Raw genomic sequence first — 72,089 nt, 5'->3', positions numbered from 1 at the left:
ACACGATTTTAAAAGTCCTGATTGTTTATACAATTTTTCTTGTATACTTCTTACAATTAGATGCTAATTCCCTTAACTTTTTAAACTAAAGTTAAACTTCTCGAAGGAAAAGTTGAGCCAGGGAAAGGACAGGAACTGAACATGGCCACCACTCTGGCAACTTTACTAGCAGACTGCTGGGCTTGAGAAGACTTGACAGGAAAATGGAATCTACCTATTTGTATATCCTGGGAAGCTCAGAGTCTGGTTTGATGTTCTTGTTTCCATGTGGCGAAAATAGAATCTCTGTAAGTTCTTCAGCCTGATCATTATCATACAGCTTGCCAAAGGGGAGTTTACCGACTTGTCTATCCACCAGCATGCTCTAGTTATGTGTTCTATTCCCCCTCTCTCTTCAGAATCCAACACAGCTTTCAGCTCTAGATCAAGCTTTGAGTCAGATGTGCCTGGTGATAATCAGGTGTACTGCTTTATGAACCCCTATATCTCAAGTAAAGGAAAAGCCACTGTAAAGGCATTACGAGGGAATAGGATCCTACTATGGAGGCAGAGTTGAAATTTCAGAGAGAAAAGGATGCTTTATTGTTTGAATTTTTGCACAGTTAGTGAAATGGGTATTGGCTGGATGTCATATAGAGAAATGAAACTGTAAAGGAAAAGGAAATGTAACCACTGCTTCCTCGCTGATTTGAATTATGTAAAACAGCTTCTACAAAGTAGTGTGAGCATAGACACAGCATTCCCATTGACCTACAGAGTTCGCATGCCTGGGACCAGGGTTCCTTCCACTCCAACAAACAGAGAAGTGAAGGCAGTCTTCAAATGATCATAGCTAAACTGTTTGTGGTCTTGGGCAGGAAGTTTCTAGGAGAACCAAACTCACTCCTCTCTTGCTACATAAGTGCACTTAACTTCAAAAGAATTCCCTTCCCACCCTGCTGGAAACTTGACAGAAGCCAGAGTCAACTTGCACTTAGGCCTGGTGTGCTTAGCTTGTCAAGATCAATAAACTACAAATGTTGTAAATGAAATGAAACGTGTTTCCTCATATAGTGCAGTAAGATGGGAAATCAATTGGTTCCTAGGAGCTCTGTCCTTATGAATGAGATTAATGACCTCATAAGATAGGTTGGAGGCATGATTGGGCATTAATACCTTATTATGGAAAGGGGAGGGACTCATGGGTCACCTCCTCTCTGAAGATGTGTGTAAAGTTAATCGTTGATGGAGACATTTTCTTCATTAGTATAGCTGCAGGTAAGGTTCCCATGCTTCTTTTTTTTTTTTTTTTTTTAATGTGCAAACATTTATTTTTCGTAGGTCTGGTACCTGGGATTTTTTTTTCTTTTCTTTTTTTTTTTTTTTAACCAGGGCCTGAGCAAAGACTCAGCAGTAAGAGCACTTAACTGGTTTGTTTTGTTTTGTTTTTGGAAAACCCAGGTTCGGTTACCAGAAATCAAATCAGGCTGCTCACAGCTGCCCGTAACTCCAGTTCCTGGAAATCAGGCGCCCTGTGTCTTCTGTGGGCATATGCACATATGTGGTACACATAACCTCACACAGGCTTACATACATATGCATAAATAAAAAAATATTGTTTTAAAAGAACCCTCACCTGTGATCCTGTAAACAACCCAAATAAAACTTACTGGATACATACCACACACACACACACACACAGAAGGGGACCTCATAGAAGGGACCTTACTGAGAAGGAGGCTAGCACTGTAAGAGGTATTAAGAAAGAGTGAGGGGGTAAATAAGATCAAAATGTACATGTATAAAGATATCATAAAGAAACCCATTATGAATAATTAATATATGGTGATAAAATACTTCAGTAGAGAAGTGATAGGGCTCATTGCTCCTCCTACTTTGTTAGGACCCAACAAGAAATGAGAAGGCTCCTGTTTCGCTCTTTCCTAACCCTTCTCTTTCAATCCTCTATGTCCCCTACCATCATAGAAGCTGACTCATCAGATTATTATGGAAACAAAATGAGGTGATATTCTAGAACACCTTTAGACAGAGCCCACATAGGCAAGTGTAATTCTGTTGCTCCCTTCTAGCAACACTGGCTTCTTCAACTATCCTCACACAAGACACATGTGCATTTGCCTCACCGTCCTTGAAACTTTGTGCCTATCCCAGACTAAGACAGACACCCACGAGGTTCCTTCGTGTTTTTCCCAGACTAAGACAGACACCCACGAGGTTCCTTCGTGTTTTTCCCAGACTAAGACAGACACCCACAAGGTTCCTTCGTGTCTATCCCAGACGAAGACAGACACCCACGAGGTTCCTTCATGCTTTTCCCAGACTAAGACAGACACCCACGAGGTTCCTTCATGCTTTTCCCAGACTAAGACAGACACCCACGTGGTTCCTTCGTGCTTTTCCCAGACTAAGACAGACACCCACAAGGTTCCTTTGTGTCTATCCCAGACTAAGACAGACACCCACAAGGTTCTTTCGTGTTTTTCCCAGACTAAGACAGACACCCACGAGGTTCCTTCATGTTTTTCCCAGACTAAGACAGACACCCACAAGGTTCCTTCGTGCCTATCCCAGACTAAGACAGACACCCACGAGGTTCCTTCATGTTTTTCCCAGACTAAGACAGACACCCACAAGGTTCCTTCGTGCCTATCCCAGACTAAGACAGACACCCATGAGGTTCTTTCGTGTTTTTCCCAGACTAAGACAGACACCCACAAGGTTCTTTCGTGTTTTTCCCAGACTAAGACAGACACCCACGAGGTTCCTTCGTGTTTTTCCCAGACTAAGACAGACACCCACGAGGTTCCTTCGTGTCTATCCCAGACTAAGACAGACACCCACGAGGTTCCTTCTCTCATCTTATTACGCTTACCCGGATTACCAGACAAATTAAAAATTTAAAAGAAAAAAAATCATCAGTGATCCCAACCACATCAATCCAAACCAAACAGAAACATCAGCCAGAAAGAAATGAAGACTGTTGATTGAATGCCTAAAGGAAATAGATGGAAAAGGTGAAATGGTCTCAAAATTCAGTTTAAAATGTGGCTTATGAAAAAGAGACCAAAAGACCAGCGAAGAGGACTGGAGGAAAAAGTGGGAAATACCCAAGAAAACTAAAATGTGTGTTATTTTTTTTCTAGGAAATCAGGATCATACCTAGAGCATAAAAGAGGCATCATTAGCCCAGAGGCCAGTCCTTGGTACTGTGCTTCTGTCTAAACCGCCCAAACAAGCTTGTCACCAGCTATGATCAGAAAGCCTTCCTGCCCTTTGCAGCATTGTGCTTCCTTTTCCAGACCTGGCAGGGCCTACTCACCTGGTCATGTGACCATCTGACTCCCTTACTGGTTTCTGTATCAGGCAGAGACACACCCATCACCAGTCTCTCCCGCTTCAGCAGCCAATCACGTCACACACCTGGCTCACCGAAAACCCTTCTCCTCTTCCCTCTCCATCTTCGTCCTCCCCAGAGCCTCTCTGGAGCCTTTTTAGACCCTTTCCTTCTAAGAAGAATCACACTGCATCTATTTCTACTTGAGATGCCAGAAGTTATTATTTCTATCCATTCACCCATCAGTAAAGAATTATTTGAAGCAACTTATCTATTTTTTTCCAGCGAACCCTAAACAGGTTTACCTTTCCTTATTTTCTAGAGCATTCTAAACAATTATCAATTAAGACTTCAATATGGATAAATAAATAACACATACTAGGAGACAAGGAAAAATGCACAAGGGGCACTATCCACGTTCTTCTCTTGTTTCAAGAAAGGTATGTCATACGTAAGTAGCCTGTAAGTACTCAACATTCTTGGACCACTCAACCCCTACTGGCCATTTGGGGGTTCTGGTGCTATAGAGTTGTATAGAAAAGCTTTATCCAAAGAGTAAATGTGTGTGAGAAATACTCTATCTCACTCCTGGCAAAACTCTACTTCCCCGTATTAAACTAAAGAGGTAAAGCTAGAGCCGACCTCACGAAATTGGAATCAGAAATGCATGTTTCCAAAGGAATGAAAATGAATGTCATATGATTGAAAGGTTTTAAAAAAAAATAAACTCAGTGTGAGTGGAGAAACAAAAAATTCAAGGCAACCCCCCACCAAATCTCTAAATAGACGCATGGGTTCTGCTTGATGTTTGAACTAGAGCCGGAAGAAGCGTGGAGAAGACAGAGTTACTGGCTCTTTTCTTGGAAACTTATTTGTTAAAGAATTTATTGAATTCAGATGTTGATTCTTCTTTTTCTCTCTTTTCAGGAAGCTTGTCTGATGCAGTCCTCGCCCAAGTCCAGTCGGCTCCTGAAGATGAGATCATTGTTTTCCTAACATGTCTTGGGACGGGAAAGAGCTCTGTGAATTTGTTCCAGGATAGATAGTGTCAGTTTGAGCGAGGCTCATTCTCACTCCAGTTTCTCTCCCCCATTTGCCTGCATCCTTCTTTTTTCCCCTCTGTCCCTGTGGCTGACAGCAGTGCTCTGTGACCAGCATAGGAAGCTATTGAGCAGGCTCCACACCTCCACCCACTTGGGACCCCAGCGAGCATGGGGATTGGCCAGTGAAGCATGACCACTACCCAGGCCTGGCTCTGACCATGGCAGAAGGAGGGAGAACCCAGAAACAGCATGGAGGAAAGGGGTCAGTTCTGAGACCAAGTTTAATATTTGTGAATTTTTTAAAATTAAAATGGATGTTCACACACAAATTTCAAAGCTACAACCACAAATTTCAGTAACATGTCATTTGTACATTTTCACAATTGAAAAATCATATTATAATTGAAATGGATGATCACCCCTGTGCCACTTTCTTGTTTCCCATTAAATCCAATTCAGCTGTGTCTCAGTTTGGGTTTCTGTTGCTATGAAGAGACACTATGACCGCAGGAACTCTTGTATAAAGGAAAACCGCTTCAGAGGTTTAGTCCATTATCATCATGGTGGGGAGCATGGCAGCGTTCAGCCAGACATGGTGTTGAAGAAGGACCTGAGGATTTTTATTTCTTGATTCAAAGGCAACAGGAACTGAATGGAGTTACTGGGTGTCACTTGAACGTATATGAGACCTCAAAGCCCACCTCCACAATGACACACTTCTTTCAACAAGGCTACTCCTCTTAATAGTGCTACTCCTTTGTGGGCCATTTTCTTTCAAGCTACCACAAGCTGCAGCCTATGACAGAAAGACTGCATTGTTTGAATTTTGATGTTTACAAACATGTATGTCTGTAAATAGAAACTTGCCTTTTATACAAAATTGGGAGGGTTAGAGAATACAGATTGGATCTAGGATAAGTTAGGGGAAGAATGGGGAAAGATCAAAATACATTGTATGCATGGGTGAAATTATAAAGGATATAATAAAATATTGTATATTTTAAGAAAATGAAGATAAATTGTCTTAAAACTCATAGGTAAATGCCCTCCAAGTTAATACCTGCAATGAGAACACCAGTGTCTGGGGACATCTCTGTGTGTGTTTCTTCCCTTCCATTTTCACCTTCTGCCCATGTACATCCATGCCTGTCTCTGCTCTGTGCTGCTGCCCCTGCAGGAAGCCTTCCAGCTGTTCATGTGTTCTGAGCTATTGAGAACTAAAGAGTTAACACGAACCACACACTGGTGGCAGAATTCTTGAGAGTGTCATGGGTGCTCCTTATCTGTGTGGCTCTGGTTAAGTTTCTTACTCCAACATAAGGGATAATTAATACTCAAAAGAATATTGCAAAGAATGAAATAAATTAAGATGTACAACTTGCCTGGCTATGCTGACTAAAGCTAGGTATTCTTATTTTCCAATGTTAGGGTTTGCACTACTCTTCTGGGGGCCTCTTCAGGGTTGTTCCTTGTGGTTCGGATGCGGCTTCAATGTGTCCCTCAAATGTGTTTTGAAAGTTTGTTCCCCAATGGGACAGTTTTGATAGGTGGTGTTAAGCTTTTCAAGGTGGGACCTGTGGGGGGTGGTTAAGTCATTGAAGTTTCTGCTTTTCAAAGGAATCGAGGCAGCTTCCATGGGAACCTGGTTAGTTCTCACAAAAAAGGCTTCCTGTGAAAGATTGATCATGACCTTTGAATTATTCCTTGACTTCCACTGTCAGTATATAAACTCTATGTCTCACTAATACTCCTAGACAGTGTCATCTGTCACCAGGCATTCACCCGAGCTGAGGCAATGCCCTTGAGCCTTCAGAACTAACAGTCAAATTGACCTTTTGTCTTTATAAGAGATCTAGTTTCATTATAACAGAAAACAAGCTTATACATTCCTTTCTCTGATAATTTAATCTTTCCCTATCCTTTCAATATCAGATAAATATCCTCTTTCCTATAAAACTGTTCTATACCACACACTCAACAGACAGTATATTCTAGTTTATTGTATTATCTCTTTCTCCTGCTTGCCCTTTATGTGTTTCTATCAGACTGACCTGTCAAGGACAGGATGTTCTTCTGCAGTTTATGAATAATATGGGCTCACAGAAACTAAAATGGCAATCATGGAGCTTGCATGGTTCTGTGCTGGGTCCTCTGCATATGTGCTTTGCTTGTTTAGTTTAAGGTTTTTAAGGCACTCCTAACAGTGAGGAATGGGGATGTCTTTGACTCTTTTGCCTTCTCTTGGGACCCCTTTCCTCCTACTGAGTTACCTCATCCAGCCTTAATATGAAGGTTTGTGTCAAGTTTTAGTGCATCTTGTTATCTATGTTCAATTGATATCGTGAGAGACCTGATTTTTTTCCTGAAAGGAAATGGAGAAGCAGGGGATCTGGGGAAGAGGGGAGGTGTGGGGCAGGACTTGAGGAGAGGAGGGAGGGAAAACTATGGTTAGTAATCCAAGAAGGGATGCTGAAGTTGGAATGCATTACATGAGAGAAGGATAAATAAAGGAAAAAAGAGAAAAAAATAAAAATAAAACAAAAATCTACTACTCCAATTTAAAAATAAATAAGTAAAAAGAAAAAGGGAAAGAAAAAAGAATACATGTGTTGTGCAGTGCTTTGGCAACAATAATTCGTCAGGCAAGGTTTTGCCATTCAGGATAATAAAGACAGAGGAAGAAATTTGAAAAGAACTTGGAAAAAATAGGGAAGCCCTTTAGGAATAGAGAAGATGACTTAGCAAGTAAAAGGTGCTTATGAATAAGTGTGATGATCCAGGATCAATGCCCAGAACCCACATGGTAGAAGGACAAAGCCAACTCCAACAAGGTGTCCTCAGACCTACACATACATACAGTGGCACGTGTATCACACACACACACACACACACACACACACACACGATCAATGAATGTTTTAAAAAAACTTTTAGGCTATGTTTATTCCTTTTCTGACATTGAGTTCCAGTCACTCTACATAAGCAGGAAGAAGAAATTTTACCCTCTAAGTTAGTGAGACCATATGTATTATGTGGATATACTTTGAAATGTTACTACAAACCACAATGGAATTTTCATTTATCCTCAAATTTAACTGATAAGAAAAAAATTATATCCTTCAGCCAGTGGAATTCTGCCTGTCCAGTTTGTACTTCTTCCAAAATAGTGGTGGTTTGAATGAGAATGGCCGTTTATAGAGCCATATATTTGAATGTTTGTTTCCTAAGTGATGGATTGTTTAGGACGGATTAGGAGGTGTAGCCTTGTCAGAGGAAGTGTGTCACTGGGGGGGGGCAGGCTTTGAGGTTTCAAAAGCCCACAACAAACTGGGCATTGCGGTACACACCTTTAATTATAAAGAAAAAATAAGACAAACATAGAAGCATGGATGGTAGGGGCAGAAAGATTGAAATAGGGTGAAATGGGAGGGTGAAGAGGAGAGTGTCTGACCTTCATTCTGTTGCTGTGATAAAGCAGTCTGAACAGAATCAATTTAGGGAAGAAAAGGGTCAATTTGGCTTGCAGGTCCAGGTCACAGCCCATCTTGAGGGAAATCAGGCATGAGCTCAAGCAGGAACTGAAACAGAAACCGTGGAGGAACAGCTGCCGAGACCACAGCCAGTGAGTGTTAACCATGCCCAGCTGATGGTGAGAACTAAAGGTAGATTAAAGTTATAAATATAAATAAAATGGTGCTAGAAACCATGCTGATGGAGAGACGGCTCCGTGTGTAAGAATGTTTGCTGTGCAAGCATGAAGACCTGACTTCAAATCGTTAATATCCATACAAAAAGCTGGGTAGCAGCGCTTCCTATATCTCCAGCACTGGGGACAAAAGAGGCAGGAGTGTCAGTGGGGCTTACTGGCCACCAACCCAGCTCTGGGTTCAATACGAGATGCAAAAAAAGAAAACAGAGAGAGACAGAGCAGGATACCCAGTGTCTTCTTTTGACCTGCCCATGGGCACTCCCACGTAAACACACACACACACATGCTCAGAAGGGAAAAACAAAAAGAAAAAGAAGTCATGTTCTGACCTGCTACCCCTCAAAAGCAGGACTTTTAGACTTGGCTTCCTAAGTTCAAGATGTGAAGTCAAAGACATATGTACATATACACTATACATGTTGTGCTTTACTTACTCGTGTGTTATGTTCATGGGAATAAGTGTAGTGTGGTATGAGTGTGAAATTCAGAGAGCAACTTGTCAGTGGTGGGAGTTGGTCCTCTCCTGTCATCGTGTAGATCCTAAGGATCCAAACCTAGCAGTGAGCATCTTTACCCAACTGAGCCATCCTGACAGCCTTCAAAAAAATACACTGTTAGCATGACCATAGAAAACAAACACATTTAATTAAAATAACAAGTAGAAAATAGATGTTTAATTCTTGGGGTTTGGGGGGGGTTCATGTTGGTTTGGTTTGGTTTGGTTTGGTTTTTTGAGACTGGGTTTCTCTGTAGTTTTGGAGCCTGCCCTGGAACTAACTCTTGTAGACCAGGCTGGCCTCAAACTCACAGAGATCCGCCTGCCTCTGTCTCCGGAGTGCTAGGATTAAAGGCATGCGCCACCACCGCTGGCTTAATTCTTGACTTCTGATTGGTTTATTAACCAAACACAAAATGTGAAGTCTAGTGATTCAACAATTCACCATAACGTGCAAACACTACAGAAGATCAACCAGAAAAATACAACGTTCAAGCTGCCGGAGGAGCAGTGAAGTTCTCCAGATTTCACCTGAGGAGGAGCAGAAAGTTTTAATCATTCAAAAATACTCAAAATTTTTATTTGAACTTTTTAAAAAATGCAAAGTTTGTTTAGGACAGAAGCAGTTAGGTTGTTGGTTTGTCTCTTCTTCTTCTATTTATTTGTTTGTTTTGAGACTCACATTGTAGCTCTGGCTGCCTTGGATCACATGACGGCTTTCCTGCCTCAGCCTCTGTGCTGCATTCCTTTTTAAACAATAGGTTTATTTATTTTTATTTTACATATATGAGTGTTTTGCCTACAAGTAAATAATTTAAGTGTGTTGTCAATGTATCTGCATGGTGCCTGGGAAGACACCAGCTCCCCTGGAATGGAGTTACTGATGGCTGTGAACTGTCATATGGTTGGTGAGAAGCAAACCTGGGTCCTCTGCAAGAGCAGACAGCGCTCTTAACCTCTAGGCCCTCTCTTCAGCTCCTGCCTAGTTCACTTACATTCAACAGAGGTGAGTATACTATCTACCCCTCATATGTCTTCCCTTAAATAAAGTCTTGTGCTGATGAGTTGTTTCATATTTTATTTCCTTCTTTTAAAATGAAGGAACAGGCAAAATGTACTGATGGGTATTCTAGGTGATGGGGCACAGAATAAATTGAGATGGCAGCTTAACTATTATTTACTCTTAGATAAGAATCAATTTTTATAGCGAAAAACAATGAACATGGGTAGAAAAATGATCCTCTCCCTTTAAGAGTACACCCCTTCTCCCGCTGCACAGTGATACTCTTGAACACGATTTTGGTAACTAAAAACTACCGCTTTTCAATTACTTGCAGGTCTGAAATGAACAGGGAGAAATATTTAGGTTGAGTTAAGAAAGCTCTTGGGTGTTTGTTTTTGTTTTTTACTTTTTATTTAACTGTAGCAATTAAAGTTATACACAAGAAAAGTAGAAGACAATTTAAAGGCTATTCACAGGAATCTGATGGTGTAGTAGGAAAATACATGGTATCTAGGATCTTGAGAGCTGGGCTTCTGTTCCAGCTACACACACACACACACACGCACACACACGCGTGCACACATGCACACACACACACAGAGAGAGAGAGAGAGAGAGAGAGAGAGAAGTATCATGTGCCTTGACAAAATTTCTTTAGTTGTGAACTAAAGATGGTACCTGTGATGAGATTGAGCTGGTGCGCTGAGCCACTGCCTGCTTCACAGCGCTAACTCCCTCCCTCCCAAACACTGGAAATACAGCAGTGAAAAATGAACGTGGCTCCTTCTTCCACAGACATTATCAATATAGCAGATGAGGTACACAGTGATAATGGGACAAATGATTTCATCTAAAGAGGAGCTATTTTCCCTTTCTATCACCTCATTTGTCACAAATAAAAAGAATGCCTTTTATGGGACTTAAGTAAAGAATATAGATCTGCTATGTATATCTACAGCTCTCTACAAACTTCTATCACTGTCTTTATAAAAGGGCTTACCAAATGCATACTCTTTCAATGGGTCTAGGCAAAGTAGAAAGATGAACTAGACAGGCCCTGCCTGCCCGTGATGGGAAGACAGGGAAAGGGGAAACTGTAAGTTGTTCTTCCGGGTGAAAACACCAGCGAGAGCTTTGAGAGAGCGGTGAGAAATGAATCTGAAATTTGGAGGAGGCCAGGAGTTCAAGGTGCTCAGGGAGGACTTTTATGTAGCAGACACCTTGGCCTGGCTCTGGACAACCTGGGTGCCTTTGGAATGAAACCAGTGAAGAGGAAGGTGATAGCGTCAATAAGCCAGTGTACTGTTGGCTTCTCGGCACCCGCTCACTCATAAACCGTAAACACAGAGCTCAGAGAACAAACAGCAGTGGCAAGCCACAAGTAAGCTGCACTTGAGTCAGACCACAGGAGGCACTGACAGCCGAGCTGGCTAGCAAAGTCTGAGGACAAACTACAGAGGCTCTTCAGTGCTGGATAGTGGACGAGCTGCTTCCAGCAGCTGTGAGCTTTAGTGGTGACAGAGGATGACAAGGGTATAACAGAAACTGGGGGTCAGGAAAGGGACTCTACAGTGGGTGTTGGAGGGCTGCTGTGCCTTTCCTACAACTCTTAGTGCTGTGCCCCCACCCCCCCCCCGTCCCAAGACAGGGTCATAAATTGCCAGGATTGTGGTGGGCTTGGGATCTTGAAGGAGTTTTGAATTCAGGGTGGCTGAGACTCACAGAAGATAAACGCCTTCTTCCAAATAGTATGGAACTTCTAAACTGGATCCACAGTTTATTTTCCTTGGTGAAAAGAAAGCATTTCATGGCTCTAGCACAGTCCAATTTATCTGTAGTTTCAGATCGCAGAAATGGGGAAGAAAGAAAAACAGTTTCTACCAGCACTAATCTGCCATGACTCAAAAGCCCAGGGCGTGCAAGCCAGACCTTCTCACTGCTTCTCACCCACTCAGGGCTGGGCCTTTTGCATTTGGTAACGGCTGATCAGGACAAATTCATGTAACATTGTCACTCCGGGGACTCCCAAGGGCTGGATGGAACAAGGTGATCCAGACCCCTACCCCATCCAGGAGCTCTGAGAACCGAAAAAGCTGAGTGGCAGCTGGTGAGCCAATGGACAAGTAGCTGATGGATTACAGTCTTCCTCGATGACTCACAGAGCTCTGAAGAAAGCCAAGTTGCCCTGCCCAGATGTTCTAGAGCTTCTAAACTAAAAGAGAGAAAACAGATGTTCATTTAAAAAAAATCAAAAAATAAACTACAAATGCAAAACATAATTTACTGTACAAGTGCATCCCAGGAGGACTTCAGAATCAGAACTGATGTCTGCTAGCCCTCACAAGGTGTCAGAATGACAAGTATGGAGAAGAGGGGTGCATATTTCTCATCTCCCAGGCTCCACTCCAGGGAGTAGGAGACGTTGTCTTGCTATGTCACATGGGGCAGCTCTTAGTCCTTGTGCTTTCATTTCTTTAGAGCCAGGAGCAAACAAAGGAACAGCCCATATCTTCCCAATGCAAAGAGAACTAATTAAATAATAGCAAGAGAGGTAGCTAAAGACTGTGCCCTATTACCTCATAGAAGAGTCATCGCATAAAAACAGACAAAACAAGCAAAAAACAACCAGGCACGGATTTACCAACATAGAGAAAAATGCTGGGAAGCCATTTAAAGATAAACTTTAGAGATATTCCAACCATGGGGTTTTAAATCATCTTCATCCAAATAAGCAAACAGTTCCTGGGGCTGGGCCTTCAAGTATGACTGAAGTAAGAGGAGATAGGCAGAAGTTAGGCCCTTTCTCCCACTAATGAACAAGTAAGTGAGAATAATGTACCTCGGGGCTTTTCTTCAAAAGCTTTGGTCTATTGCCTCCTTCTAAATGCAGGTGGTCAGTATCTGAGGTCATGAATTCTACAAAGGACAAGGAAGGTGCTAGAAAGGTCCAGAGGGGCTCTTCGACATCTCGGATTGCCTTTAGGTTCTGTGCTACACCCTGGCTGGCACTGTCTTACATAAAATGCCTCCAAAGTCTTCAGCTCAATTATGAATGACTAGTACCTGCTCAGTCCAATATTTCAGGACCCAGTTCTTTCCTGAGATATCATTCCATGGTTAGCGAAAAAGTAAAGGGAGTTTTGAAAAGTTCAGTGTACCTTTTCTTGGCACTCTTAAAATGGTCAGGTGAGATTTACCTTAAGACAACCCTAGATGAAAACTCTGAGGATTTAAAGGGTGGACTTAAACTCAGATAAGCCCTCAGGCTAGAGTTCAAGACTCCAGAACACTGAAAGATGGTCAAGAGGCCAAGGTGGGATTCGTGAAGCCATTGTCACTCTCAAAGCTGGAACTCTGGAAGCTCTGGAAAAAACACCATAGTCATGGTATACCAGATCTCCTAAAACTCTGACCCATAGTCATCCAAAATTATAGCCAATGGCCAGCTTCCCATGAATGCCTGTGAATCTGCATAAATCATTGTTATTTAATTAAACAATGAAATTGTCTTAGATCTCTAAGATACAAGAAACATAACCCTTCTCTTTTCAGTTGGTTTATGCTTCCTTTTTTCTGCTGTATTTTTATAGACAATTTAAATTTCTTTAAAAGTATTGATATAATTGAATGAAAAAAGAAATATAAAAGGTAAGGACATGGCTGCTCCTAGATATGGTGGAGGTAAAGGCTTATTATAGATATGAGAGAGAGCATAGCCAGAGGCAGGAACATCTGGGAGAGTGCAGAGTGAACATGACTAGACTGATCATGTGAGATGGGGAGGAGGTGAGGAGAGGGGCCAGCCAGACCAAGAGGTCAGGAGAGTAAAGGCAGACCTGAAGAGAGACCAGGTTAAAAACATGGTTGGGTTATACAGGGAAGGGCAGCTGGTAGAAGGGCAGCCCAGTCTCTGGGCTGGAGAAGGTTAGGGAGGGGAAAGGGTATGTCAGCCCGGTGGACCCCTATAACAGGTAGGGACTGAAGGATGCTGGGAGAACCTGGTAGTCAGCAAATAATTTGATATGTTAAGAAGGCACCTCAGCCATCTGTCTCAGGTTTGAGATCTAACAATAATGTTTAACACTCTAGAGGCGGTGGGACCTGGAAGAGTGGAGCCTATGAGCTAGGTGGACTAAAGTCTCCTTTAATCATCAGCTTTATTCAGAGCATCAGACAATTTATACGTTACGGGTTAAGAGGAGTCACATGAGAAAAAGTGCAATCCTAATGGCAAGCCGAACGTGGCAGACAAGCCACATGTGGCAAAAAAAAAAAAAAAAAAAAAAATGTTTTCCCATTGAGGCATTTAAACAAATACACAACAGCTAGTTGTAATGAATAATCTGAAGTAAACTCACTAGCATCCACTATGCTGGGAAGTACATGGGAACACATTCCAAGAACAATTCTGTGTGTTTGAAGAAACTGAGGTCACAAGACTTATGTCTTTGTTTCTTAGAGTTTTCTCACAAGCACTGAGAATTCTCCTCCCATGACTCCACTCTTGGACTCTGTTCCAACACTATACTGCCTACCATTTTGAGAATTTACTTTCAGATGGTTTTGAGGAAACAATCTGTTTCTTTGGAATACACAAAAAGCTTTATCCACTCAATAGAAATTTATTACTGAAGAAAGGACCTTATAATGAATGCATCACGACAGACACAGACTGACATAGAAAATGAAAATTGTTTAAAACCACAGAGAAAGAATGTGAATTTTTTAAAGTTAAGATTTATTTTATGTATACAAATGTTTTGCCTGTACACACACACACACACACACACACTTTTGTGTGTGTGTACCATGTGCCATGCAAACCAGAAAGTGACCGCTGTCCTGCAATGGAATCACAGATGGTTGTGAGCCACCAGGTAGATGCTGAGAATTGAACTCAAGTCCTCTGCAAGAACAACCAGTGCTGTTAACCACTGAGCCATCTCTCCAGTCCCTATGAAAATTTTATATTCAACAAATTGAGTTGTAACTAAAATGCAGACTAGCTTCTTAGGACTTTGAAGAGTAATTCAGGTGTTCATTTACGGGACTGTAACGTTTACCCAGCAAAACTGCTTAATATAATGACATAGTTTTCTATTGGTTAGAAGTGGGACTTTTCTAGAAGAATCCACATGTGGGTCATGTTGGCCATGTTTTTAAATCTATCCAATAGCTTTTCAATGCCTTCTGTGCTTTTCTGAAAGTCTTACTTCAATTTAATTGTCATATGAAGTACTAATCATAATTTTATTATTGTAATTTTCTCTCCCCATTATTCAGCATAATTGCACATGATTTTCATGACTTCTGATGTCTACTTCCTTGATAAGGATTCCCCAGTGGCCCAATTTATGAACAAAAGATGTTATGTGGAAAATATTTAAACATTAATTTTGTAAGTGGTCACTTACAAGGTTGACCCTAAGCAATAGCAGAGAGGGTGCCAGAATTGGCCTTGCCTTGTAGTCAGATTGATGGCTATCTTAAATGTCACCATAGAACCTTTATCCAGGTACTGATGGAAACAGAGGCAGAGACCTGCAGTGGAGCACTGGGCTGAGCTCCCAAAGTCCAATTGAAGAGGAGTGAGAATATGAGCAAAGAGGTCAAGACCAGAATTAGGACACCCACTAAAACAGTTTATCTGAACTAATGGGGGCCTTCCAACTCTGGCTGGACAGGGAAGGAGCCAGCATAGGACCAAACTACATCCTCTGAATGTGGGTGACAGTTGTATGTCTGTGGCAGACTGCTAAGAGCTGATTTCGTGGAAATCCAGAGCAAGTAAGGTTGGTTGCTTCATTGTTCTCTTAAGGCTGTAGTTCTCAACCTGGGGAGGGGGAGGGTCAACTGATCCTTTCACAGAGGTCGCCTAAGAAATTAGAAAACACAGATATTTATACCACAATTCATAATAATAGCAAAATTACAGTCATGAAGTAGTCATGAAAATAATTTTATGTTTGGAGTCACCATAACATGAGGAACTGTATTAAAAGGTCACAGCATTAGGAAGGTTGAGAACCACTGTCCTAAAAGAAGGTTAAGCAAATAGCCTGAGTATTTAGTAGGCTATCTGGTTAATTATATAGTCTTAAGTGACCTCCAGGTGTATTATTATCTATGATGTTCAGCAAAAGTTCCAGTCTCTTAGAATGTAAATGTATTTTCACAAAAATAGTATCAGTACACCACATCACCATGAATAGATACCCATGTACTATGCCTTGATTAATCATCTATTTTGAGAAACCATCAAGTTAAAAATAAAATTGAAACCACAGTATTTTCTAAATAAGACTTTTTTGTTTTTGAAAATAGAAATTCAAACCATAACCTTCTTCTTGATTGAGAAAATAAATTATTCATTCTTAAAAGGTAAAATTTGAACCAGAATCTTCTTCCTGCCACAGACAGACAAACAAAGCAACAGGAAAAGAAGCTTTATGTTTAACTTAGGACCACCATGGCAGCAACAAATTCTTTTCACCTTATTGCAAGTTTAGATTCATGTGAAGTTTTTTACAATCATGCTAAAAATTCTTTATCAATGGAGTCTCTGCTACTCAGCTTCCATCTGATCCTATTTAGCTCTGTGGTGTACTTTCCCTTCATATGTGCGGATAGTCACTAGTCTGTATTTTATATATTCTTTATGTATATTTCTACATATAAAACAGGTATATATTATATACAACATATGTTCTATATATATTCTCTATAAGACCCATTATATAATTATATGCAGTATACTTTAATATTTTAATACAGTTCATAAATACACTTTAGTTTTTCATGTCTTATGCAATTGCTCACTGTGGACAATCTGCAAGGGGGCTAGAGAGATGGGTCAGAGGTAAAGAGGGCCTGGGTCTGATTCTCAGCACCTATCAAGTCACAGCTTCTGTGACTCCAGTTCCAGGGGGTCCATGCTCTCCTCTGGCCTCTGAGGGCACCAGGCACACACATGGTATCCATATCCATAAAGAGAGGTTCTGCAAGTCCCATGAAGAGACCATGGAAAATGCATAATTGGATTCAACTTGTGAATCTCACTTGCACAAATTTTTAGACAAATTATCTTGGCCACTTGAATGTTCTAAATCCTTACAGAATATGTGAAGCATACATAATAAAATCTGTAACAAAATAAATAATATATACCAAGCACATAGACTTTTATAAAACCCATTATACCGTCTGATAGATATATGCTAACAAACATTTGCGTTTAGATACATAATTACTTTGACCATATTTATCCAATAATGCCCTCTCTTATTTTTTGTCCCCTTTGTCATTCCCTTTACTAATAGTGCTCTCACCTCATCTTTTTAATTTTGATTTTTGCATATGAGAGAAAACAAGTGACATTTATTTTATTGGTTATGAATTAATATAATTATGATTTTTGTCAGTCTAATCCATTTTCTTGCAAATACGTGCCTTTCTTCGTATTACAAATGAACATACATATGCATATATTCTACATTTTTGGCCATATTAAGTGTTGATGGGCACTACTCTGAAACTACAGCTCCATAGTTACAAACTGCACCTCAATAACCACCTGGTTGCAGAGCAGCAACCGAGTAGTGCAGCCTGAAATCGCAGCTACTGGGGAAGCTGAGGTGGGAGGACCACAGATTCAATGCTTGCCTGGCCTGCAAAGTAAGTTTGGAGGAGGCTTTAGCAAAATTCAGGACAACTAAGAAAGATCTGTTCTTAGATTGATTAACAAATGAAGAAAATGGTTGTGAGTGTGTGGTTCAGTGTCACGGTTCTTGCCTAGCTGCAAAAAAATAAAATAAAATAAAATGTTATTGGAATTAGAAACAAGTGAGGATGGAGCTAGAGAATATGATGTCAAAGTGGCCCGCTCACTTGGAAGACGGGCTATTGCTGTTTCTGGAAGGGAAGCCTCATTTCTCTAGCCTGGGAAACTCACCTTGGGGCTGCCTGTTTTCCTGAAATGTTGGGCAGTCGGCTTCTTTTGCAGAAAATTATTTAAGAGAAGGAAAAGCGAAGTTGCAATGTCTTGTATTATATTGCCTCTCTCAGGAAACCAAACCTCCATTTCACACCTAGTTAGTTAAACGATGAAGGTTTGAAAGGCCTGGAAAGATGATCGTAGAACATCCTGTTGTAGGTATGCATTGAGGAGGAAAACTAATTCTTGGAAGTCTGGGAAAACCATTTAAGTATCACTCTGTGTGTATACTCACAGTTAAGTATTTTAGACTGTATGTGTATTTAAAATGTGAGTTACAATAGACATAAAATATATTTAAATGAGATTCACTTTGCAAGAAGTTACCATATTTAAAGACTTAGATATAATCAGGGATTCTTACACATATATTGGATGATAGTTAATTATTTTTTAACCATTTATTTTCATTTTCTGATTAAAATAAAAATAAATCTTGATTTATTCTGAAATATTGTTCTGAATAAGAAGCTTATAGATTTTTATGTTTTTGTTATATGACTCATTCATTCAACAGATTTTAATAGATCCTTACTGACCTGGATCTTAAGGACATAGTATTTGCTTTGTGTAATTGCTAAGTGTTTATGGTAAGGGCACAGACTAAAAATGGTGTGTACCAAAAAGTAGATACTGTGGGTTTTCAGACAGATATAGAGAAAAGTTCCAACGTCAGTCTGTCTGGAGATGGATCAAACATTATGATATTACATTTGAGCAGAGTCTGGAGTGAGTAAATTACACAAGGAGGTGTAGAGAGAAGAGGGGGCGTCCTTTCCAGAGGAAAGAATTTAGCAGCCACAGACATGGGAGAGGATGATGCTATATGCTGTGAATGGTCAGAGCTCTGCTCAGCGGAGTCGGCATGCAAAGGCTGAGGAAGCTAAGGCTGTGTGTGTAGACCAGACCGTGGAAGGTGAGCCTCATTTACAGGCTGAAATTTAACTTGTGGCCAATGAGGACACTGCTAAGAAATTTATGGTGAGAGTGTAATGCGGACACTACTGAAGAATTTATGGTAAGAATGTAATACTGACATTCCAGGGAAGGTATAATATAGGCCATTTGGAGGAAGGATGGGTCTGGTGACCCAGAGAGAAACCACAAGACAGCTAAAGTCACGAAACTGAGAGCTAACACAAGACAATGTTTGTGATCCGCTCTGCTTATGACTTCCATGACAAACAGGAGCTGCAGTACTTCATAGGAGAATTTGTTTCCTATATTTATCTTTGTGTTTGGTACGTAGCCCCCTGCCTGTCTCCCTCCTCACTATCTTTTGCTTGAGGCTGCTGGTGAGTAAAGTCTTATGTGGCTATTTTCCAAGGGGCTGAGTTTTAGCATTATTGTGGGTCTGTTTTTTCAAACATTAAGTATAACAACTCCTAGTCTAACTGAAAGATACACAAAGCAGTATAGTACTTATTGGACACTAAGGGAAGAGGAGAAGCAGAGAGCTGGTGTTTGATAGGCACAGACTCTCAGTTTGTGATAATGGAAAACTCTGGAGTCAAGCAGCCATGGTGACTTCACAGAGAAGCCAGGGCACAGCATGACACTGAACTGTGTGTGTAAATGACTAAATGGTAGAGTTTATAATGTATCTATGTTACTATGTTAAGGACAAATTCGCAATAGAGCTTCTAGGACAAATCTATGAAGAAAGCTACCCAACAGTGAGACATTTGAGTCTGGTGAACTAACAAATTCCCAATTGCTTACTCCAGCTAGATGTGTTTTTTCTTCTTTTCAAACAATGAGGTACTTTAACCAAGCATCTTTTTTTTTTCTTTTTTGGTTTTTTGAGACAGTGTTTCTCTGTGGTTTTGGAGCCTGTCCTGGAACTAGCTCTTGTAGACCAGGCTGGTCTCGAACTCACGGAGATCCGCCTGCCTCTGCCTCCCAAGTGCTGGGATTAAAGGCGTGCGCCACCACCGCCCGGCTTTAACCAAGCATGTTTAGTGGAAAAAAATAGTTCTTCTGCATATGTAAAACTTTCTTATTCTTTTTCCCTTCTTTGAGACACAGGCTCACCATGCAACCCTGGCTAGCCTCAAACATGTGATGATCTTAATTCCTGGGCTTCCCAAGTGCTGGGATTACAGATGTGCACCACCACATCTGGTTAAAACATAATTTTAGAGATGGATAAACTGGAAGTTAGGGATGTTGACAAACCATATACTCTGCTTTCTCATGGACAACACACATCCCAGCCAATAAAAGAATGGATTCTCTAAACAGGATAGGGATCTTCAACATGGGGGCAGGAGTTCTCTAGCTAGTGCTTGTGTTTTTCTGTATAATTTGTTTCTCCTGTCTTTGGTGAAGTTCCTTATGTTTATTGGCACCAACTCCAGATTTTTCCAATAGTTTATGCATTCTGATGAACATATTTTATCTGACCTTTAGTCTCAAATTTTTGCAATAGACTTTTTGCTGAAAGCATTTTCAGTTAGAATATAATGTGGTTTTTCTAGTAGAACTCTATTCGATGTGATTATTAGCCAGTGTGGCCTTAAGAAAATAGCAGAGCCTGACTTCAAAGGAGCCATTTCCAGAGACTGCATGGAGATGGTGACATTCAAAGTATTCACTTATTGGGACACTTATCCTGTGGCAGAACCTCAAAGCATATTTGAAATTCCTTCCAAGCATTTTCTCCAATGCTAGTTAATGAACTATGTAGGAACTTATTACTGTATAATCATATGTTGACCCCAAACAGAACTAAATAATTTGATCATTTACGTCATTTGTAAGATTTGGCTTCCAGAAGTTTCAGTCAATGACTGAAATGCAATTCAAACTAACAAGTAACTTAACAGAAGCTGCCCAAAGATAATCTTGCAAACCAGATGTAAGTTGGCTTCCCATCACAGGGCGAACTACCCGAGATGATCAACCTATAAAAAGGAAAGATTTAGTTCAGTTTACAGTCTTAGATGTTTCAATGGGGGGCCCCTTGGCCCCATTGCTTTGTGCTTGTGGCCTGCAAACATCATGGCTGGAAGTGTGGTAGAACAAAGATGTTCCCTTCATCATGGCCAGCAAGCAAAGAAACAGAACTAAAACCTGAGGTCCCAATATACTCTTCCAGGCAAACCTCCATTGACCTACCTCCTCAAACTAGGTCCCATAGCCTAAAGTTTTTACTACTTCCCAAAGAGTAATGTCGGCTGGGGATTGAGCCTTTAACACGGGAACATTTGGGAAACATTGGATCTGAGGTGTAACAGGGTGCATGTGCATTGACAGCCCTCAACAGTATCTGATCCTGACCCTTTCTCCTTTTTTATTTCCCTAAGTTGTACTTGCTTTGCTTCAGAGTGCTTATCAGTATCTGCCACCCACTGGTCTCTCTCATTAAGGAATGAACTTAAACCAGAGTGCAGCCTCCATCCACTTGTCTGTGTCTATATTCACAACCCTAAAATAAAGTCCAATGCATAACTAGTCTTTGAATGCATAATGCATGGGTAAAGTCCAAACTTACACCACTTTCCTGAAGTGTTTTGTCTCACTTTAGTAGTTCCAGCATTGAAAATACTCACCTTGGGGGTTGATGAATTAGTTCAGTTGTAAATTACTGCCTGGTCATTCAGGGGACCAGGGTTCCATTACTAGCACCCAACATTGCTGTTCACAACTGTATGTGACTGCAGTTAGGGGATCTAACACCCTCTCTGTCCTCTGTGGACAAGAGGCATGAGCATGACTCACGCGCGCGTGCACACACACACACACACACACACACACACACATAAAAACTAAACAAAACCTTCTTTAGAGTCTGGGTAACAAGGAAGGCCCAAAGATGGATACGTGGATTTCCCTGCAAAGGAAAAATAAATGAGATCTCCTAGGTAAGCTAAGAAAGAGTGGGGATGGGAACTCGAGGGATAGGGTTGGGGGTGGGATAGAGGGGAGAGTAATGAGACATCTTGATAGGAGGCATTTTGGGGTCAGATAGAAACCTGGTGCAAGAAAAACTCTCACAAATCTAGAAGAATGACCCCAGTTAAGACTCCTAGCAATAATGGATATGTATCCTGAACTGGTCATCTCCTGTGACCAGATAGGTGACTACCCCAGTTGTCTTCAGAGTGCCTTCCTCTCTGATGTAACTGATGGAAGCAGATGCAGAGATCCACACCCAAGCACTGCACCAGGCTCTGGGGATCCTGTTGAGAGTGAGGAGGAGCTATATGAGCCAGGAGGTCAAGGTCATCACAAGGGAACCCACAGAGACAACTAGCCTGGATTCATAGGAGCTCATAGACACTGGATGGACAGGTAAGGAGCTTGCATGAGACTGACCTAAGTCCTCTACATACATGTGAGAGTTGTATAGCTTGGTCTACTTGTGGTTTTCATAGCAGTAGAAGCAGGGTTTGTTCCTGACTCTTTGGCAGTCTCTTAGGAACCTGTTACTCATACTGGATTGATTGTCTTACCAAGCCGTAACACAAGGGAAGGAGCTTAGTCCTACCTCAACTTGATATGTCATGATCTATTGACACCCATGGGAGGCCTGCCCCTTTCTGAACAGAAACAGAGAAGAAGTGGATGGGGGATAGAGGGGAGGTGCGGAGAGGTAATGGGAGGAGAGGAGGGAGGGGAAACTATGATTAGGATGTAAAAAAATAATAAATTTAATTAATAAAAAGAAATAAGTTGTATAAAGCAATAAATAAATAAATAAAATGTTCTTTAAAAGAAAATATTCACTTTAATATTGATGATTGGCAGAGTTGCATCTTCTGTTTTTGTCACAGTTGTTTAAAATATATGGCGGTAAAGAGACTCTTTGTTTCAACAGTAGTATAAATGTTTTTCTTCAGTTTTTCTTTAAACTGACCATTTACAGCTCATTTCCTGGGGCTTGCCATCTTCCTCCAACTGTATTTGATTGTCAGAGACTTACGATGTTAGTACAGAGCTCTATGTATGAATGAGATAGACGGTGCACATCAATCAGAGGGTACTTCATGCCCTCAGAGGTTAAATACTTGCTTTGGAAGGACAGGTGAATGCAATATCTGCATTTCAGTGGTACAGTGCAAGTTTAGCATTCTTGAAACTCTAGGTTCAATCGCCAGGAGGGAGGGAGAGAGAGAGAGACAGACAGACAGACAGACAGATAGACAGAGAACTAGGTGAGTGAGGAGCCTTAGAAGCACTCTTAGCGTAGGAAGAACACAGAGAGAAGCTTCTGGGAAATGCTGAGGAAAGTTGATCCAAGGCCTAGACACATGCTCAGATGAAGGTGGGCACATCTGAAAAAAAGAGCCCAAGAGGTGATATGTCTACACTGTGGGCCTCTGAGAGCATCACATGTTCCTGCCTTTCTCCTGCCACATTTGACACTCTATGTATCTCCTCATCATGTAAGTTGTGTATGACAGAGGCCTGTCTTCATGTCTACCTGCACTCGACCCTCAAGTGATGATTTCCTGGTTTTGTGATTGAATAGCAATTGAACCTAGAGTTTCAAGAATGCTAAACTTGCACTGTACCACTGAAATGCAGATATTGCATTCACCTGTCCTTCCAAAGCAAGTATTTAACCTCTGAGGGCATTGATTGCAATGCCTGGCCCAGTCGTCCTTGAAGGGCAGGCTCCTGCTTCCAGCTGTTTACTTAATATCTGTACAAGGCTCTGACTAGAAATTCAAATGTAACATTTGTTTTTCTCTGTGCCTTAGAATGCTCGTCAACCCTGTCTTCAACTATATCACAGTAGGATAATATTCCATAATTGCCTGTTGTGAGCACCCTAGTTTAAGCAATTATACCTTTCGCTTGTGCCAATACTGCACCCTGCTAATGGCTTCCCAGATGCCATTTTTGGCCTCCGTATTCATCACTAGGAAGCCTTCATAATTGTTCCTAGAAATCCCACAATGGGGGTTTTTATGTCTTCGCTGAAAAGCCTTCACTATCAATTTTCTATGACACACTTGTGAAATAAATGTCCCCTGTCTTAGTGTCTGTGCAATTCTACTTCTCCACCTAGAATGTTCTTTTCCTTCCCACTACAGGAGTGACTTGTTTCTACTGTCTCTAGGTCCATTATTCATCTCCTCATCCAAAATGGCCTCCTTCCCTTCATCACTTTTTATTTCCTTCCCTCTTCAAGTCTCTTTCAAGCACACATAGAGGTATAAAATATCCACCTCTCATCCTTGGGTAATATGTTAGATATTCCCAGTGTATGCTTTTATTCAAAGACAGTAGTGAACCCTGAATATTACATTTTTTATATACATGCACAGATTTAATGCCTTTTCCACACTAAATGAGCATTTGCACATAGTGCCCAGACTTTTGCTAGTTTGACATGGGACAACAATGCTAACATGAAGCTTTCCTCCTTATGATTTCAACAGGAACCCTTCTTCTGTAGTCTTGTCCATCTCCACATACATGATTTTTGTTCTTTATTGTCCTAGTTTGCTTCTCTTTTGATGTGATAAAACATTGACCAAAAGCAACTTGAGAAAGAAAGGGTTTATTTGGCTTAAAGGTCTATCATTGAGGGAAGTCATGACAAGAATCTAACAGCAGGAACTGAAGCAGAGGTCATGGAGTAATACTACTTACTGGCTTGCTACTTCTGGGTTACTCAGTTTGCTCTTTATATAACCCAGGATCACCCACTCAGGATTGGCACTGCCCATAGTAGAATGGGCACATCAACCCTTAATCAAGCAAATGTCCTGATTAATAGACTTGTCTACAAGCTAATTGGTGTAGGCATTTTCTCAGTTGAGGCTCTCTGCTGCCTGATGACTTTACATTTTGTTAAGTTGATGAAACTAATCAGCATGTCTATCAAGTCAGAAACATTCAGCTTTCTATTAAAGGGGGCACACTTTCTATTAGAGTGACATCTCTTTGTGTGTCTCAATAGCTAGTATAACCACTCTGCATTAGGTAAAATGTAAACTCTGCATTAGGTAAAATGTGAATTACTTGAATTCAAGTACTGTAGGATCAAGAACATCAAACTGATCACCATCATGACACCAAGGAGGCTAGTGTTGAGCATGGGGGATACACTGGATAAAGAGATGATTCATCCTCAGGAAGAAAGGAGCAGGGGAGTGTAAGACTTAATCCCCTTCCTCAGAATTGCATGGGATGTAAGCCTTGTATGTGCTTTGTTTTCAAACTTTGCTTGCCCACAGGTAAGCAAGACCTCATGTAAGACAGAACTACTACACTTACTTTCATTGTGATGAGCCATTTGTCTCCCCCAATGTGTAAGCTCACATTTTTCCTACCAGCAATGACAACAATGACCAGCACTGCAAAAATAAATATAGAGGAAATGAACTATCTGATGAGGTAATAATCTGAGGTCTTTTGATCAAAACTTTGAAAATGTGATCAATACAGCAATGTGACCAAAGAAAGATGGGTTCAGTTCTGCCTAGAAAAGCAGGTGCTAGAGGCAAAGCCCAGATGATGAAGATGGGAGGAATGAGACACAAGGCCAGCAGGCAGTGCAGCACAGTCAGCCTGAGTAGCTAGAGCTCTCATCTATTCTCAGGCCAATAGAACACATCAAGCAAGATGGACCAGATGCTGTGCGGATGTTCCCTGAGCTCTCTGTGGGAAGCCTGTTCCAGGAAACAGAGAAGCAATGCCTGCCACAGGAGTGGACTGCAGGTGGCTTCAGCCTTCCTTGGCATGGAATTTCACATGGGGAGAAAGCAGGCAGTAGTGCTGTGGAGACTATAGTGTTGCCTGTCTTCTCTGACAGGCTGTCGGCTTCTGTGGAAAGATGCTGCCTGGTTGACTGTTAGTTCAGGTGCAAAATCTGCACTTTTGGGAAAAAAAAAAAAAGAAAGGTAAAAAACCAACCGTCCCAAAACAAACAAGTAAACAAAACCAAAATCAAAAACCAAACCCAATTAAAAAAAAACTGAGAAAGAATTTAGATCTTTTCCATCTTGAATATACCTATGAGGCTACAAAAAGAGCAACTAGAATGTTCCCCCTTCAAATGTGACAGATAGAAATCTTTTGCATGGTGGGTAAGGGTTTTGAAACCACATCTCCAAGCGGCAGATTCATACTCAGATAGGTTCATTCCTCTCACACAGAACAGTAAGATTTGAACTTTAAATCACTGGCTGTGGGGATTTAAAAAGAGTCATTAGGGACTGGCGAGATGACTCAGTGCTTATGAGCATCTTGCAGAAGATGTAGGATTTGATTCCCAAGACCAAGATAGCAGCACACAAATGCCTGTAACTCCAATTCTAGCAGATCCAGCTCCCCCTTCTGGCCTCTGAAGTCACTCAGCACACATGTGGAGCATATTCGTGCATGCAGACAAACATACACATTGAACAAAAATAAATAAGCCCAAATAAATAAATAGAAGGAGCCAATCACTTTAATTTCTGCTAGGGTAAGATCCTTCAACATTCTCTAGATCAATATATTTCTAATTCAAAAACCTTCTAAAGTGCCTTTAAAATTCCCCTAAAGTGCTCTTAAGTACTTATATCAACCTTAAAAAGAGAAAATCAGTAACACCTCTTGAGAGTTTTGGCCATTAGCTCATCAGGCAACTTTATATATATATAAATAAATAGGTAGCCATTTGTATTTTTGAAAAACAAAACAAATAAACAAACAAACATTTTCTAATTTAAATTAGGCATGTGTCATTCAGTTGGTAGTTTGAGACCAATTTCAAGTATTTATTTGCTTCAGGCTTGCCTTTTCTCAGAACCTTTCAGGGTTTCCTCAGCATTCTGGGTTATTGTCACGATGGGGTTTCCCCTTGACCTTCTATCTAGTTTTTTAATTTCCACTGTAGTTCCTCTCATACTTGAATAACAAGAAAGGGGAGTTCATTTACATGCCGAAGAACATAAATGTGATCAAAGTAGAATTTAATTAAGGTCTGAGGGTGGAAATAAAATCCACAGCAACATCCACTGTGCAAATATTCAGTGTCTACCTCAGGGCGTGATCAGATGGCTCTGCTAGCCTTCCTGCTGGAGAGAATGGACTCCTAGAGCCAAGGAGATGTCTCCCCTGTCCTGTGACACTGAAATGCTGGCTTGCTTTTTTCCCTTTACTCCCTGTTCCATGACATTGAAATGTTGAGTTGTCCCCCCCCCCCCCCCGTTTTCCTGTTTCCTTCTCAGCTGGTGATTTTCTAGGCAATAGAAGCGTGTTTTGACTTCAGTCCAGTGACATCTACTCACTGTTTGTGCAAGGGGATGGGCAGCCTGGGTTCGCTGGGGTACCTGGGGACAGGACATGTCTATGAATATGGGTACAGTCAGTTGGTGGTCACCTTTCTGGATGGCTGTCTCTTTATATCCACTTTGACTTTCACCAGATAGCTACTTCCCCCACTCATTTCTTTAAAGCAATTCTGACAACATTTTCCTCCCCCGCCCCCGCTCAATTACTATGCAATCAGCACCAGGTAGTTACTGCGACATAATCTCCAAGTTAGCATTTAAAACATCTTGTCTTGACTGGGATGTGGGGTGCACACCTTTTATATCTGCACTCAGGAGGCAGAGGAACAGGTATCTAGTGAGTTCCAGGACACCTAGGACTATGTGGAGAGACCCTGTCTCAAACAAAACAAAATAATCCTCCCAAATGAATTCACATACCCTTTTACCTTTGACTGAGTACACATCAGCTCAGCTCCAGTCTCTTCTCCAGCTCCGCCTCATCCCTATACTAAATTATTTCTTTCCCAGCTTGCAGCAAAATGGACTGTCTATCTAAATGGGGAATTTTTTAAAAAGTAGACATGCAGATTCGTGCAAGCCACCAAGTCTCCCTTTAAAGGGGTGGATGGGAACCTGTCCCTTACATTACTGCTGCTCATGTGTTTAGTGCGCCATCTACTGACCCAGTAAATGACTCCTTTCTGTCATAGAAGAAAGGGGAGCCTGAGATTCTAGAAAGAGAAAAGCAGCTCCAGGCTGAGGTGGCTCCCTCTTAGGACACCACTAGCTTGCTAACGTAACTGTATTTCAACTTTACTATCGCCCAGGGTAGGCACAGGATTCGGATGTTGTGCACATGGCTGGGATCTCATGGAATACATGAGAATTCAGGAAAAAGGATGAGATCTTAAACGACCTGGTGGGAAGGGTAAAAGGTAAGCTGCACAATTACTCTGGAAAGTAGAAACATCAAAGGATAAGTGTTCCAGTTGAACAAACCAACGAGACTCTTTTAGGAACAACGGAAACCATATAGAAATTGAGAGTATATGTTAGAAAGGAAAGGCGCAGGCAGAAAATGAAAGATGAGGGCAGGACACCTTGGTCCCCTGTGCACTCTAAACAATGCGAACACCAGGTCCAAACTTCAGCTCCACCACCCTAGTTATTTGTGTCATGACAAGAAACCTGCCTCTGTCCAGCTATAAGGTGAGGAGATCACCCTCTTCCCAGCTGTGTTAAGTAACAGACTATGTATGAAAGCACCAAAGGCCTTGAAAATGTCCAGCAAACAGGCAACTTGTCAGTAGGAGAAAAGAGAAGAAAAACAGCAGCAACAAATAAGAGAAGGGAGAAAGCTTAGGGATGGCAGCGCAGAACACATCTGAAAAGAATGAAAACAACACCTAGACTCTACTCCTGGGCACGAGGCATTGATCCACTTTACCGTTCGCGCTGAAATTGGCTCTGACTTTCATGTATTCACAGCGGTGCCCAGTGGACAGGGCACCTACCTGCCTGGTCCCCTGTGGTACCCAGTGGACAGGGCACCTACCTGCCTGGTCCTCTGTGGTGCCCAGTGGAGAGGGCACCTACCTGCCTGGTCCCCTGTGGTGCCCAGTGGACAGGGCATCTACCTGCCTGGTCCCCTGTGGTGCCCAGTGGAGAGGGCACCTACCTGCCTGGTCCTCTGTGCACTCTAAACAATGAGGTAAGAGTGCTATATCCAAAGCCCCTGACAGGAATTTCCTCAACTCTCTGCTCAGAGCTTGGTATGCAGAAACATGCACATGGAACTGAGAAAGATGGATCTGACTGAGGGCTGTAACTGGGGATGAAGCTTTTACCCATTGAAAGAAACTTTTTGCAGGGCTTAGTTCACAAGGCTTTGGTGAGCCCTGGGTTGCCACTGTTGGTCAGTTAATAATAGAAAGAGAGGTTGGGAGAAATGCCCACAGGACCTGAATAGACACTTGGGTCCCTTCTCACTCAAAGTTGAGTCCACATGGGAGATCCGGGATGTGGAAGTTGCCACTGTCTCTAGAGCCTGCAAAGCCTGATCTGATTATTTCTTTGTGTGGGTGCACATGTGTGTGTGTTATGTGTACACGTGCATATTCACATGTGTGCACACGGTAGCAGGGAGTGGAGGCTCGGAGGCTAACATCAGTCACATTCGTTAGTCCCTCTCCACTGTCTTTTCTTTAATGTGTCTGAATGTTTTCCTGCATTTATTCATGTGTACCATGTGCATGCCTGTGACAGCAGAAATCAGCAAGTAGCGATCTCCTGGAGCTGTAGTTGTGGATGGTTGTGAGACTCCATGTCGGTGCTGGGAGTGGAATCCACATCCTCTGCATGGGCAACTAAAGCTCTTAACCAGTGAGTCTACCCAGCCCTCTGGAGCTTACTGATTCAGCTAGACAGTGATCACCAGGGATCCGAGTGCCCTGATCCTTCTCCCCAGTGCTGCATTTACAGCCTCGGTGCCCACTTTTTATGTGAGTCCTGGGGATCCCAACTTGGGTCCTCATGGTTGAGAAACAAATACTTTACTGACTGAGCCATCTTCTTAGTCCCTCACATAACTACTTCTAGGGACTGTAAAAGATTCTAGATTCCTAGAACATCTGAAGAGCTGAATATTATAACACACACACACACACACACACACACACACACACACACACTGTGTTTACCATCTCTACAGAAGGGTTGGGAGCCAGAATGCCCATTACCTGATGTAATGTCCAACTGAGCAGCCTTTGCCTACGTCGCTAACCTTTTACCAGTTTCCAGCCATCCCAAGAAATAAGGACCAAGAACACAGTAATGTGAGCCCCAATTAGCATAACATAAAAACAACTTAGTCATGTTTTCCATGGGCTTTTCCAACCTCAAACTCAAAGCATAAACCAGGCAGAAAGAGATAAAAATACAGGCGTGGAACTATAAATAGACGCGTGCTGTCTGGATATGCACTGCCAAGTTCTGTGGCCCAAGTGAGCAGATGTCTCCAAGAAAATCAGCCAGGTGGAGAAACCTGAGGATTTTCCCCTTTCAGACCCTAGTGTGAGAATCGACAGGAAGGGAACCATCCCTGATGGCTCGGTACGGCAAGGAAGGGGTTAAGTCCCCAGTCCTCCCATTCTGAAGTGATTTACAATGATGTGTAGTGTTTCAAAACTTTCCCCAGCCCAAGCACAACTCTCTCCCTTCTCACCAGGTTCACTGACTCTCCCTGTACTGAAATGGAAAGGAGGCGTGTTTTGCTGATCTGGTAAATTCTTAGTGAAGTTTTCTTGATTTCCAGCGGCTGCTGTTGTTTGAGTTTGGTTTGGAGCAAACCTGAGGTAGTCCTGACATTTCTGGAATGGAATCCAGATGAGGAAGAAGAAATCAGAGGACACGGAAGAAAGAGGAGAAAAAAAAGGTGGGGAGAAATAAAGGGAGGAGAGACGGAAGGAAAGGGGGAAAACTCCCTTTCCCCACATTCGCAGTCCCGTTTCCCCGCAGCCTGGAAAACATATTAATCCCAGTGCCTTGTCGCTCGGAAACAAAGGGACTCGGCCAGACTGTGTGAAGAAAGGGAGATAAGAAAGATCTTGGAACTCCACAGAGGGCAAGAGTGAGATTCAGAAATCCCTAGGACTTCACTTTACGGAAAACCCTGGTGGTAGCAAAGGACCAACTCCCACAGACCCAGGAGAAACTACAGACCAATGGAGATGCGAACAGTCCCCCGGAGGAACGCAACTTTCATCTCTTCTCACTGGACCAGAAAGTAAAAAGACACAGGCAGGCAGGAAAAGGATCGGTCCAGCTCCAAAGGCTGAGCTTCCTGGGGCTGCTTTCTCCAACAGGAGCTGCAGCACACCCCTTTTGTATTGCTCACCCTCCACGAGACGGAGGGCTGGAAGGAAAAGGAGTTCATCTAGGAAACTGTCCTGGGGACCAACCTTTCCATTTCTCTGGAAAGCCTGCGCACTCCACCTCCATGAACCAAGACGTAAGTGTGCAATCTTTGCGTTTTTTTGCTGTTTGCTTCGCTGTTGCTTTTTTGAAGACATGAAGTGTGAATGCTGTCATAATTACAGCGCTCGGTTTACAGGGTCTCTGGTGCATCCAGAGCACAGCTGAGGCAGTGCAAGCGTGCCTGCCGCCCCGCCAGTGAAGCAGGGTTGGATTTCCTGCTTAAGGACTGCCTCTGCTAAGCCCTGACACTCACAGAAGCATGAACGCAACAGGCTCTCACCCTGCTTTGTCTCCTCTGCCCTCCCTCCCCTTTCTTCTCTAGCTACCCCTTCCCCTTGGCCAAGATAGAGAAATAGATGATGCCCAGCTCTGTTGGCAATTAATAATTCTCTCTCTCTCTCTCTCTCTCTCTCTCTCTCTCTCTCTCTCTCCTCTGCATTCCCAAGTGGATAACACAATGATGTGGAAAATGGGACCGCATTTCACCACACTGTTGGCCATGTGGCTGGTGTGCGGATCAGAATCTCATTCTCCTATCTTGGATAGAGACAGTCACCCAGTGGGCAAAGTCTCTTTGGCCTCTCCAATCAGCACTAGGTCCGCCCGGTATCTGAGGCACGCAGGGAGGTCCGGTGGAACTGAGAAATCCACTCAGGAAGAACCAAATCTTCAGCCTTCTCCAAGGAGGAAGAGTGTACCAGTGTTGAGATTAGCTCACCCGACCGTGAGGCCAACCCCCTTAGGTGTCGATGGAGTCCCAGTCAGACCTGACTTGAGACAGATCGCTAGGAGCTCTCCGCGTGAGATGGTCCGTGATGAGGGGTCTTCTGCTCGGTCAAGAATGTTGCGTTTCCCTTCTGGGTCCAGTTCTCCCAATATCCTGGCCAGCTTTGCCGGGAAGAACCGGGTGTGGGTCATCTCAGCCCCTCACGCCTCAGAGGGCTACTACCGACTCATGATGAGCCTCCTGAAGGATGATGTGTATTGTGAGCTGGCTGAGAGGCACATTCAACAGATCGTGCTCTTCCACCAGGCCGGTGAGGAAGGGGGCAAGGTACGAAGGATCACCAGTGAAGGCCAGATCCTCGAGCAGCCCCTGGACCCCAGTCTCATCCCAAAGCTGATGAGCTTCTTAAAACTGGAGAAGGGCAAGTTTAGCATGGTGCTGTTAAAGAAGACTCTGCAGGTGGAGGAGCGCTACCCTTATCCCGTCAGGCTGGAGGCCATGTATGAGGTCATTGATCAAGGCCCCATCCGTCGGATCGAAAAGATCAGACAGAAGGGTTTCGTCCAAAAGTGTAAGGCCTCGGGCATAGAGGGCCATGTGGTCCAGGAAGGGAACAATGGTGGTGGAGGAGCTGGAAGCACGGGCCTGGCCAGTGAGAAGAGGAAAGAGGACCCAAGGAGAGTACAAGTCCATCCTACTAGAGAGCCTCAGAGAAAGTTGGTCACCACCAAGGCAGCCACTCCCCAACCTCCCCCAACCCCAAGGGCCACCACTCTTCTTCCTACTCCAGTGACAATGGTCACTCGTGCCACATCCCGGATGGTGACAGTAGCTGCAAGACCTACAACCACGACTGCCTTTCCAACCACCCAGAGGCCCTGGACATCCCGGCTGCATCCTTTCTCAGTCTCCCACGGGCCTCCTGCAGCAACTGAGGTGACCACGGCCAGGGGCACTTCCGTTTCAGAGCAGCTCTACCCTCTGTCTCGGAAGGAGCAACAAAGGGAGAAGCCACAGGCCACCAGGAGGCCCAACAAAGCCACCAACCATGGGGGCTTCACAGCAGCCCCACCCACCACCCTCTGGGAGGGCAGCACAAGAGCTGTGGGCACAAGTCGTTTCCGCGACAACCGGACAGACAGACGAGAACATGGCCATCAGGACCCAAATGTGGGGCCGGGTCCTCACAAGAACGCAAAGGGGAAGCCGCCCAAAAAGAAGGACAAAATTCTCAGCAATGAGTATGAAGCGAAGTACGACCTCAGCCGGCCCACGGCCTCTCAAGGGGAGGAGGAACTGCAGGTGGATAATATTCCCTCTCAGAATGCAAAGGAGTCGAAAAAGCCCGAAAAGCTCGGGAAACCTGAGAAGGAGAAGAAAAAAAAAGGGAAGGGTGTGAAACCAGACAAGCTACTCAAGAATGAAAAGCAAGCGAAGAAAGCCGAGAAAAAGAGCAAGCAGGAGAAAGAAAAGAACAAGAAGAAGAAGGCTGGTAAACCAGAAGAGGATGCCTATCAGAAGCCCACACCAAAGCAACTCACACCAAGCCCCAAGAAGTCAGTGAGCGACCTGCTGGGCTCTTTCGAAGGCAAACGAAGACTCCTCGTAAGTAATCTCTTTGGCGTTTTTTCCCATGTGCTGAGGTGGGACATTGACGGGTTTGTCATATTGTATATGTTATAAAATCACATTTTGGGTGATAGAGTGGGTCTGAGCCTGCCTCGTGTTCAGGAAGGTTGGGGGCAGGGTGCGGTGGATCATGCCTTTTGACACTAGCACTTGGGAGACAGATGAATTTCTGTGAGTTCTAGGTCAGTCTGGTCTACATGCGAGATGGTTGCTGTGATTGTCAGAGAAACGTTTTAAGCTGGTGGGCAGGTATTCTCTCTCTTCAGGAAGGCTGCTTCCTCCATTGCTGTCCCAAATTACTAGGAAGAGCAGAAAGAATCCCAGGATGGCATGTGGACTGAGCTATTTGCTCTGGCTTCTAGAGCCTCGGAGGTGTGTATGAATTTGGAGTCAGCTGTCAGTTTCTCCCGAGGCTGTATTGGAAATGGGTATGTGTGCCCATGTTGGGGGAAAGGAGATAAGCCATCCACACTTCTGTTTAGCCTGCTGTTCTGGGTACCTCTAGTGTGCAGTGTGCTCATACATATCAGGAACGTTTTCTTTGAGCATTACTTGCCACTGTCAGTAAAATGGTAAAAAGGATTTAGATAAATTGGAAGAAGGCTTTGGGCAGGAACAAACCAAGCCTAAATGGAAGGTCTTTTCTCATCAAGGACAGGACATGACTCCTCTTGTTTATGACTCCTTCTGCATGCCTCCTTGTTTCAGATACCCCCGCCCCCAGATTTCTACTGTAACTTTGACTTTGTAATACCACAGTGTTAGCCTGGGCTGCCAAGGGGGAGTTTAATATGTTACACATAATATACAGTAAGAGACCAGCAAGTTGATATTGGGTGAGGCAAGTCATGAATGCTGTTCTTAGATATTGGTGGATGGAGCCATGCAAGGTCATTGTGACCACCACACCCATCCTCCTGAGCACAGGATCTGACTCCTTGCCTACATTCATCTTGCACACTAGACAGGCACCCTTCTCTAAGGCATTCCTCAAGAATTCATTTTGCTCAGCATGGCCTAAATTTGGATTAATGATCTGAGCAGAGAGACTCTTGACGGCCATGTATCTTTAGTGGTTTCAAAATGTTTAAATGCACATTTGAAGCGTTAACCAGAGCAGAGGTTTTTGTGGTATTTGCTCTGGGTGGAGCATGTCCTGAGTTTTCTTTTCATCTCCATCAATGGAGGTGTCAGGGAGTAGAACAAAACCTAAGGTCTGGCTGATTTTGAGAGACAGAAAGAGAGAGGCCCAGAGAGAGAGAGAGAGGGAGAAAGAGAGTCCCAGTAGTACTTTCTGTAAGTTCATGGCATTTTAAACCACATTTCTCAAGTGACTGTACAAATTTAGGCAATCAAGTGATAGTCTATTTGTTTAAGTAGTTTAACAGCTGCTTGTATAATCCCAGGATGCACAAACTGTCCCAATTAGAGCCATGAGAATCACTGATTTAAAGTAGAACTCTATCCAGTACCTGGATATTTGTCCAGGATCTGTGGAGCCAAGCTGCTCTCTTGGGGGCGTGGGAAAGCCTTACCACTTGAGTTTCTTAGCTGGCTGAGTACCTGGGACTTTGCCCAGCCCACTAAAGCAGCCTCTCACCCAATTCTGTCCATTTAGACAAGGCAAGCAGAGCACTCCTCATGGCCAGAGTTTAAGCACAGAAAGAAGTAATCAAGGGTAAAATGTCAGGATTGTAATTGTGCACCCGTCTAACAAATACTCTCATTGCCCCAAGCGGGTAAGTCAAAAGAAAGAGGTTTTCATATGCGATCCCTGGTGTTAGCTGTGCCTTCAATTTCTCTTGCCTACACCGTGTTCTCTGTGTTAGGGATCAGGGTGCCCAAGTGGGGCTTCTCCACTTTTAACAGTATCCCTGGTCATAAATTGTTATCAAATGAAACTCAAAGGATAGCTTTTGCTGATGTCATGCGAGGCAAGGCAGAAACCAGCCGGAATTGCTTCTGCCTATGTTGGCTCTTTGGAGCTAGCCAGAGAATGAGGTTTGTTATTAGAAAGAAAATCCCAACAGGGCACAGTTCAGTCTGTCAGTCCTGAGTGGGGCCAGCTGATCATATCACACATGTGTCTTCTGAAGTGCTAATGCTGTGTGAAGGGAGAACGGGGTAGAGAAGATGAGATGGAGCTGCCATGATACCAAAACAATGCTTCCAGGTAGAAGGCATTACTCATGCATGAATCCCTTCCCACTCACTTTTCCCATCAGTCTCTGCTGATGTTATTCAGGAAGTGTGGCGATTCAATTAGCATTCAGGAAAGCTAAGCAGTTTTGAGCTGTTAAAGTATGGTGGAGAGCATGGGCTTCTAGCCTTGACTTAACCTGGTGTGCTCAACCTAAGAGTGGCTTTGCATTCCAGGAAATGGTGTGGACTTTCTGGCTCATTTCTCCAGCTTTTCAGTAACTAGATCCCTGACTCTAATCTATCGTAAACCCCTGGTGCTTTGGATTCATTCATGCCATTCTTTGGATATGAAAACATCCCATAACTGCTGTTTAACCGATTACTCAGGGATACTCTAGCAGCAACTGTGTAAGTTGTGGTTGAGCGAATGGCTTCTTCCAGGCCTTCAAGTGCATTGCAGATAGATCTAGGTACCATGCTTTTAAGTCAGAGCATAATCCTTTAAGCACTTTGCCTCTCAGTTTCTTAAAAAGTACAGATTCTACCTGTGAGGCACTTTGTTGAAGCTTCATGGTTCTGTTCTCACAATTCCTACAAGGAATGGCTTATTTACTTTCTTTCCCAGATGAGAAACCACAAGTTTAGATTTCTTGAGACGTTCACCCAAGGCATGTAGCTATTATGTAGGAAAGACCTTGTCTCTGTTCAACTTCAAAGTCAATCCACACTCAACCTCCCTTCCACTGGGCCTTGGGAAGTATATGCCCCCCCCAAAAATGGGAAATTGGAGAATAAAACTGTCCATTAATAAAGTATGAACATTTAAAACTTCATTTTGGGGTTAGTTAGATGGCTGAGCAGGTAAAAGTACCTTCTACCAAGCAAAGCAACATGAGTTCAATTCGCAGCTCCCACATGGTAGAAAGAAGCATCCCCCACAGCTGTCTTCTGGCTTCCACACGCATTGCAACTCCCCACACCCCACATGTAATAAATAAACAATATAAATAATAAACAGTAGTTTTTTATAACTTCATTTTGAACTTTGAGTTAACAAGACAAGTGAAGAAACAGTTCCATTTTTACAGGAAGTGCAAAGGTGGAGTCACTGCCTTTCCTACGCAGCTCAACTCAGGCTCTCCAGGCACTGGCTGGGGAACAGTGGACTGGATCCATTTTTCTCTTCCTTCCATCTGTTTGCTGCCCATTTGGGGGCTACAGAGATGGTGGACAGCTGTTTAGCACTAGAGTGCTGGTCCTTATGGACGGTAGCTAACAGACAATCCTTTGGTGGCTCTTAGATGCGCCCAGTGACAGCTCACAGGGACCTTCCATATGTTGAACTGCACAAATGCAGGCTCAAATCTTAGCTCTCTTTGCCGATGGAATCTCCTACAGTCCAAGTGGACTCTGCGACAGAGACCTGGGAACTGAGATAGCAATCTACTTACTGGGTTTAGTTTTATAAAAGGGCTTAAAGTTCTGTTTTATAAGGCAGTCTCCAAGACTGAAAGCTGGTTTATGGAATCCTTTAAAAATCTTGCGTTTTAAGCCTCACACAGTACTCAGACTTAGGGAAGACTGAAAATATGTCAAATCTTCTGACTCCTGTTTGTTCCCTTTACTTACACAACCAGGTTTCATTCTCCTCTAGGACTCATTGACCCAACACACTGTTGGAACAGAGACACAAATCAGATCACAGGACAACTGTAAATTCAGGACACATGCACGGAGTTATTGCCATTGAGCTGGCAAGAGACCAAGTGACAGGACCTACACTGAGGAGTACTGTGGTGTTCCTTCTAGGAAGAGAAAACTTGGAACAGTTTCCATGTTAAGCAGTATTAGAATTGCTGACAAGCTGAGAAATAATAGATGTGACAGAGATGTCAACACACAGGGAAAGACACTGACATGGCAGGTGACCAGCTGCTTCTGTTTCCCTGTGCAAACTCCATCAGTAAATGAAGTGTTAGGAAAAGGCTTTCAGTCTGGGTTACGGGCTTTGTCTAGATGCGTGCATAGTCAGGGATCCTCATGCTTCTGAGTTCTCCCTGCCCTGATATGAATGGACTGATTTCTAGCTTGTATAATGTGGACCAGACATCATGGAACACAGGATAGCTTCCTGGTCTGAGATCTTAGTGCCTTAAGGAACTTGATGTCAACATAAAATATATGTAAAGGAGATACAAAATTTCCATGCGTGCTGTGCAGACCAGTAGAACTGTACTTAAAAGGAGTGAGTCTTTGAGATTGGGTAATGGAGGAGGATGTGGGAGGCTAGAAGACATGGACAAGCACAGATGGTAGGAGAATCAGTGAACTAGTCAGAGGCAACAGACATGCATGTGTTTGGATGCATAGCCCCGGACAAATATGCATGTATATTGTTCAGTTCCTGAGACTTATGAAGTTTGCAGAGAGGTTGCTCTGTGGTAAAGATGACAAAGGTGAGAAGCCACAGGCTGTCCAGGGGTTGAAGTAAGACAAAAATGTCAGGCCTCCTTCTCTGATGGTAGACATCACCCTTTCCTCTGTGCCACATTGCCCAAAAGTTGCTTTTATTTCATGGTTGGAATTGGTCTGATAACAAGTGTAAAGAGAATGCATAAGCCCGGGGAGAGAGCCTGCAAAGCCAGAAGCCAGGAATTGAATCATGCAACACGAACATCACCTGCCTGGTGACTTAAAGCATCCCTGGGCAAAAGCTCCAGGTTAAAATAAAGCTGTGAGGATGTCCTTTCTCTCAGGTTCCTACTGGGCATTGGTGGCCTGACATTGTTGTATACCTATGTGGAAGAAGCTGGCATGCAAGGGAGGAAGGGCATCTCTGAGATTGCATATTGTCTGAAATTCTTAATTATACATGCCCGGGAGGAGAAGACTGCAGGAAGCTTTGAAAATTCTTAAAATATGGCTGTGGACCACAGGCTCCATGACAAAGGATGAGGCAAGGAAACGAAGCCTGGGTGTGGATACAAAGTGAGAGGACAGTAATTATCATCATTCTAGTGTCTGGGAAGCTGTGCCATGGAACTTCCTAGATTATATTCCAAATACGGGCCAGGAGTTCAAAATCTTGAATGGTCGATCTTTTCATCTTTGTTTTCAGTGTTTTATATTCTCACTTTAACAACATTTTGCTCATTCCAAAATGGTCTGTTTATGAACAAAGACATGCCAAGATAGAAAAAGAAAAATCTAGAATATGTCAAGTTAAAATAAAATTTCTTCCTTCCCTTTCAAAATACATATAGCTAATTAAAAACAAACTAACAACCAAAAATATGATCAATGTATCTTTTTAGAACCACCCTATTTTTTTTTCTTAGGGCTAAATCTGAATCAATGAGTAAATTTTAAGCAGTATGAGGAATTTTAATACTTTCCCTCATGGAAAAGTATCTCTTAACACATATTTCCTGCTGTTATGTCCATATGAACAGGCATGAAACACAAAATCAAAAATGAGCTGAAACATGTCTACTTAAAATGATGAACTAAAAAATTTCTTAAAAAGCAAAACCAAAAACCTTAGCTACTATTCCACTCAAAGTCTTCCAGAAGCATTTAACTTCCTGGAGGGAGTATTTAGTTAAGCACAGAGATTTCAGCAAGGAAAGCTTGTAGGTATCAATAAACAACTCTGAGGGAGAAAAAACATAAACAGCAAGATCAGTTTGGAGCCAAATTTACTGGCCATTTTTGATAAAAAAAAAATATTTGACAGAAGTTACCAGCATAGTAATGTCTCCCACCAAAAAATGCTAAACTGCTAGACACAGACTTTTAGAAAGAGTTTATAAGTTTTGGGTGCATAAATAGAAAATGGAATGTTAAATTTAAACATGGCTGAATGCAGGAAAATGTTTACAGGAACAAAAAATATAGGGACTTGCTTCCAAGCCCTGTCTATGATGAGCCAACAAAGGATGCCTGGACAGGGCTCACTGTAGACACCTGCCATGTGAGTTCTCTTGGTTCCAGGAATCAACAATACCTGGCCATGATCAGAATGCATCTTCATGTCTTCCCTCTTTTAGGACAAGCAAAGTGATGCTGCCCATTCTTGGCATGTGGAAAACAGGCTTAGTCTCAGCTTGGAAAATCTGTGACATTGGAGAAAGTTTCAAAAAGGCAACTAAAATGATCAAATTAGGGGCTGGAGAGATAGCTCAGCGGTTAAGAGCACTGCCTGCTCTTCCAAAAGTCCTGAGTTCAATTCCAGCAACCACATAGTGGCTCACAACCATCTGTAATGAGATCTGGTGCCCTCTTCTGGCCTGCAGGCATACATGCAGACAGAATATTGAGAATACTGTACACATAATAAATAAATCTTTTTGTTTGTTTTTTTTTTTTGTTTTGTTTTGTTTTTCGAGACAGGGTTTCTCTGTGGCTTTGGAGCCTGTCCTGAAACTAGCTCTTGTAAAATAAATAAATCTTTAAAAAGAATAAAATAAAATGATCAAAGTATTGGAGAAGTTTTCCTGTTAGGGTAGATTCAAAACATTGTGACATTCTAGAGGATACAAGACAGCCTAGATAATTAACAAAATACATACACATATACATGCATATACACAAGCACACATGCACACCCATACAAACAAGCATAATTCATACATAGAATAACCAAAGCATACTCGTTTTAACCAAAGCAAAATAAAATACAGTGCCCCAGATGGCTAGAGATCAAAAATACCTCAGTTGTATCTTTCCTTCAAAAGTCAGGAGTCATAAAATAGGGATGAAAATCCCAGATCGACTTTAGAGGCAAGGCTAAAGTGAGACAGTTAAAGCCATCCTGATGGGGTAGGGTTGAGTTAGTTAGGATAATGGAGATAAAAATAGAGGAAGGCAGATAATTATTGTATGTCAGAAATTCATGGAATGTGACAGACTTGAAGAAGAAATGTTTCTGTGTGCCCACAAATAGGAAAGCCACAGTATAGATAAAATGGAGGCGAATTAGAGAACTGAGGAGTGGCATCAGAACTATTTGGACTAGGTTCTATTTTACTTTAAAAGAAAAGATTTTTTATAAAAAAGAGAAAAGAAAGGAATGAAGGAAGGAAGGAAGGGAGGGAGGAAGAAAGGAAGAAAGGAAGGCAGGAACGAACGAAGGAACGAAGGGAGGAAGTTAGACAGTCTAAATGGTCATTTTTGTCTCGATTATGCAACTGTCTAAGAAAGCAGTTTACAGTTTAATGCCCTCTGCTCTCAGTTGTCTCTGGGCTCCGCCTCCTCGTGACCTGAGCACTATGAACTAATGGTTGCTTATCCTCCCGTGCCTCCAGCTGATCACCACTCCCAAGGCTGAGAACAACATGTATGTGCAGCAGCGGGATGAGTATCTGGAGAGCTTCTGCAAGATGGCTACCAGGAGGATCTCTGTGATCACCATCTTTGGTCCTGTCAACAACAGCACCTTGAAGATTGACCACTTCCAGCTAGGTGCATTAATTCATTTATAATTGTGTTTTTTGTTTGTTTGTTTTTGCCTCTTATCTGTGGTGGGCCTGTTGTTATGGGAGAGGTCTTGGGTGGGGGTTGGAGGAGATCAAAAGAAACATTGGTATGTCTGAAGTGTCCTCTGGCTGTAATGACAGAGATGATGTCTGCCTGGCTATCTATCTGTCTGTCTATCTATCTATCTATCTATCTATCTATCATCTATCTGTCATCTATCTATCTATCATTTATCTATATCTATCAGTTATCTATCATCTATCTATCTATCTATCTATCATCTATCTATCTATCTATCTATCTATCTATCTATATCTATCTATATCTATCTATATCTATGCAGCTAGGAACACTCCGGCTTAAAGTGTTAGCATTTTGAAACAAAAATATGTAATACCCTCTCCCTTCTTTTTCAAGTCAGAAAGATGGTGGGAAAATGAGAAAAGTATAATATGATTGGGGAGAATGAGAGAGCATGCATTCCCTTTCTCTTGGGTCCTGAGTCCTCTTCCCTGTGAGCAGCACCAGTCAATATGCCTACATGCTCTATGCTACAAGTGATTCATCCCATCATACATGGGGACCTGCCAGACCCCTAGACTCTGGCAAGCCTGGGGAGGTAATTAGCTAGAGTTAGAAACGTTAGCCTAAATGAAAAGTCACTGAAAATATGGGTTGAACTTTACCCAAATCCTTTTGGAGAGCGGAAGAATTTGGCTGAACTTTAGTGTTTTCACAATTTTCATGTTGATGGTGTGTATGAGACTCATGAGGCACTGCTGGCCTCAGGCAGCTGAGTGCTCCACAGCTGTTCCCATGGGCTTGCTGAAGAGTCGCCGATGAGCTAAGCCTCGCGTCCAGAAGGCTGGAACCAGAGGCAATGGCTTCTTTTATGTTTCTCTTATGCATAAAACATTTTATGTAACAATTTTGTGTGTGTGTTTGTGCGTGTGTGTGATTTTGGTAATCTTTTTTATCCCCAATTATTCTCTCTCATACCTCCTCCCTTTCCCACTGAAACCCTTATTCCTCACAAAAGTTTTATCTTTTAAAAAATCTTTTTTTAAAACATTAGTTCACTACTTTTGATGTTTAGCTATAATTAAAGTTCCTTGAATTAATTTTTTATATTTCATTATCCTCAATATTTTCATAGAATATATATTCTATATTCTATACTTCTACAAGTATATGAAAAGATTAACATTTACACAAAATAATATAACATAGCTCAGAGTTTTCTGATGCGAGATGTTGGTACAAATGACACATCTGTCCTAATGATGGTGTCAACTTGATTTGCATATGGACTAGTTTTCTGAACTATGAATTTTAATTATGACAACATTAAAATAAGATCTATTGTCTTAACACGTGTTTTACTGTAAAGTATAGTAGTCTAAGTATGGGCACAATGCTACCCACTAGTTCTCTGGAATGTGGCTGTCCATTTTCAGCTATGCGTTCTCTTTCATTAGCTCACTATCCCCTGAGGTGGCTCAAACTACAAATAAATAACACTCTTCTTATGCCCCATCATAAATCACCATAAATAAGTAGCTGATTTGTGAACTCTATCCCTCTGCAATGTGGATGTTTAGAGACAGGAATACTGTCCTTAATCAACAATACCCAGTTATGGTGACACACATCTTTAATCCCAGCACTTGGGAGGCAGATACAGATGTATCTTTTTGACTCTGAGGGTAGCCTGGTCTACATGGTGAGACTCTGCCTCAAAATATGAAAAACAACCATCAACTAAAACCAACAAACAAAAGAAGTCACTCTGGAGGCCAGTAGATCCACATCCAAAGAACAATTAATTTGTTATGTGATCTCGGGCAGGTTAGCTATTAAGTCTTTAAAGAAATCAAGCCTCCTTCATAGGCTGTGGTAGGATGAAATAAGATTGTGTGGACACACCCCTGCTATTTTTGTGGCATCCTTATCACCACTGTTGAATCAGGTAGCAGTTTGGAGATCCAATGAGCCATCACAGTTGTCACCAGGAAAACAATTGCTATAGCTCTCTGCTAATGATAGAATGCTGACTTGCAACTGCTCTTTCGGGTCAGATTGCATTAGCCCTCCTGATGATGAACAGAGACGCCCAAGAGAATAACAACAGAAAGGCATATTTAGTGGTTAACAGGGATTCAAACTATTTGCTTCCCGGAGTTTCACACAGTCTTGAGCCAGCAGGATCCATGACACTCCAGATGTCTGGAGAGGAAATGGGCCTTCAGTCCAGCACAGACTGGTGCTGGCAGATGATGAAGGTCCTCCCCAGCCAGGTGTTCTCCGTGTCAAATGCGCTACCTACAAATTCTTCCACAGCGTTCCCATTCCTTCCTTAGTTCAGAGGAGTTTGGAAAAGTCATCAATCCTGGTAGAGTCATATTCTAAGCATCTGGTAACGCCTTGGAAAAATTTTTAGCATTATTCTGGTGTTTTCTAGAAATCTGGATTGAATGTGAGCTGTGGGGGGATGAGGTGTTGCTGCTGTTGTTGTTTTTCTGATTTATTGCAAGTCAGGTCTTGTAGTTTACAACTCGGTCTGCAAGAGCGACAGCACTGGGCTGATTTAGAGGCAGGGGAGGATCTCTCACCTAATTCCTGGAAGGCCCTTCCCTCCCTGTGCTGTGACCCAGGTTACCCTTGTGAGAAAGGCTCGCAGCTCTTTCAGCCAAAGCTGGGAGTCAGTTATGGGAAAATAAAACTTGGCGTGAGCCGCGGTCTCAGTGAACCAAATCCCAGCTTTGTCTGATTTTCAGCAGGACGTCTGTTCCATGGCTTTGCTTCTCCTTAAATATGAAGCAACTGCTGTGTTTTACTAGGCCTTGAAAGCAGACGCTGATAACCAGACACAGTGTAGGCTGCCCTCACCCTCTGGTCCATCTTGTTAAATGTCGTTGTAACATCTGGTGTGGACCTAAAACACTAGGAAACTTAACTTAAGGATTCAGACATTAGTCTAAAGAAAGTCATGAGGCTTGCACAAATTCCAATGCCCTCTGGGTTTTGCCAATACAGATGTATGAGATGCTAAAATAGATCCACACATAAAGGCATTCTTTACTGTTATGTAAAATGTCACTGTAGCATAAGAGTATTGGTGTTGAGTGGAAAGGTCATAGACAGAACTGACCAATATAGGAAGAAGTTGCTTGGTAGTAGTTCTTTATTAAACAATGAAATGAGGAAGAAGAATATAGCAGGTGAGGCTTTTTTTTCCTAGAAAAATATAAAGTTGAAAATTACTTTTACATTGGTATTAGATCCCCAAATATTAAGGTCTAAAACACAAGGAGTACTTTAAACTCCCTCTCTCTCTTCTTCCCCCTTCCATCTCTCCCTCCCCTTACCCTGCCATGAGTGTATGTGTGTGTGTGTGTGTGTGTGTGTGTGTGTGTTGTGTGTTCTGTGCAGATGCCTCACCTTCCCTGAGTGTGACTACATTCAGAGGCCATAGGAAGACATCTGATGTCTTCTATTACCCTCTACTAATGGGGGAGTGTCATATATCAATCTGTTGATTCCATTGGTTAAGCAATAAAGAAACTGCTTGGCACTCATAGGTTAAAACATAGGTGGGTGGAGTAAACAGAACAGAATGCTGGGAGAAAGAACCTGAGTCAAGGAGTCGCCCTGATTCTCCCACTCCAGACAGACGCAGGTTAAGATCTTCTCTGGTAAGACACCTCGTGGTGTTATAGGGATATTAGAAATGGGTTAGATCAATATGTAAGAGCTAGCCAATAAGAGGTCAGGCAGTGTTTAAAAGAATACAGTTTCCGTGTAATTATTTCGGGGCATAAGCTAGCCATATGGGCGGCCAGGTGCCGGGGACGCAGCTCTGCCTCTCATACTACAATACTCTAGAGCCGGGCGGTGGTGGCACACGCCTTTAATCCCAGCACTTGGGAGGCAGAGGCAGGCGGATCTCTGTGAGTTCGAGACCAGCCTGGTCTACAGAGCTAGTTCCAGGACAGGCTCCAAAGCCACTGTGAAACCCTGTCTCGAAAAAAAAAAAAAATACTACAACACTCTACCTTATTCCTCTGAGACAGGGTCTCTTGTGGAATGTGAGCATATTGTTTCCACTAGGGCTCCCAGTATCTGCCCGTTCCACCCACTAATGCTGGAGTTATGGGTTTTTATGTGGTTAAGGGATTTTAACTTAGGTCTTCCTGCATGCATAACAAGTGCTCTTGCTTGCTGGTCTACCTCCCCAGTGCTGATAGCTTCTTTTGAAGGAATGACTGTTTAAGGGTAATTAACAGAAAGGGTGGAATACACCAACAAGAAGAAACAACGTATAAAGTGTTTATATGAAGAAGGAATACTCACTGATAATTTTGTTTTGTTTTATTTTTTCGAGTCAGGGTTTCTCTGTAGCTTTGGAGACTGTCTTGAAACTAATTCTTGTAGATTAGGCTGACCTTGAACTCACAGAGATCTGACTGCCTCTGCCTCCAGAGTGCTGGGATTAAAGGTGTGAGCCATCACTGTCTGACAATACACACTGATGAATTTAAACTAACATTTATAAAGAATGACAGAATACATTCTAGCCTAAAATATTTTTCCTTCGATTTTATTGAAGAGAATTATGCTATATGGTGAAGCTCACCATCATCAGTATCCATAGTGATCCCCAAATCCTACTTTCCCTCTGAGGCAATCCAACTGATCCTCTGACTCCAACTATTGTTTTCATCTGTGGTTACAAAGTCTGGCAACTGCCTTTTTCTAGACCTCACCACCCTTAGTAAGGCAGAGAGTCTGGGTGAGTGGATTTCCACAGTGTCTAGGTGTAACACCCGATTTGGTGTTACACCCTCGGTACAGTTTGCGCGCCACTGTACCGAACGCTAGTCGGGCAAAGGCCTGGAGGTTGAAAAGAACACTCAGAAAGACCAGGGTCATTCGAAAGGAGAACAGCCGAATGCCACTTTATTTAGCCTTAGGGAAGTCCTTATCTACCTAACTGCAGCACAAGGATTTCCACCCAGGCAGGTGGGAAATTACCATATTAATGCCCTGTAGCTAACCACCAGGCGGGGCAGGCATAGCACAGAAACACACAGGAAGCTTAGTTAGTTGATCATAAACTGTCCTCGCGAATGCACCACAGGAATAAGGGAGACCAGGGCCCTACAGGTCCCCCTTTTGTATAAATTATGACTAGGCCTGTCTTTGGGTGGCATTGGATGTCAGGCAATACCCCTTACCCGTCATGGAAAAGCATCCAGGTCAAAACACATTTCCTGTCTTAGGTTGAGGCAGCTCCCCAAAAGCCTTTCCCGTCTTTGGCTCACTAGTCATCCATCACCGAGTTCAGCCAGATTTCTGCTGAAGGATTCTCTGGGGCAATAGCTAAGAGGACTTGCCACGTGGCAACATTGACCTGAGCTTGCCTTTGGCTCTGGCATCATAACCATGAAGATGATGCTCCAGCACATGTAAGCATCCCTTAAGAAGACTGTGCTTGCACAATCCTTAATAATTCTGCCCAAATTGGAGCCCTTTAAGTAAGGTCTTAGTGCTGGTGAAAATAACCCTGGTATAGCTAACTAGAATAATTTTAAGAGCCAATTTGTAAATTGTACACCTCAGGGTCCATGAATAACAGCAATAAGCTTATTACTGTAACATCTAGCAGTGGTCTTTAACCACAACCAAGAGCAAAATTAACTGCAATATTCATATGTAAATTTAGCTCAATTAGAATGGCTACGGCATTTGCAACCTGCCCTGAGAAGGTATCCTTTGTGCTAGCAGGAAGCAACTGACTGACTAATGAAAAATCCAGCAGCTTTAGCTGCCGTGGCAGCAAGAGCTGTGGCTGCCGATATCACGGGATGGGTAGATGGGTAGACAGGCGAGGAACAATCCTTAGCATTCGGACCACCGCAGCCAGCTCCTCAGGAAACCCGCAACTCTTCAGTTGACAAGTCAGAATCTCCTTGATCTCTCGGCTCTGTCCTGGCTTCAGGCTTCTGGACAGGAAAATCCACAGCACGCACCAGCCGCTCAGGTACCCATATTGGATTGTCAGCATCCTGCGGGAAAACACAAACAGCCCCTCTACCCCACACCAGTACAGGATCTGGACCATGCCAGGTGCCATCTGATAGATTCTTCCATTTTACATGAGGCATCCCGGAAGAATCTTGGCGCCAATGCCTGTCAGCGGCGGTATGAGACTGAGCATCAACAGTCAAAAAATTTTAAATGTATAAAATAAAAGATAAATGACCTCTGGGGGTGGAACCATATTCCCCCTTTTTTGTTTTATGTAAATAGGCTTTGAGCGTACGACGTGCTTGCTCCTTTATAGCTTGTCCTTGAGGATTATAAGGTATTCCCGTTTTGTGAGAAATAGAAAACTCAGAGCAAAATTTAGCAAAGCCAGTGCTAGTCCATTATCAGTCTTAACAATTTTAGGAACTCCCATGTAGGCAAAAGCCTGGAGACAATGACTTTTAACATCTAGTAATCTTTCTCCTGTGTGAGCTGAGGCAAAAAATGAGATGAGAATATGTATCCACGGTTATGTGAACATATTGCATGTGCCCAAAGAAGGAACATGGGTGACATCCATTTGCCATAAATGATTAGGGGCAAGCCCATGAGGATTAAATCCCAAATGGGGAACAGTTAAAAGTTTTGTACACAGAAAGCATTTTTTAACAATATTAGTGGCTTGCTCTTGAGATATCTTAAAATGAAATCTTAAAGATCTAGCATTGAGATGAAAATGATTATGAGCTTTTTTTGCAGCTTCATAAGATTTTTGACTCACTGCATAAATCTGATGAGTAAGCTGATTAGCCAAAGCGTTTTCCTTATTTAAAGCACCAGGGAGGTCAGTATGAGCCCGCAAATGCCCTATGTAAATGGGTACAGATCGGGCCCAAAGCAAAGTTTGAATAGCCAATAACTGCATCTGGACTCGAGATACAGAGGCAATATAAGTTGCAGTTTCCAATGGTGCAAGAATATTGTTTATATATTGACTGTCAGTAAAAAGGTTAAATGGAATATTAGCATATTTCTCTAGGGTCATCTGGACAGCAACCAATTTAGCCATCTGAGCAGAGTTAGTATTAACAGACTGAATATCAAAATCAGGAGGGGAGGCTACTACAGCTCTCCCGGTGGAAGATCCATCAGTAAACATATTTTGTGCCCCTGCCAGAGGCTGTAAAGAAATAATTTTAGGGAAACATACCGGATGATTTTTAAAGAGGTGACTAACTTATCAGAAGGATAATAATTGTCTAACTTGCAGGGATTAGTGCATAAAAATAAAGTCCAATCTTCAGCAAAATTTTGTAACCAAGTTATTTTTGCCTGGATATATGGTGTAATAACCTTATCAGGTAACATTCCAAAAGTTTGCAAACTAAGCTTATATCCTTTCTGACTAATACGTAGCACAGCTGATGGATATGAGATAACAATTTTTATAGGTGACACATGTTCATGTACCCACAGGATGGGTCCTTGCTGCCAAAAAACTCCAGTAGGACTATGCTTGGAGGGGAAAATTATCAACAGCAGTGGCTGACTATAGTCAATATAATTAATATGAGCAGAGGCAAGCTTTTCTTTAATTAAAGTAATACATTGTCTTGCTTACATTAGAATTACTTTATCATAGTCAGAATCTGAAAACAACCCAAATGTATCTCTTTTATACTTAGGATAAATGAGACATCATCCTTATAAATATCCATGAATATAACTCTGGCCCTTGATAAATTTAGTAAGAGACCTGAGTCTCAGCAGTCCACCCAGAAGCGACACCTGGCAGCAGGAAAGGACCACAAGCTGAGACTCTAGGTGTTTCCTGTGTGTGAATACAGTCTCTGATGACCAACAATATCCAGATAGGCTACAAAGCCTAGCACCCATTCGCTCTTCCTATTCCACCACTCTTGGCCTTTAAGATTAAGTGGAGCAGGGTTAGTATCAACCCCTGATAATCAAGGGAGATAAAAATTATGTAAGTCAAATGTGCAAAACAAGTCATCAGAGAATGTGGTGGAAAGGGAAGTGATTCCCTGTCAAAAGATAAGCAAATGAAGAAAATGTGGTATATAAACCTGAAGGAATTTTAATAACCATTAAGAAAAACAAAATTGGTAGAAAAATGGGTGCAACCAGAAATCATGCTGAGCAAAATGAGACAGATTCAGAAAGACAACCAAAGTTTTTCTCTCAGATGCAGAAGCTAAATTTAAACTTTATGTGTATGTGTGTATGCACAACTGCCACAATCAAGGATAATACCATAGATGGCAGAATAAATTTAAGTAGTGGGTGTATTAGTGGAGAAGCCCTGGCGAATCAAATTAATATTGTTCTAATTCTGGGAACTGAAATATATTACCTTTAACTTTTGAAGGAGATGGTACATTTTCCACCATTTATATAAGAAGTTATACATGGATGGTTCTTGAATCTTTGCCTGATCCTTTCACCCTATTACTCCGTGTCCTCTGCAGGCCACCATGTGTACAATTCCTTCTTTACTCACTGTGCTTCTTTATGCAATTACATATAAGTACAACCATCTCCTTTCTATTGGTTATATATAAATATACATTGGATATATATAACACATATATAGATATATACATGTGCATACATATATATGGAGAGAAAGTGAGAGAGCATCACTAATTTGCCCAGGGTAGTCTGGAACTCACTCTCTAGTCCAGATTGGCCCTGAACTTGCCATCCTCCTCCCTAAGCCTCCGAGATTACAGATGGGCATCATCAGTGTGTTGAGAAAGGTCGTAGTTCTGATATTGAAAATAGAAGCTGGAGTGTAGTGTATGGAGGGAGTTTTAATAGATATATTAGTTGAGATACACTGGGTCCACAATTTTAATGGTCTTACATGTCATAGTAAGAATTCAGGTTTTCTTCTCTGAGCTTTCCGTTCTTTGAGTTCATTACAGTGAGGTAGGTAACCTGTTACTCGGCCTTATTATGAGGGATTCTGATTTGATTGGTCTGGATCCAAAGATGTAATGGTAAGCTTTCAGGAACCACAATGGAGTAGGCGATGTATTCCACATATTTAAAAAACAACTAGCGAGGAGAGGAAATGCTGAAGCCACAGGAGAAGGGGAAATGGTCCTGGCATTATGACTTTATAGATGCCAAGTGCAGCTCCTGTCTCCAAGGAAGTAATGATGGTATAAATAGGAGAGATCATTGTCTGTGGACATAGATTCAGGTCACCTTGAATGACATGCTTTAATGTGGAAGAGGTTATGTGAACTTTTATATGGCAGAACAAAAGAAAACTCCTAAATCAATGTCTTTATCAAATACACTGGTGATGAGATCTCGTTAGCAGTTACAGCAGATCAGACACTCTCTTAGACAGGTTACAGGTTTGTGTGTGTGTGTTCTAATGTGTGCCATTATATGTAGTAATCAGAGGCTGATGTCAGATTTCTTCTCTACTCTTCACCCCCTTTGCTTTTTTTCTTTTTAAGACAGGGTCTCACTGTGTAGCCCTGGCTGTCCTTGAACTCTGTTCATAGACCAGGCTGGTCTCAAACTTACAGAAATCTGCCCATCTTTGTCTCCAGAGTGCTTGGATTAAAGGTATGCACCTCCATGCCTGGCCTCCCCACCTCATTTTTGAGACAGGCTCCCTCACTGAACCTTGCTTGCCGATTGTTTAAACTGGTAGCAAGTACAGCCTCATGCTCAGCTTTCTATGTGTGGTCTAGAGGTCCAAACCCAAGCCCTTCTGCTTGCGTGGCAAGCTCTGTACCAGATGAGTCATCGTCTCAGCGCCAGATGTTATCTTTTAACATCCTTAGCTTCAAGATTGGTGGAAGCCGGAGATCTGCTGACTAACACATTCCAGGGGTTTTACTAATGGATACGAAGGAAACTAAAGATAGCCCGAGATAGTTCTGTCTCTTAATCTGCGACATTCCATCTCTCCACAACTCCATCATTCTAGTCGGTCATTGGTCAGTCATCAACCAGCCGGAGCCTGCACACTCTGAGCACAGATACGGTTTCCTTAGAAAACATCACTTCACTACTTGAACTTAAGGGAAGGCGAGAGAAAAAAAAAAAAACGTGGATGCCACAGGGAGGAGGCAATCATAGGTGGGGGTTTTGACCATAATGCCAAGCATACAATTGTTTAATAGCTTATAATTCAAAGTTTTACTTTTTTAAGCTCCATTCTACTGACTACAGTCACTCAAAATACACAAAGAAACTTACTGTATCGGGCCACTGGCTTTGGGAATTGGGATTGAATTTATATATTTATTTATTTATTTTGGAGACAGGGTTTCTCTCTAGCTTTAGAGCCTGTCCTGGAACTAGCTCTTGTAGACCAGGTTGGCCTCAAACTCAGAGGTCTGCCTGCCTCTGCCTCCCTAGTAACGGGATTAAAGGCATGCACCAGAACTGCCTGGCTTGGGATTCTTAAAGGACGAAGAACCAGGCAAACATTCCACTTATAGGCTAATGGTAATAGCGAGAAACAGTGTTCACCTTCTCTAGCTGGCCTTTCCCTGGATAATACTAGTCCAAACATCACAAAATGGATATGGATATCTTAGCCATTTTTGCTGGACGAGGAGAATGGTTTACAGGACTCCCTTAAAGGGGGTCTACTTGTAGGCCGCACAGCACTCCCCCAGGACTAGACAGAAGCGGGTACACTTACGAAGCTGCACTCTCTAGGTTGCTTCCCCGTCTGAAGAGCAATATTAACCCAGCTCTGATTTGCACAAGATGCGGAGGAAAGCAGAGCCTTGTAGCTAGGGCAGGCAGCAGCAGGCAGGAGGTGGCCTGGTGTGCACCTTCCTCAGAATTTGGCCTGGATCACGCCCCGCCCTCCACCCTCCTTCGATTCAGTGGGTTGATCAGGACCCTCATTGTTTTCCTTGGGCAGATTTTTCTCCTCAGGCAAAACACGTAGATATTTCAGTAGCCCGAGAGTGCAAAATGTTTAATTTCTAATGTTTGGCTGGATTATTTCTGCAAACATTTTGCTGGAGAGGAGAAACCGGATTGTGAAATCAGCTTCTCGCCAGTTAGAACAAAGTTTGCTTGAGATTTTGAACCGGGGCCCTGGTGGCCGACAGTCATGAGGTGTCTGTGTGGCACCGAGAGGGTTGCCTGGAAATAAGTCGTGTCCTTGAGTCCTTCCCTCATTTCACTTCTAGTTAACAGTGTGGACTTGAGTAAATCGGTCCTCTTTTCTTTCTCCGAGTCTGTCACAGACTGTGGTCCGGAGACAGAGAGCCTTGATTCTCTGCGTTTTGCATGTAAGGAAGTTAATGGAAAGTCGGTTCCTTTCCTCCATTCCTATGAGGGAAAAGGGTGAATTTGAGTTTGCTTGTTGTTTGTTTGCTTTTAGAAACAGAGTTTCTCTGTGTCCTGTCCTGTCTGTGGCTATCCTGGAACTCACTGTGTAGATCAGACTTGCCCAGAACTCACAGAGATCCGCCTGCCTCTGCCCCCCTAAATGCCAAGATTAAAGGCGCGTGCCACCACTGCCCAGCTCAAAGGGTGGATTTTGAGCTCTAAAATGGTTGACTCTGCAGGGCGGTCAGTTTGGGGGCAAGGGAGTACCTTTTATACCTACTCTCTTTGCCCAACCTCACACCCACCTTTGCATTTGTGCTGTGCCCTGGCAGGGGTGTGACAGGGTGAAAGTTGGCTGTGTTTTAAGCAGAACAACTCTCAGGGAGGAGAATACAGCTACAGATACAGAAAACTCTGCTCTGAAAGCAGGTGGAACTGGACAGCATCCAACACCGTGCCTTGGATTCATCCTCAACGACATAATGGAGCCAAGACTCACAAACCTCAGCAGCATATGATGTAAAACCTCCTCTTGGTGACAAATGTCCAACTATAGGGTTCAGCTGGTCTAGGTTGGTTAGGTTTGTGTATGTGCCTGTACTCAGCTATGTGTCAGCTGGGTGAGTCTGTTGACCTCCTCTAGAATGCTTTTATCCTTGGGGCAAAGGAAGTGAGCCTTGGCGCAAATGGTACCAGGCTGAGTGGCTTGATTAAGCTTGGCAGGCTAGTGTGAACACGTCCTTGTGTCCCTGGTAGAGGCAAGAACCATAAAATACATCTCCCTTCGTGTCAGCTGTATTAACAATCTACTGGTAGCCATGAGTTCAGAATCTCAAGACAAGGACAGTTCAAGCCTTTCACCATAAGGGATGGAGGGGTTGCAGTTTGGGCAAGGATAGAGATAGGTATAGAGAGGGTAAAGAATTGGAATCATTAAAAAAAAAAACCAAACTGTTGCATTCTCCACCTTTCTTTATTTGCAGTGACTGACTTGTTTTGTGACTTTACCTGTTTGGTATTAATGTTCTGATTTTGGTTCTACTTGAAGTTTAGACTCTAAAACTCTACCCAAGTTACTGATCCCTGAACCTAGCACCAGCACAGAAACAATTTAGAATGCATAGGTACTTGTCACTCAAAGTCTGGTGACCCGAGTTTAATCCCCTCAGCCCATGGAAAGAAATATAGAACAGATCGCACAAACTTGTCCTCTGCCTTCCCGATGTGAACCACGATATAAACATCCACTCACACACATCATAGATACACACACACACATACATAAAATAATAATAATAACAATAACAACAACACAACTTTTTAAAAGAGTTCAAGGCCATCTTTATCTATAGAAGAAATTCAAAACAAGCCTCAGCTGCCTGAGATCCTGTTGTGAAAACAAGCAAAACAAAATAGCAGCAAACATCCTCAAAATTATAATTCCTAGGTGAAGATAAAGCCTGTTTGTAAAGAGTTAGAATATTAGCTGCAAAAGACAACTTTATTTTTCATAATCTTATTAACATATTAATTATGCACAATAATAGGTATGTGTGTGTGTGTCCCAATTAGTTTCACTAGTGCTGCTTGGAGAAAAATGGGTGAAAGTTTGCTTATAGACACATGGGGGCCTTCACAGAGTCTACACCAAAGAAAATGGTCTCTCCTTCCCCCTCAACCTTTAACTATAATAAATCTTGATAGAACAGCAGAGCTCTATCATCCTTTCAGTAGGTGACTAGTCATAGATGGCACCATCTTGCATAGGCAATGATGCTGGCATTTTCTTTTGCCTTAATTTTTTTAACCAAGCATAATATCATACTACACATTTAATTCTGCAACTTACTTTCTATGCTGAAGAAGATATACTAAAAACAAAACTACTATATCAAAGTAAGAATTTAAATTATTATATATTTTGCCAACAACAACAAACCGTATAACTGAAAACATAGATACATGACCTACGTAATATGTCTGTTCATGCCTTTTTTTCATTTTTTCATACAGTGGTTGATCCTCATACAGCTCCTTAGATCCTGTGTCTATTGATCACTTCAGTGAAGCACTGTTCCAACTTTGGAATTGAAAACAGATTTCTTTCTGCTTGTACTTTGTTTTGGAGAAATCAAGCACTAGTTTATATTTTTTCAAGTAGCCTAATCAAATGAATCAAGAGTAACAACTTAACTGTAATTGTCCTCTTACCCGGAAGGTACTGTTCATTGTGTCCACAATGATAACCAAGACTCCTTGTGCTAATATTTATGTTGTCATATAATCACTAATTTTATATTCCCAGGTTTATTCTTAATATGAGGGATTATTTTGAAGATACAATTTTAGGCAGAGTTGAGGGAAACGCTAATCTGTTTTGAAGAGGAAGTAAATATAGATGCCTTTTAATTTACCATGGGGTTGTATACTGATAAACCCATGGTGACCTGAAATATTATGATACAGACACACATTTAGGGTGTGCCTGCAAAATGGCACAGCAGATTGAGACTCTTGTATGAAGACTTCATGGCCTGAATTGAATTCCTTGTTCCTACAGTTGGTCAGAGAAAACTGACTCTTGTGGGAACCAACTCCAGAGAGTTTTCTTCCACACCCATGCTGTGGCATGCACTCATGGCACCTGCACACACACATTCACTTAAAAATAAGAAATGCAAGTAACCTTCTGATTTTCTAAGCTGTGATGCACAGCCTAGTAATGCTACCTTGGGCACAGATACAGTTGTTACCCATGATCAAATGAACTCTGCAGCCTTGTCATCATGAAAGGATATTAAAGAAAGATCCCAGTTCAAAGCACAGCTTCCCTAGGCATCATTCTCACTCTCTATCACAAAGTTGGACAAGCTTTTGAAGTCAAACCACAAGTTAGTGATGGTCTGCAAAGTTGTCCTGTCCTTAGAAATGTTTAGATACTTTCCAGATATGTAACTTGCATGTTGAGCCACAGATACCTTGGGTCTTGTGTTCTGGCTGGTTTTATGTCATCTTGACAACCTCAATTGAGAAGAAGCCCCCAACTGATTGCCTGTGGGCAACCCTGTGATACAGTTTTGTGATTGATGATTGGTGCTGTGGGTGGCATGACTGTGGTCTTGTAGTGCCATCCCTGGGCTGGTGGTTCTCGGTGCTATAAGAAAGCAGGCAGAGCAAGCCAGGAAGAGCAAGCTAGTGAGCAGGATCCTTCCATGGCTTCTGCACCAGTTCCTGGTTGAGTTCCTGCCCTGATTTCTCTCAGGACTGTGCTGTGAAACTGTAAGCTGAAATCAACCATTTCCTCCCCAACTTGCTTTTGGTCACAGTGCTTTATATCAGCAATAAAATTCCTAATTAAGTAAGACCCTGAATTTCATGTTTCCCATTTACTCAAGAACAATTCTAGCCGGGTGGTGGTGGCACACGCTTTTAAGCTCAGCACTCAGGAGGCAGAGGCAGGCGGATCTCTATGAGTTTGAGGCCAACCTGGTCTATAGAACTAGTACCAGGACAGGCTCCAAAACTACATAGAGAAACCCTGTCTCAAAAAAAAATCTCAAGAACAAATCTGAATTATAATGATTTTTTTAACTGAAAACTTGCATGATGCTTAGTCTTCCAAAACTCTTAAAGGCGAAACTTGTATAGTGAAGACTTTAACTTCTGGAGTCAAAAGGAACCTGGGTCTAGTTTTGAGCATAAACTCTTTATTTTTCTCTATGGTGTGTATTTACTGAACTCCAAAGTTAATTATATGCTAAACAAGGAACAGACACAGGCTTCAGACTCAGAATTATCTATAGTGGAAGTGAACTTTAACAATCATGTCTGGGCTAGTTTTATAGCAATTTAGGTGAAGATTCATACCCTGGCAGGATGGACAGTTCTCAAGGATTACTAGACAGTCTTAAGGCTAACACTTCCGATTCACATGACTAGAGTGGGTCAAGATGGTTTTGCCATCATTAGTGGAGTTTCAATACTATTTCCTGTATTCCTTCGGTTGCTTTATACTTATCAATTCACTATAGTGCTGTTTTTGTTTAATTTACTATAGTATTGTTCACACATATTGAGAGTAAAGTATGTATATAACTAGGGAGTATTAGCTAGCTTGGGCTGGATGAAAGTTACTCCTCTCCACTCAGTCTCTTTTCAACGTTTCCTCTTTTGCCGTACTCATTTTTATTCACATTTCATTTGCCTTAAGATAATGAGAAACCCATGCGTGTGGTGGATGATGAGGACTTGGGAGACCAACATCTCATTGGCGAGCTGAGGAAAGAGTACGGAATGACCTACAATGACTTCTTCATGGTGCTGACAGATGTGGACCTGAGAGTCAAGGTACAGGTTCTTGCTGGGGGTGGCAAAACTATGGTGCCCTCTGATCAATGGATTCACTAGATGTATAGTTCAGCACATACTATGCCATAGCAGGTTGGGTTCTGAAATGACCCTAGTATTTGAGTTGTCTCACAACATTCAGAGATGATGTATCCAGGAATGACTGGGTTGAGCTGCGCTTTAGGTAGCCCAGCCGCATGACTCAGACTGAATCAATCCTCCCACCACACAAACGCTGTGAATTTGTCAGTTGTTAGTTAAATCTCTGTGGTGCTCCAAGCCCTGAGAATAAAAGAGAAGGAGGAATTCCTTCCTTCATGAAACCTGCCCTTATATCCCAGGACCTATTTTGGAAAGTCCTCATTTAAGATAAGAAAGACTGCAAGGATTTTTCATCGACTTTCTTCCCAGAAGGACAAAATTTCTAACCCATCAAAAACTGGGTTACGCAGTCATACTACTACAAAATATCTAGCTTTAATTGGCACTTTCCTTTCACCAAGCACTTTGCTCAAAACTATGTAATTCTTGTTGTAAAGATGTAAAATGAATACCAGTATCTTTCTTGTTTGACAGAGAGAAAAAGTATAACCCCTGAATGGATAAGTGACTTGTTCAAGTTGATCCAGCTAAAATTAGATTTCATTCCCACAGTGGCTAGCTACAGATCTCATTGCCTTCATCATTCTGGGATGCTGACACTATAGTAAGATCTCTGGGGAGGGGTGCCATCTGCAACATCATAACAGTTGACTCCCCCCCCCCACAGTATTTCTGTGGTTTGGGGGAGAGATCTCTCCATTAATGTGTTGTGTACAAGTGTTGCCTTATCTCCAACAAGAGAAGTTGGACTAGATTATCTTTAAAATGAAACCCCAGTGGGGCAAAGTTGTGAGCCACACTCAGATGGTCCCTCATATTGGTTCTGCTCAGCAGGGCCCATTTCCACATTAGGTGACTTTTAAAAGTATGGGTAGCTGGGATCCAAGGAAGTGAATTTCGATGTCTTTCAGTTGGATCCCAACCTGTTTTCCAGAACAGGTGAGCAAAGAGGACCTGATGTTAAATGACTCAATAAAACAGGATTTTATGGAAAAGTCAAGTTAAAAATTCTACCATCCTATTCCATGTAGTTCTCTATGTTAGTATACTGTTCGTCACTTCTCTGATTGTGTCAAAAACAGAAACCTGATTAGTCCTAGGCATATGGGTGTGAATGTAGGGTTTATATGGTATGGAAGATATAAATTGTTTTTAGTAAAAGAAGGCAAGAATAATTCTTTATAAACATATCAATCACTTCCAGAAGTACTAATTTCAAGCAATTGGAAGAGGGTACTCTTGCAAAAGAAGATCTATAAACCATCAAACCCTCTAGGCTCCAAATCAAAGATTTCCCTAGACCTCGCTGGAATTACATGTACCCTGTGCTTTCTTAAACAGCAATACTATGAAGTTCCAATAGCAATGAAGTCTGTGTTCGATCTGATTGATACTTTCCAGTCCCGAATCAAAGACATGGAGAAGCAGAAGAAGGAGGGCATAACCTGCAAGGAGGACAAGAAACAGTCCCTGGAGAATTTCCTATCCAGGTACATGATCTTTGCGTTCCCAGGAAAGGCTAGTGCAATTTTGCCTGGAGTGAGGCCAGAACCAAACAAACACAGTGCTTCGTGTGTGTTTCTGGGAGGGTGCTTGTTTCTGAGCCCTCTGCCTGCTGGGTTTAGTCGTGTGTGTGTGTGTGTGTGTGTGTGTCTGAAAATGGTTCTGGTTGCAAGGTTTCAACTATGAAGGTTGATTTGGTGATGCTGGATGGGTGTCTTCAGTTCCTTTTTTTTTTTTTGGTACAAAGCATAGGATTCAGAACTTCTGCAGGGATTGTTTCATGCAGACAGTGAATCAAGAAGCTGTGTTCATGACATTCTGTTTTACGTGAGTGTACTTTCATTTCTAAATGGGATTTGGTACACTGTTTGAGTTCCACTTCCTTACAACAAAACAAAAAGAGCCTTACTAAAACCCGAAAAGTAGGAATCCCTTTGACTGAGCTTCAGGATTCTCTGGGGAGTATTGTGTGCTCAAAGCCCTTTGATAGCAAGGAGGGGGGGCATACCCCAGAAAAGAGAGTTTAAAAAAAAATGACAATCTCTTCCTTGGTCCATGCCTTTCTCAATGTTGGGTGAAAATTTCACAGGGACTTTGAGGCTCTAGGAGGGACAAAATTGAAAAACACACACACAACAGAAAAAAATCATAGAGACCTCAATACAAGTTCCACTCCAACTGTATACCCTTCACAGTTCATGTCAGTCAGTGTCTCAAGAATTCAGGGATTAATAAGTAAATAACTTTACTTCCTGCAGTCTCAGGGGACTTGGGGCTCTAAGAGTATAGTATCTAATCTAAAGGAGGTCTGATTTATCATTCGTATGGGGATTCAGTCTGCAACACAATCGTGATGCTTCTCAACTAAATTGCCTTAAATATCTTTCCACTCTAAAATGAAAATAATGCTAGCAGGAGCCCTGCCTCCATCCAGAGTTGGTATATACTCATTATATTGGTACCAAGAGCTTTCCCTGCTATACATTCAGATATAAAATGTTGCTCATATATTCTTGTTCTTGAATATTTTCAAATCCATCCCCCCACAATTGTGTTCACTTAGACTTCAACTTGCACTGTACTTCCTAATCATTCAATTTCACAACCTCATTTGTTGTTGCAAGTTTGTCATTAGATCAAATTTTTTTAAAGTTCACAAGAACATGTATGTATGTATGTATGTATGCATGCATGTGTACATATGCACCCACAGGTCTTGTACATGGTTTCATAATTTTTGTAAGTCTGTATTACAATTGCTCTGTCATGTCCAGAAAACACTTTCCTTGAAGTTAATCACCTCCTCTGAACTTAAAATCTCCCTGACCCCCTTTCATGGTACACACCAAATCCCACTAACTAGCTGAAGAGAAACTGACACTTGATGGCCACTGGGAGACTGAGAGTCGGTGTTTTTTAATGGTGACCCTTGGTGGGTCCACCACACTCCAGGGCAGGCCCTGCTCCTAAGAGCAGCTGGACAATGCAAGTTCCACTTTATAGCTTTTTTTTTTTTTTTTTTTTTTGGTTTTTCAAGACAGGATTACTCTTGGAACTAGCTCTTGTAGGCCAGGCTGCTGGCCTTGAAATCACAGAGATCTGCCTGCCTCTGCCTCCCGAATGATGGTATTAAAGGCGTGCACTACCACTGCCCAGCTAATACTTAATAGCTTTTTAAAAGAAGAAAAAAACTGGAAGCTGAGTGGGTAGGAAGTTATGGGTGGGAAGGTAAATCTGGGTGTGTTGGAGGGTAGAGGATATGATCAAAATATACTATATGAAATATTCAAGGAATTATCTTAAAAATTTAAACAGAGTAGTGTATTACTCAGAGGCAGGAAGAAAATAGCCCCATGTTGGAATTCTGCCTTTATCTTTTTCTCACTCGTCAATTGTGAGATATTGGGCTGATTTTTTAACCACCTCAGGATTCAGTTTTCTAATTTGCACAATGATAATAAGTGTTCTTGTTCTTAAGATCATTGTGAAAGGGCAATTGGATATTAAAGGTAACAAAGGCCCAGGGCTTAGCACAAAGAAAGTAACCAATAAATGGTTATTTACTATAACCTATAACTGTTATTTATTAATGGCTATTACTGTATTCCAGCATATTGTTCAGGCCCTATACAACTCTGTGTTGGTGAGAGAAACTCAGAATTGAAATCCAAGCAGAGAGAAAAAGGAAAAAGAAAAAACCCCTGGGGGAAAAATATCCAATGACTAAGTCAATCCCTAAATGGGAATTTTCCTTAAATTTGCTGACTTGGTGAGACAGCACAGCCTGGTTTCAACTGATCAGACCCTGAAGGCAGTCTGGTCTTTAGCACTGTATTTTACACTGTAATTACCCATCCCCGAGACAGAAGCCCCAAAGAGTGGCCAAATGCACACTAATTTAGTATGCCAGTGAAAAGAAAGCAAACACAAGCAGACTTTGTAGGGTTTCATTGACTGAGAAACTGAAGCGACAGAAGAACAATTTGCCTTAAATGGGGACCAAAATAGGGTCACAAGTCTTGTCATATACTGGCCTTGGATGCTATTTCCTTTAGTGTCTTGAGCTGGGGGGTCTTGAAACCCCTGTATTGGAAGTATTGGAAGCCAGTCACTCCTTATGGGAAGCACTGTTGTGTCTGAGACAGGGCGTCTCATCCCTGTCCCATCAAAACCTCATTCAGTGGCACAGGTAAACAAGTTGAAACAGACTTCACTAAAATAACTTTATGGCTCCATGTAGGCCAGAGAGGCTGGCCTGGTTAGATCCTGGCTGGGGGCCAGTTCTGGTCTGGCACTTCTCCTAAGGAAGCAGGGAAATCCAGAGACCAACCGAGCTTGTGACCCAGCAGCTGCCACTGTTCCCTTTCCCAGGAACCTCTGGACTGTCTCATATGCTCCTTTCCCTTGGTCTGTGCCAAAACATTCATCTCCGTATCCTCAGTGGAGACTCGTTTTTCTTTCCCTTTGGAGAAAAACAAGCAGAGGAAGCAAATGTAATGTCACAGCAAGCCATTCCTGGCAAGGCTTGGGAGACAGACGTCCATTCAGAGCTTGTATTTCATTCCACTATTATTGTGCCCCATCCCAAACCACTGTTCTCTCCAAGAGGCCATTTTCTTGAGCTCTCGTGTTCACTCTGAAGCAAGATAGGGCAAGATAGGGAGAGAAACCATGCACTCAGCAATTGTTAAACACTGCTGCTTGCCTGCACCTGAGGCAGAAAGCAACACCCTCATTCCATTTTTGAGACAACTCCATTCAGCTTTTCCTTGGAAGCATACTGTATGTGTTTCATACCACATTGGGGACCTGAGAGCATGACTACAGCATCAGCATCCTTAAGCCTAAATTTGGGTACCACTTTAGATTTACTAGTTGTGCAGATCACCCACTTCTTTATGTCTCTCTCATCATTCATAAACTGGGGAAAATAAAGCCGGCTTTCTTGAGCTCTAGTGAGGAACACTTACTGTGTCATGAAAGTGAGCTTTAAGTGACACCCTGACACAAGAATCAAATCGTCGTCACGTGGCATGGTGATGACTGATGACTAGGGTATGTTAATGACAGGTTTTGAAACAGGGAGCCGAAAACAAAGACATGATTTCCTAGATCCATCATATGGACAGCATACTGATGGGTTTGGAATTCAATTTTGTAACATCCCTCTGAAGGAGACACTGATATTTTCAATTCCAGAAATAAGGGGAAAGTGAGACTTAGTGACATGCTCGAAGGCATACAAAAAGTAGTGATGACAAACTTGAATTCAAGCTTCCACATATAAGACAAAAGCTCTATTAGTGCACCATGACAGTCGTTCTAGCAGTAGAAGCTGGATTTGCCAAAATTCCCATGGCTTATCCACTTCCTGGGAAGTGACTTCTATTAATGATAATAAGATAAAGATCAGAATTTACATTTGCCTCTAGAATAACAACTAACGAAAGTGCACAGGCTTTTATTCTTTTGAAACCTCTTTAACTCTTAGTGACCTTCCACTTTCCTTCTTGCTGCCACAGTGATCCACGTCAAATTTAGCGGTCTTTTTCTAGCCTATTCTTGTTTGCATTCTCATTCCCCAATGCACACTGAACTCCACGGGGAACTCTGCTGGAGCTTCAATTCTGTAGTCTCGATTTGACTGCCTCCCTTACAATTATGACTAGTCTTTGCTACAACTGAGAGCTTCACTTTACCCCAAGTGACCTCATCATGCATGGTGACCAGGCCAGGACCCAACATATCCTGTGGGAATCCTGAAGTCTCAACAGAAAAAGGAGGAGTAGCAGAGGCAGGCGGATCTCTGTGAGTTCAAGATTAGCCTGGTCTACAGAGCTAGTTCCAGGACAGGCTCCAAAGCCACAGAAAAACCCTGTCTCGAAAAATCAAAAAAAAAAAAAAAAAAAAAAAGAAAAGAAAAGAAAAGAAAAAAGAGGAGTATGTGGCAATGCAGTTTAATGGTTTTCAGAACCCATAGGGGAGTTCTAAGGGCCAGGGATTTTTATTCTGGGAATGGAAAAACCCAACAGCTGACGTTGCTCTTTCTTACACTGGCCTCTGTTGTATGAAGCAGTCACAGCAGCCTTGGGCATCTTTTCCAGGTTCCGATGGAGGAGGCGGTTGTTGGTGATCTCTGCCCCTAATGATGAAGACTGGGCCTATTCACAACAGCTCTCTGCCCTCAGTGGCCAAGCATGCAATTTTGGTGAGTGGGAGGCACCTCATTTCTGCTTTCCCATACCGCTTTCTTTCTGGATGGTTCTAAAATGAAACATAGGGCCTCGCCTCATCCAAATGCATCCCAATCCAAATGTAGATTCCCAGGCACACATTCTATTTATTGAATATGAAGTTGCTTTTCAAGTACTGTTTTAGTCAACTATAGGTCCCCTCACCTTCTTCCTTTCATATGCTACACTGACAGGCTGGGAAGTATCTACCGTTTTACTTACAATTAGTTTTGATTTCTTCTTACACATGTCTCAAGATGATGAGATACAGGCACCATCGTTTATCTGATACTTGGGTACTGGCTGCTAACATTGGATGCTTCTCCATAAACAGATCTCGTTCTGGGAATTAATGAAACAGAACCTTATGATTTTAGAGACAGAATGTCACTTTGGAACTCCAGCTCCTCCTGATTTACCCTCCCGTGTGCTGGAATTACGGGCGTGTGTCACTGTGCCTTGTTCTGAACCTTATTAAGTCAAGTCAAAAAAGAAAACTAAAAAATGTTTCTCTTCTCCTTGTTGCAAATCCCTCAATGTTTTGAAAAATAACACAGGACCTTGCTAAACATTAGGCTAACGGAAAGCAGAAAGTACTAGTATCATTTTTAATGTGACCGCAGAAACATATGCTCAGTCCAGAGAACTCATCACTAGGTTCAGTGTGAAATGGGATGACGGTGAAGTCAGTGGTGTCCATGTCCCAGCTGACCCCCATGAGCTATACCACTGCGGAGAGTGCACCTTGAATCCATAGATTGATGGTGGACTGTGTTCTGGTCATTGCAAAATTCATTACAATGTTACAAATGAAGACCATTTTGAGTCTTCCAGTAGGAAGTAGCTCTAAAATTGTACTTGATTCTTGAAGGAAGGGTCTTCAAAAGTTTTGTGAAGCATTATCTAGACCCTGCTCTGTGATATGGCTCACTGTCTCTAAATTACAAGCTCTTTTCAAGGGTAAGACGGGAAATGACTCAAAGGGAGGCAGCAAGCAAGCTCCAAATGGCAAGACCATTTAAGAACTTCTCACTCACCCTCCATTTATCAAGGCTAACAACAGTTTACAGCTTTCAATTTAGAGTCTTGGGTGTGTCAGTATTCTGAACTGTATTTACACATTGGAGTCATCAATAGTGATAATTATGGAAGATATCCTTAGAGCAACCAAGGATTCATCCTCATCACAGTAAAAATGTAAATCAAAACAAATTCCACCTTGGTGGCACATATTGATAATCTCAGCACAAAGAGGCTCAGCCCACGGGTTTGTGAGTTCCAGGCCAGCCTGGGCTGTGGAGTGCCACCCGTGTCAAAAAACAATGATGACAAATAAAGCCATGAATTGCTACCTTTTCAAAGATACCTTTGCAAGGGCTAAGAGGTGTTGTTTCATTTTATCTTTTAGCACAGAAAGCCTGTGCCACAGGACTGTAAGCCAAGCCTTTTGTTACAGGCAGGAAATGTGAACAAACCATGCTTTCCAAGAATCACTAAACTCACGTTCTTCCCTTCTGGAAATATGACACACTGGGGTTAGGAATAGAACGCTTCACCTTTCTGGGAAAAGATAAAGGTGGAAAACCAAACAAAACAGTGGTTTGCCTTGATTCTAGCTCCTCCTTTCTAGGAGCCCTCCCACATAGAAAAGCTTTCAATTTTCTCCCCTGGGCAACATTACTCCACCGATCTTATCATTAACTCCAAGCTATTACCCAGTCCTGATGTTTTCTTTCTGAATCCTTCACACGCTTTTCATCTTCAAAAGAATTCCAACCAGCTCTCAAGGCGTGACCTTCCCTCCTCTACCGAAACCTTAGCTGAAGATGATGGGGAGCAAGCTGTGCTTGCCTGTGGCTCCCCTGGGGACCCTCTGCAGGAGGAAGAACCTGCTAGTCAAGGGAAACACCTATGCTGACTCACCTGACTTGTGTGGTTTTTCTCTCTGAGGAGAAGTTATCCGTAGTGTGTGTGAGAACATCAGGCTTAAGTTGTTTTTGCAGAACAACCCATCACTGTGCTAAGCTCCTGTTAGGTAGTTTACTATTTTGCTACCAACAGCTTTGCATTTTTGGTATTTTACAGTGACAGTCATTTTAAGAGCAAATTCTTGGGTTTCTGTCCAACCCCTGACACATAAAGCCCCCTGATTCTTGCTAATCTTGAAATCTGTAACCCGTCTTTTCAGTTTTGAGTGTTTCCTATCTTTTGGATAGGAACATGGAAAACAGATTATTTTACTTGGTGTTTTATGTTCTATATTCTTTTCCAACTAAAATTGACTTGAAAAATCAGCAGATGTCAGATTTTTGGAATTAAAAGATGTTTTCAGGGCTTCTCCTCTAATGTTGTGACTTTTTTCTCCTGTGTCAGGTCTTCGTCACATAACCATTTTGAAGCTTTTGGGCGTCGGAGAGGAGGTTGGAGGCGTCTTAGAACTGTTCCCAATTAATGGTAATCTTTTATTATTTTAAAATATTATGAATTAGTATTAAGTTTAATTAAGTTACATTAAGCTATATGCGAGGAGAAAGTATACCTCGAAGAACGATGTGTGTGTATAAACATGCTTGTGTGCCCATGATGTGTCTGGGTCAGGAGCTTCACTAAGAACTAATCTTGGTTTTGATATAAAATTATTCAAACAAACAGTAAAAAAAATATTCATTTTAATTAGCAAAAGCATGCTTTTGTAGATAACAAGTTTGAAGGTTTTCCAAGTATTTTATGTTCTATCATTTAATTCCATGATTGTTTTATGAGGTTGTATCAACTCAATTTCCTTTCAAGAGATAAGGAAATGCAATTAAGGGCTCGGAAAAACTAAAGAAAATGACTACAGACTGAAGGCTGCAGAAGGCAACTCTGTCCTCCTATTGAAATAAGTGCCAGTGTGTGAAAGAGTTGGCAGAGTGCCAGAGCAGACTCCCCAGAAAGCTTCTGTTTCCCCTCTCTTTTTTCTTTTCACACATACTACTAGTTGAAATCCAGTCATTGGTTTTCAATATAATTGGTATTTTTCACCCTTGATGTCAAAACAAGCTTTCTATTGTTCCTTGAAAAGAAGCAAGCTAATTGGAAACATGCCTAGAAATAGAAACATCATTGTTTGTCAGTGACAGATTGTAAAGATGTTGGTATTTCAGGATTAAAATAAGGCCTGGGTTCTGTACTTCGCAACATTTTCAAAAGAGATGCCACCTGCCCCATAGTTTGACACTAACAACCTTGTACAACATAGCGTATACTTTCTGGATGCTCCCAGCAGACAACTGGATTTTGAGCTAAAGAGAACAAGTTTGCAGGTCTTCTCTTACAGTGATTTCCTCTTGCATTGATATGTCTATGAACTCTTGACTCTTTAATCCACTAACAACCATTCCAACGCTCTTCCAGGGAGCTCCACTGTTGAGCGGGAAGATGTACCAGCCCACTTGGTGAAAGATATTCGCAACTATTTCCAAGTGAGCCCAGAATACTTCTCCATGCTTCTAGTTGGAAAAGATGGGAATGTCAAATCTTGGTATCCTTCTCCTATGTGGTCGATGGTCATTGTGTATGACTTAATTGATTCCATGCAACTTCGAAGACAGGAAATGGCCATTCAGCAGTCACTGGGAATGCGCTGCCCAGAAGATGAGTATGCAGGATATGGTTACCATAGCTACCACCAAGGCTACCAGGATGGCTACCAGGATGACTACCGTCATCATGAAAGTTACCACCACGGATATCCTTACTGAACCCTATTCTCATCAAGATTCCCCTTCATCTACTAACGCTGTGTGTGGCGAGCTACACAAGGGAAGTCCTCCATACTCCACATCCCCTGCCCTTTTCTTTCAGTGTTCTTCCAAGATTAAAGGAATAGTAAACTTTCCCCTACTCATGAGTTGTTACTGAGACATTTAAAAGAATTCTCTAACTTGATAACAGGATACCTGGTGCTAAATAATTGTACTGAAAAAATAGATAGTATCTTTCTTTTCTTATAATAGCTATAATTTGATATGCCAATTTTAATAAAGTGTTTATATATCTTTTCATCATTTTATATTAATTTGTAAGTGAAAACTATGTTAAAGATCACAGTACAGATGTTTTCAGAAAAACATCTGGATAGACACAGAAGACAACAGATGCCTTTTTCTCCTTTTATAGTTCTGACTGATCTAGAACTCACCGTGTAAACTGAGCTGGCTTCATACTCACAGGTCTCCACTTGACTCTGCCTCCCAAATGTTGAGACTGAAGGCATGAGTCACCCTGTCTGGCTACAGGTAGCTTCTAAATACTTTAAATATCAGCCTAAAATTATTTACAACAGTTCTTTACCATATGAAATTCTTTTCTGAAACCTGGTAACACTAGAGTTATATTGGCCTTCAACTATAAAACAATGTTCTTTATAAAAACACAATTGTCTAACTTGGTAGCATTTATGAAGCTAGTCTTTCTAGCTTTGAGGATAAAATATTACATACAGAGGTTCTGTACTGATGTTGATTTTTTTTGAGAGTGACTGAAGCCTTTCTTGGCTCTCAGCAGCCTAGGGGACAAGGTGCCAGATGGCCATCAGAGTCACCTCTCAAATTTGCTGAAAGGAGTGAGTAAAATGAAATTAGATTTATTGAGCAAAAGTGAGAGAGATTCCCAAGAACTCCAGGGTGGGAGGGGGTTTTGAGAGACAGAAAACGGCTTCGGCTTTATAGAATATTGTTAATGACAACTCTGAAAATTCACTTTAAGAAATAAATTTTGTTATTAAAAAAGATTGAGCTGTGTGTAGGGCCTTTGTAAATGTGTTGGGGCAGAAACTAGACAAAGGCCGAGCACACTGTTACTGAGCTGATGGGAGCTCGTATGCTCTGTTGACCTGCGACATGATCGTGCACTGTTTGCCCAATCAGGGCAGTGTCATGAGTTTCAGGCACCTCTATTCATTCTGTTTCAACATTTGCTTGGTTTGCCAGCCATCTGCCTTGGCTGGGTCTGCCAGCTGCCAGTCGAACCATTCTCACTGTGCTCCCAAGTTTTGTGATCAACTTGTGGTTTATCATGAACCCTTCAATGCCTATGGGAGCTTGTCACTACCACAGCTACAAAATGTGCTATAGTTTGTTTGTTTGTTGCAGAAACATGCCTGAATTTGAGAAGACCAAGTCAGGAATGACTGGAAGACTTGGTCTATACAAGTAATGATTTGACGTTACCATTCTTAATTAAAGTACCTTGAGCATTAGACTGCACTTAGTATAAGTGATTCAAATAGTTTGTGCTATTTTCTATACACTCTGCTAGAGTCCAAGCACAAAACTGGAGAAGACCTTTTTATACATAAACTCAGAGAAATAGAGAACATGCACAAAGCTCGCTAATTGGAACAGAAGGTACAGCGAGGGACAGAAAGGGAAGAAGCAGCGAGTGAGAAATGCCCTTGAGTCCTTGATGGCTGTGTTATCCTTTCTTGCTACACTCTGTCCTTTGACTTGAAATGAAAGTCTTATATGAGTATGTTCTATGAAGTCTGGGGAACAGTTTCAAATGCATGAACTTGGAGGACTTGAAATTTGGCTCCTTGGCTGTACACTTGCCCAGGATGTCTGAGGCTGTGCGTTTCTTTAATGCCCAGCAATATAAACAAAAATAGTATATGTACTTGGGAAATCTTTGCCGGGTAAAATCTTTTTGCACACAAAACATACAAAGTATTATGCCTAAATTCTGAAAGTACTTTGTATACTATCTTGAAAGTGCACACATAATAACTACTAAGAGCATAAGTCTAAAAGGAATGGAAGTCTAGTGGTTATCATCACAGCTGTGAATAGAACTGTTTAGAGACATTGCATTTCACCTGACCCATGTTTTCCTGAAGCAGGGGGCTTACTCCAAACCAGGTAAGCAAAGTAAAACCCAAGTGACATGCCACCTCCCTTGGAATTGCCAGCTCACATGCTTTTGCTGCCTCACTTGGTATTGCTTTTATCTTTGTGGAGCTGGCCCTTCAAGCTAATGTAGTGATAAGGCGAGCAGGCCTGCTTTTTGTCCCGCCCATCTCCGGTACTGCTAGCTTAGCCCCAGAATAATTACATGGAAACTGTATTTATTTAAACACTGCCTGGCCCGTTAGGTTCTAACCTCTTATTGGATAACTCTCACATCTGGATTAACCCATTTCTATTAATGTGTGTAGCACTACGAGGTGGTGGATTACCAGAAAGATTCTAACCTGAGTCCATCTCGGAGAGGAGAGCTATGGCATCTGCCTCATTGCCTTCTTCCTCCCAGCATTCTGTTCTGTCTTTCCTGCCTACCTATGTAGTAATAAGGATGGCGGGGCTGTGTCCCCAGCACCCCGGCCGCCTGCTCGGCTAGCTTATGCCCTGAAATAACAACACACAAACTGTATTCATTTAAACACTGCTTGGCCCATTCTCTTCTAGGCTAATTCTCACATATTAATTTAGCCCATTTCTAATCATCTGTGTGTAGCACCCCAAGGTGCGCTTACCGGGAAGATTCTAGCCTATGTCCATCCTGGGTCCGAGCTTCATCCCGGGAGCCGGGAGCGGGGCATGGCGTCTCTCCCAGGCGTCTGCTCCCGAGAGGAGAGCTGTCGAGTCTGAGCTCACTTCCTCTTCCTCCCAGCGTCCTGTTCTGCCTACTCCTCCCACCTATCTTCCAACCAATAAAATGGGCCAAGGCAGTTCCTTTATTAGCCAATGACCTTCCTCCATCATTTCCCCTTTTTTGGTTTAAACAAAAAAAAAAAGGCTTTAACTTTAACATAGCAAAATTACATATAACAAAACAGTTATCAAGTAAAAGTTACAATAATCTTTATCATAACTAAGGAAAACTATAACTATTCTTAACTCCATCAAAGACTCCAGAAAGATACAATACTACCTAAGCAAACAAGAAAAAAGCAACTTTCAAAACTCTAGAAATGACAGAGACATCTCGCTGCCTGGACAGTCACCCAAAGTTCCTCTGTACCATTGGGGCATCCATCTTCAGCCTTCAGGCCCATGGTATCCAGCAGACATTTCCATAAAGCAGGAAAATTCAAAGTCAGTTCAGTAACTATCTGTTGTGTCCTGCAGAATGTCTCGCAGACTCTTTCATGAATCAGGAACCCGGAAAGATGATCTCACCTTAGGCAAGTTCAGTAGTCCTCTCTCTGCGGGTTCTCTGTGTCCAGTTGCCCAAATGGCTATCAAACTCCATAACGAGCCTCTTCGATGCCCATCTTCCTCTTGAAGCAGATTGGTGCTGCCAGGAGCAGAGTGTCTCATTGTCATGAAAAGTCCTAAGTTATTAAAACATTTAAAATGCCATATTCTATAATCTTTGAAAAATATGAAGAATGCCTATCTAAAATATGTCTCTATATATCTAGAAAATCTAACTAACATGACTACAAGCTTTACTATTATCAATGATTATCCATTAAAAACCTATATTTCCTAATTATACAATACATATTTAAATGAACTACACAATCACAATACCTTAATCAAAATCAGAAACACTTATACATATAACAAAATTGACCTTAAATCTCTATCAATAAAGCAAAATCTATACTAATGCAAATTATTCATATCTATATCATACCTATGTTCTGACCTATCAGACCAAGCAGTTTTCTTTATTAATTAACCAATGAAAGCAACAGATAGATAGAAGACACTCCTACATCAGCCGAAGTTTCTGCCAACACAGGGGGAAAAGATACAGCCACAGTCCCCTCAATATAAAGTTCTACAGGCTCGGCAGAACTTTTCTAGAGTTTCTCTTCCTCCTTGAGGCAGCTCCAAGACCATTAGACAGTATTCAAGCAAAGAGGGACAGACTGAGGAATATTCTTCCTACAGGAATTTATGGCAAATAACAGGCTGAGTTGGAACATGAAGCTCTGTTTACAGATGAGTACACAAAACACATAAGGGAACTGTTAAGAAAGACATTTGAGAAGCAGGGCAAAATAGCCTACCTTCAGGGAAAAGTCATGCTTCTATCCAAACACAGCCATATGTTTATATGTTTGCATGGTAGCAGAAAGTCTTTGCCTTTCTTCTTATTGATTATTTTCATTTTTAAATTGTCATAAACAATATTTGGTTTCATTATATATTTTTCAACAAAATTGTTAATTTTCTTCCCTACCCTTTACCAACCACACTGGTCTCCCTCGTCCCCTTCCTCCCACCAACCCACCCACTCCAACACTTCCTTCTGTTCCTTTTTGTTATTTTGTATATTCTATATTGCCTCCACATCTCATTTTTCCTTCCTTTCTACTTTCATACCCTATATTCATAATCACTCCCTCATATAAACAGCTTAACATAATACTTTCTAGTTTGCTTCATTTTCCTGCAAATCTCATTTTTCTTTACAGTTGAATAAAATCCCATTTTGTGTCATTCACATTGCCATTGTGAACAACGCAGCAGTAAGCATGGGTGTTTAGGGATTTCTGTAATAGAGTAAGAGTCCTTCAGTGTGGCACAGATGGACCCAATGATAATTTATTTTACAAGTTTGAAAGCTTTTGTGTTTGCTTTCATAGTGGTTAAAATTGGCTATGTAGGAGGATCAGAGGTTTTTTTACTCACAGAAAAGCATGACGAAAACCTGGAATGTTAAGCACACAGGGTTGTTCCTTTGAAGGAAGGCATGTAATCCAGCAGTTCTCAACCTTGGGGACAGTCACAAATCAGATATTTACATTAAGATTCATAACAGTAGCAAAATTACAATTATGAAGTAGCAATGGAATAATTTTTTGGTTGGGGGGGTCACCACAGCATGAGGAGCAGTATAAAAGTGTTGTAGGAGCTGCGGGCTATGTTCCACCAGGCCCCGACTACCTGGCTAGCTTATATCCCAAAATAACAACACACAAACTGTATTCATTTAAACACTGCCTGGCCCATTATATCTAGCCTCTTCTTTGCTAACTCTTGCACCTGGACTAGCCCATTTCTACTAATGTGTGTAGCACCCCAAGGTGCGCTTACCAGGAAGATTCTAGCCTACGTCCATCCTGGGTAGGAGCTTCATCGTGTCTGCCTCAGAGAGCAGAGCTGTATTGCGTCTGAGCTCACTTCCTCTTCCTCCCAGCATTCTGTTCTGTTTACTCCACCCACCTAAAGGCTGGGCCAAGGCAGTTTCTTTATTAGCCAATGACCTTCCTCCATCATAAAAGGGTCTCAGCATTTTGAAGTTTGAGAACCACTAATATAACCTGTTATCCACCCAGAAAGCTAGGAACC

General features: G+C 42.1%; 1 protein-coding gene across 1 annotated transcript; it reads left to right on the top strand.

Moving 5' to 3' along the window:
* The first annotated feature begins 31,217 nt into the window (after positions 1-31,217).
* Ccdc80 (coiled-coil domain containing 80) lies at positions 31,218-67,552 on the top strand. The gene is made up of 7 exons (XM_041672718.1): positions 31,218-33,103; positions 40,576-40,732; positions 56,328-56,464; positions 57,908-58,056; positions 62,674-62,777; positions 65,176-65,256; positions 66,199-67,552. The coding sequence occupies exons 1-7, from the start codon at positions 31,229-31,231 to the stop codon at positions 66,543-66,545; spliced, it is 2,850 nt and encodes a 949-aa protein (XP_041528652.1). The 5' UTR covers positions 31,218-31,228; the 3' UTR covers positions 66,546-67,552.
* Positions 67,553-72,089: the final 4,537 nt, after the last annotated feature.

Source organism: Microtus oregoni, unplaced genomic scaffold (assembly GCF_018167655.1).
Source record: "Microtus oregoni isolate MIOR12 unplaced genomic scaffold, Mior012 000023F_ref0000262, whole genome shotgun sequence".
In the NCBI taxonomy this organism is placed as follows: Eukaryota; Metazoa; Chordata; class Mammalia; order Rodentia; family Cricetidae; genus Microtus; species Microtus oregoni.
This window is presented reverse-complemented; position numbering and strand designations above follow the sequence as displayed.

Excerpts from the sequence above, each read along its gene's own strand:
- Ccdc80 (XM_041672718.1), top strand. The coding sequence starts at position 31,229 with ATGATGTGGAAAATGGGACCGCATTTCACCACACTGTTGGCCATGTGG. Across the intron at positions 33,104-40,575 it reads AAGGCAAACGAAGACTCCTC|CTGATCACCACTCCCAAGGC; the intron begins GTAAGTAATCTC and ends CCGTGCCTCCAG. Across the intron at positions 40,733-56,327 it reads GATTGACCACTTCCAGCTAG|ATAATGAGAAACCCATGCGT; the intron begins GTGCATTAATTC and ends ATTTGCCTTAAG.